The sequence below is a fragment of the Pinus tabuliformis genome, chromosome 4_1, assembly GCF_031772625.1.
Source record: "Pinus tabuliformis cultivar Carrire ecotype Pingquan chromosome 4_1, CPIR1, whole genome shotgun sequence".
Taxonomy (NCBI): domain Eukaryota; kingdom Viridiplantae; phylum Streptophyta; class Pinopsida; order Pinales; family Pinaceae; genus Pinus; species Pinus tabuliformis.
In genome coordinates this window covers 102860008-102932096 of record NC_142303.1, presented here as the reverse complement: position 1 = coordinate 102932096, position 72089 = coordinate 102860008, and positions in this window count along the sequence as shown.

Genomic DNA, 72089 nt, shown 5'->3' with positions numbered 1-72089 from the left:
AAAACCAACGCAATGTGACATGCTCACAAGGGACAGCAAGATCTCCGGTGGAGGAGTAACCCGCGCACAAATCGGGAATTTACTGGAGAATTTCAAAACCGATATATTTGGGACTCTGACAACGCAGCTTGATATTATGCAAGCGAAACAGAAACAAGCAAAAGCAGGGCAAAATCTGGCAATATTATGCCCTAGATACAGAAAGAAACACAGCCACAAAGAGTGCCCACTGGATGCAGTTCAATTCTGCTCTATTTGTACAAAAGATCACTCCACAGAGAACTGCCCCTCACTCCTGGGTTTGAAAGCAGTGTACAAGGAAGTGGAGGAAGAATCAGAACCAGTGTACCTACTCAATCAGCGTCGTCAATGGCAGCCTCGACAACCAGGTATGTTCTCTGATCCATCTTCTTCTTTCTAACCTCCGTAATATCATGCTCAACAATATAATACAATGTGGCAAAATCAGCCACTCTTTTCAAACTGGTCACAACAACCATTTCCTTCATCACCATGGCCAAATCAAACAAGCCAATATAATTGGCCAAATTTTACCTACTCTCCACCATATTGGCAAAACAATGCATATCCAACACAATGGTCCCATCCCACTTCGCAGAGTCAAACCTGACTGGAAAAGATCGATGAATCAGCCAGCTGGAACCATTCCACTCCGTCAACCCACACTGCCAGTGCCATATACACTACAACAAAATCCCGAGTCCAACTTAAGACTGCAAATCCCAGCCCAACCCAACCTGAACCCAAATAATATACCAGTTCAATCTATTCAAATAATAAAAACACCAGAACTAGAAACCAACCTAAGGGAGTGCAACAACCTTCAATTAAGGTCTGGGCGCATTATAGAAACCGAGGGAGAAAAATGTTCAAGTTGAAAATCAGTTACCCGCAGAACAACCACTACAAGAAGAGGATGTGGTCAGACAACAAACTCACGACCAAGCAACCACGTCTTCTCCCCCATTCCCAGAACGATTAATCATACCACGCCCTATAGAACATCCTGAATTTGATATTCTGCGAGAACTTAGAAATTTGTGTATAAAAATCCCACTCCTCCAAGCTATCCAAGATATCCCAGTATATGCAAAAACCATCAAAGAGTTATGTATAAGAAAGACAAACAGGAGAATAACAACTAACCCAACTGTCCAAGTAGTTCGCACCCTATCTAATCTGTTATCAGGAAGAGAAGCACTTGTCAAATATGAAGACCCAGGGAATCCTATAGTGACGGTGCAAATCAATGGACAAACCTTTTCAAATGCCTTAGTTGATTTAGGGGCTGCAATTAATATTTTAATAACCACCACTTGTCAAAAACTGGGCATTACATTAGTGGAACCAACCTCCACCTTATTAGAACTAGCTAACCGATCAATAGTTAGGCCAGAAGGTATACTACATGATGTAATGGTATCCATAGATTCCTGGGAATACCCTGCCGACTTTCTAATAATCAACCCCAAAAACTGACTCGATGGACACCCGTTAATCTTAGGTAGACCTTGGCTTGTGACTGCTGATGCTTACATTGGCTACCGACAAGGCAATATGACTATAACTAGAGGGAGTAATATCAAGAATCTAGCTCTATACCCTCCAGCCCAGCCAAGTGTAACAATAATAAAAACTAACAAACAACTTGTATCATACCTCACAGAAAACATTAGGTCCCCATTAACCATAGAAGATGCCCTCGATTTTAAAGATCAAACAGAGGATGACGTTATTAACAGTTTCATTAACCAATCTGAATCCAGATCCCACGTACAATGTCACATGATAGAGGCAGCATTTGACAATGAACTAGAAGAAAATCCCCTCAAAGACACTCATGATCAAACAATACCCACTACCTCTATTTTAAACAGCAAAACTATAGAGATTGAGCCAGGAAAAACCTTAAACATTAACAATAACCTGACTCTTGAACAAGAAGAAAAGCCGGTCCAACTACTGAGAAGATATAAGGAAGCTTTTGCATGGGATTATCTAGACATGAAGGGAATTGATCCCCAACTGTGTACACACCACATTTATACAGAAAAGGATGTTAGACCCATTCGCCAAGCCCAACAGAGACTCAACCCTCACCTGAAAGATATTGTGAAAGTTGAATTACAAAAACTGTTGCATGTAAACTTTATTTATCCAATCTTCGATAGCAAGTGGGTCTCTCCACTAGTAGTGGTGCCAAAGAAGAATGGAAAGTGGAGGATTTCTGTGGATTATAGAGAATTAAACAAAGCAACCCAGAAATATCACTTTCCCCTTCCATTCATTAATCAGGTATTAGACACATTAGCAGGAAAGAAATTCTTTTCTTTCTTGGATGGCTTCAGTGGATACAATCAGATTCAGATTGCCTCTAAAGACCAGGATAAAACTACTTTTACCTGTCCTTGGGGAACATTTGCTTACAGAGTCCTACCCTTTGGCCTATCTAATGCCCCTGCCACATTTCAGAGGGCCATTATTAGCATCTTTTCAGATTTAATAAATGAAGGGCTCGAAGTATATATGGATGATTTCACACCATACGGAGATGATTTTGAGCCAGCACTAGACACATTAGAAAAGGTGTTGCAACAATGTATTGCCACCAAGCTCTGCTTGAGCCATGAAAAGTGCTATATGATGATGACTTAAGGGCTCATCCTAGGTCATTATATCTCAGAAGCTGGAACACAGGTAGATCCGGCCAAAATTCAAATAATTTTGTTAATACCTACTCCTACCACACAAACAGAGGTACGCAATTTTCTAGGATTTTCTGGTTATTATAGGAGATTTATAGAACATTTTTCTCAAATAGCTGCACCTCTATACGCACTAATAGAAAATGTTGATTTTGTTTGGACAGATAAATGCAACCGTGCTTTTGAGGATCTGAAAAAGCTTGTGTCAACAGCCCTAGTGCTCAGAGGCCCAAATTGGGACCTGCCATTTTAAATTTCATCAGATGCTTCAGACACAACTATTGGAGCAGTCTTTGGGCAGGAAGAAGACAAAAAACCATATGCAATCTATTATATTAGCAAGAATTTTTCTCCTACTGAGCTAAACTATACCGTAACTGAAAAAGAGTTTTTCGCTGTAATACATGTTGTAAATAAATTTAAGCATTATATCACTGGATATCTTGTTGTTTTATATACAGATCACTCTGCCATAAAATATTTAGCAATAAACCTATTAAAAACGGTAGAGTAACAAGATGGTTGATTTTATTGCAGGAATTTGACATCACAATAAAATATCGACCTGGGAAAGAAAATCCTGTAGTTGATTTTCTCTCATGAATGCTGAAGCCAACAAATGCAGCAACAGTCGAAGATCAATTCCCAGATGAACATTTGTTTGCTGTCACTGTCAAGACACCCTGGTATGCTGATGTTTCAAATTATTTAGCAGTAGGCAAATTACCAAACGATCTAACCCCCAATGAACGAAAACAGATTGTGCAATGTAGTACCCGATTTTCCTGGATTGGGGGCTACCTATTTCATACAGGGGCAGATATGCACATCAGAAGATGCATCCGTCAAGATGAAATATTTGACATTCTAAAAGATTTTCATGACGGACCGCGTGGTGGACATTTCGCAGATCGAAGGACTAGTCACAAGGTTTTTCAAACAGGTTATTACTGGCCCACAATCTTTAAAGACACTAAGAAATTTGTTCAAGCCTGTGACAGTTGCCAAAGAGCAGGATGCCTTGGACATTCCGATGAAATGCCTTTAAACCCGCAATTAGTAATCGAACCATTTGAGCGTTGGGTGCTTGATTTTGTTGGTCTGATCAGCCCATCATCAAATCAGAAAACATATGTTCTAGTAGCAACAGAGTATGTTACCAAATGGGTTGAAGCAGAGGCACTTGCAAGAGCTACAGAGGACTCTATGATTCATTTCCTGTTCCAAATATTTGTTTGATATGGCCTCCCGAGAGACATAATCATGAACGGAGGACCACAGTTTGTAGGTAATAAAATCACTACAACATTAAGAAATTATCACATTCAGCACAAAATTACCACTCGGTATCACCCACAGGCAAATGGCCAAGTAGAGAGCATGAATAAAGTGATAGAGGCAATATTGACAAAAATTGTTGCATCACACAGGCGTGATTGGGCTTCAAGATTGCCGGAGGCCTTGTGGGCATACCGAACAATGTGGAGAAACACCACCAGTTATTCACCATATCAGCTAGTATTTGGAAAGGAACCCACCTTTCCAATAGAGTTTGAAATACAAACATTAAGAACAACACATGTGGTCGGTCTAAATTTAAATGAGGCCCAAACTAACAGATTATAGCAAGTTAACGAGCTAGATGAAATTAGGCTCTCGGCTCTTCAACACACTGCATTAATCCAACAACAGAGAGAAAAATGGCACGATGCCCTGATCAAAAAGAAAATCTTCCACGAAGGAGATTAGGAACTCCTATATGACTCCAGGTTTCAGGATTTTCCAGGAAAACTTCAGACTCGATGGCTTGGACCATATGAAATCCAGAAAGTGCATGACAATGGCACCATTACTTTGACTACTATTGATGGATCTGGACATACCTTTAAAGCAAATGGCCACCGAGTGTGACTGTACCATAAACCGCTTACCCGGGAATCCTTTTACCAGCAGCTCCGGGAAGATTCAGATATGCAAATTCTTGCTGAGGAAAATAATCCTTCCTCGACATTGGTTCACTAAATAATTTCATTGTTCTTAAATTTTGTACATAAGTTTTTCTTTTCTGCTTGTATAAATTACTTTCTGTATAGATTTTTTGCATTTCTGCATTTTTTGCATTTTTCTGTTCCTTTCCGAAGGAACAACATTCCCGCCTTTTTGTTGTTCCTTTCCGAAGGAACAACACTTTTGCATTTTGTTGTTCCTTTCCAAAGGAACATCATTTCCGCCTTTTTGCTATTCCTTTCCGAAGGAACAACACTTTTGCATTTTGTTGTTCCTTTCCAAATGAACAACATTTCTGCATTTTTGCTCTTCCTTTCCGAAGGAACAACACTTTCACATTTTTCTGTTCCTTTCCGAAGGAACAACATTGCCGCCTTTTTGTTGTTCCTTTCTGAAGGAACAACACTTCTGCATTTTGTTGTTCCTTTTCGAAGGAACAACATTTCCACCTTTTTGTTGTTCCTTTCCGAAGGAACAACACTTTCACATTTTGTTGTTCCTTTTCGAAGGAATAGCATTTTCGCCTTTTTGCTGTTCCTTTCCGAAGGATCAACAATTTTGCATTTTGTAACATTTCCACATTTTTGTTGTTCCTTTTCGAAGGAACAACACTTAAGCATTCTGTTGTTTCTTTCTGAAGGGAAAGGAACAACACTTTCATTTTTTTTGTTCTTCCTTTCCGAAGGAACAACACTTTTGTTTTTTGTTGTTCCTTTCCGAAGGAACAACACTTTCGTTTCTTTTTGCTGTTCCTTTCCAAAGGAACAATACTTTCGCATTTTTTTGTTCCTTTCTGAAGGAACAACACTTTTGTTTTTTTGTTGTTCCTTTCCGAAGGAACAACACTTTCATTTTTTTGCCGTTCCATCCCAAAGGAACAACACTTTCGCATTTTGTTGTTCATTTCTGAAGGAACAACATTTCCGCATTTTTTCTATTCCTTTCCGAAGGAACAACACTTTCGGTTTTTTGCTGTTCATTTCCAAAGGAATAGCACTTTCACATTTTACTGTTCCTTTCCGAAAGGACAACATTTTCGCATTTTTGTCATTCCTTTCCGAAGGAACAACACTTTCATTTTTTTGTTGTTCCTTTCCGAAGGAACAACATTTCCGCATTTTTTCCATTCCTTTCCAAAGGATCAGCGCTTCTGGAAAGGAACAACATTTCCGCACTTTTGTTGTTCCTTACCGAAGGATCAGCACTTCCACCAAATTGTTTTGCCATTCCTTTTAAAGGAATAACCCTCCTTCGCAAATTTTTTTTTTTGTCCTTCCTTTCGAAGGAACAACAGTTTAGATTTCGGATGATCTTAGGCTGTTCCGCTAAAGGGGCGGTATTTTATTTCACGCTTGCTTTATTTGCTGTTCCGTTTAAGGAACAATTGTTGTTCCTCTTAAGGAATAGCAGTTTCGAGTGTATTTTTTTTCTTTTGCTTGATGTTCCTCTTAAAGAAACCATTGTTTTTTAGTACATATGTTCTTTTGCTATCCCTCTTAAGGAACAACAGTTGTTCCATCTAAGGAACAACATTTTTTGAGTGCATTGTTTTGTTTTTGTGTATGTGTGTGTTTTCATCGTTTAGAGGATTTTTGTGAATGATAATTCATTTAAGGCACAACTATACATTTATGCAAGAACACAAAAACTAGAGGATACTGAAATCAACAAACCAAAAGAAAATAGTTATCTTTAGAAAAATTGCTTTGAATTGATAAGAAAAAAAAGAGGAAATGACACAACTATTTATATCACTTTGTTGTCTTTATTTTCACTAAAACCAATTTGATTGATTATTTTTATCATGTTGGTTCTTTCTTAAATCTTCATAATTCTTTTTTATCATTGTTATTGAACAAGAATAATGGCATATTTTCCTCTATTGAGATGTTCAGACTTCTTCCACCATCCTTACCCTTAAGGAGTGTTGAACCATCCTCTGTATATAAATAGGAAAGTGCTATATAAAAGAAAAGAAAAAAAAAAAAAAGGGAAAAATATATATTTATATGATTACTAACATGATTTGTCAGATGAAGGATAAGGGGTCTCATCAAGAGCTAGCCTACCATGATCATAAGGAAGAAAGTGAAGTGGCATCCCCACTATGGCCACCACACCAAGGAGATGATCCAAGAGGCATATCAGAAAAATAAAAAAGTCCTTGGAACTGGAGGTCTCATCATGAGCCGATATGCCCACCTTTTATTCCTTCCTAGTGAATGGCATTGTTGTTAAGTTATGGTATGTTCTATGCTTATAACAGTTTACTTCTTTTTCTTATTATATTCCACCGATTAGCAATCACATGTACATAAAGTAAAGTGTAGATAGAACATTAAACGATCGACAGAAAACAAGCCAAGACAAGAGACACAAGATGTGGTGGCTAGCCAGGGACAAACCCCACAATGTGTGGGGAAACCCTTTGATCAAATCTTCTTTTATCTTCAATAATTCAGCAGAGAGAAATAGTACAATAAATCTGATTCATATCAACAGTAGTAAACCCTAGATCAGTAGCATCAGCATTAGCGACTTCATTATCAGATTAGGGCAGACCATATCTCACAAACCAACAGTCGGATTGACTTCATTCCACCACCAAAAGTTTCGGCTTCCAGAGGAGGTTCAGATGAACCTACAGCGCAGTTCAGATGAGGAGACCTTCTAGGCCACGCAAGTCAATCTTTACTTCTGCAGTTGCAGCTTCAGTTTCAGCAGTTTCCGGCTTCAAACTAGGGCAATCGATATCTTGCAAACCGTTCGTCGGATTGACTTCATTCCACCACCAAAAGTTGCGGCTTTCAAAGGAGGTTCAAATGAACCTATAGTGTAGTTCCAAAGAGGAGATCTTCTAGGCCACGCAAGTCAATCTTTACTTCTGCAGTTGCAGCTTCAATTTCAGCAGTTTCCGGCTTCACATGTGTGAGAGAGAGAGACCCATTTCAGCGCAGTAGAGAAGAGACTCATATCTGTGTAGTAGAGAGAGAGAGATGTGATGAGATGAGTGAGTTTAAATGAGGAAAAGTCCTCTTATATTTATACACAACGTTGGTGGGTGAATAGATGCGACTGTTGGGCTTCTGAGCCTACATGAGTTGTAGGTCGGCTTGATAATAATTCCATAATCAAAATAAAATCATATCTCCATGAATACTTATCGGAATTGGATGATCTTTATATCAATCCTACACCTCTCGACGAGAGAAATATAATAAAAATATTATTAGCCATGAATAAGATGACCCACATGAAGTTTTTCCCTGGTTTCCAATTTGAACACTCCCTCTCAACCATGGAGAACTTCATCTGCAATCTGTCTACCGGTCGTTACTATTCATCCATCAAATGCACTGCCTTGTACAGCCTGACCCTTGCCCTGCTCTGCTCTATTTTGCCTGTTTAGCTTTGTCTTGTTCTGCCCTGCACTGATCTGTATTGTTTTGTTCTGTTCTGCTCTGCTCTTGCATTGTTCTGTTCTACTCTGCTTTTGTCCAAATTATGAAGAAGAAGAAATGATCGAGGATGTATCATACTGACTCAAAGTCAGTCTCAGAGTATGTACCACTGGTCCCAGACCAGTCTCAACCAACCCAAAGTCAGCGTCATAGTGAGTACAACTCCAATGGTCCCAGACCAATATCATCCTCCACTGACTCAAAGTCAGTCTCAAAGTATGTACCACTGATCCCAAACCAATCTCAACCGACCCGAAGTCAGCGTCATAGTATGGTACAACTCCTACCACTGGTCCCAGACCAGTATCATTGATCCCAGATCAATGGAGGTCATCCTAGCGTAGGGAGTACGGTAGTTACAACGATACGCCCATCGGTACTACTATGTTCCCTAACTTCATTTCCCTGCTCATTGATCAGATGAGAGGTAATTCCCATGAGTCCCAGACTGCATGGGTAGGATGCCTCAACAGGAGAACTTAATCAATCCTGTCCTCATAGGAGAACACATCAATCCTGCTACAATTGCCATGGAGAACACATCAATCTAGGCCTCACAGGAGAACACATCAATCCAGGCCGCCATGGAGAACACATCAATTCAGGCCTCACAAGAGAACACATCAATCCTGCTACAATCACCATGGAGAACACATCAATCCAGGCATCACAGGAGAACTAATCATCCTGCTACACAGGAGAGCGAATCATCCTGTTCCACAAGAGAGCGAATCATCTTGTCCCACAAGAGAGCGAATCATCTTGTTCCAGTGTGCACCACCAGGGGAGGGTGAGTCACCCTGTGGTCGTATGTTGCTCCAGTAATAACCGCAAGCCCTCAGAGCTCCCAGAGCTCAATGTATGCAACATGCAGGACCTGACTCCAAGTCGTTTGGGAAAATCACAGATTAGATCTTTCCTCGGGGCTTTGACAAGTTGTATCAACCTGTACATCATCTTAATGCGATGGAGCCTCCTTGCTCATCAACTTACCATATCCAAGACGATGTCTATCTTCTGGAGCAATCGACGAATATGGGATTCCTCAATAATTGAATCCCACCTCTGGTTGTTATAGAGAATCACAGTGGTATCCAATGTAAATCCAAACAGCTCACTTAAGAGCTTTCGCAACCAGACTACCTCACACGAGGTTATGCTAGCAACAATATATCTTGCTTCGGCGGTGCTCAAAGCCACCAACTTCTGCTTCCTGCTCATCCAAAATATCGAAGCAGATCCCAAGGTGAAACAGCACCCGGAAGTGCTCTTACGGTCCACCACACTGCCTGCCCAATCAACATCAGTATATCCAAGTAGTCTCACATCTCCGGCAGTGTATCTTAATCCATGAGAGATTGTGTCCTGAAGACATCTCAGAAGATTCCGGGCATCAATCCAGTGATGCTCAACCAAATATGAGCTCACAATGCTAACTGCAAAAAATATGTTCGGACGGAGGTTCACCAAGAACATCAATGCGAATGAGTTTATGAAACTCAGAGGCATTTCCCAAATCTGGTTCTATATCACTACCATATAACTTCTAAAAGTTAAGATCCTCGAGGTAGTCACAGGCTTGCAGTCCATCATACCAAATCTTTCCAATATCTTTACCACATATTTCCCTTGAGATAGGAAAATTTCCCTTGGCTTCTGCCATACTTCAAGTCCTAGGAAGTAGTGCATTAGTCCTAGGTCTTTCATTTCAAATTCAGAGGCCAGCTCCCTCTTACATTTGTGAATGAGAGGGTCTGCACCTGTTAGAAAGAGGTCATCCACATACAATACCAGTATGAGATGCTTGTCATCTTCAACCTTAAAGTAAAGGTTAGGATCGGCTTCACTCCTAGTGAATCCCAGCTTCATCAAGTAGCTATCGATCCTCTCATACCATGCTCGGGGTGCTTGCTTCAGCCCATAGAGAGCTTTCTTCAATCAGCATACATGAGATTTTCGATCATAAATCTCAAATCCTTCGGGTTGCTCCACGTAGACCTCTTATTTGATCGAGCCATGCAAGAACATAGTCTTGACATCCATCTGCTGTAGGTTGCATCCTTGTGAAGCGGCAAGGGCTATGATCGAGCGGATGGTCGTATATCTGGCAACAGGGGCAAATATCTCATCATAATCTATACCTTCCTTTTGGGAGAAACCTCGAGCAACAAAATGAGCCTTATACTTTTCCGTGCTTCCATCTGCTGCATGCTTTATCTTGTAAAGCCATTTTGAAGTAACAATTGTCTTGTCCAGGGTCTGGGAACTACTTCCCAAACATCATTCTCCATAATAGACTCATATTCTACGGTCATAGCATCCTTCCATACTTGATGCTTGATGGCATCTGAGAATGACGAAGGCTCATTTTGTATGATCGTGCTCATGATGGTCAGGTATCCTTGATACCTATTAAGTTTCTTACTTTGACGGAAGGTTCCTCAGGGTGCAACATGTCCTTTAGCATCATCAAGTATTCCCCTAAGCCATGAAGGCCTCTTCCTAGAAGAGGAAGGCTCATGTGGATGAGAATCTATCAGATCCATGGGTTCTTCTACATTAGGCATTGATTCATCATCCTTTTCTTTCGGTTCCCTGGTGTTGGCTTCTTGAGAGCTCCTCAAAGTCGAAAGATTGTTCACCTTGCGGTGAACTTTTCTTTAGGAGTCTTGGAACCCAATGCTTGATGAGGGCATCAATTTTGTACATATACGACGGTGATTGTAGTTTCAGCCCATAGAAACATCAGAAGTCTTTGATCATGTAGCATGGCCCAGACAGCTTCCATCATCGTGCGGTTCTTCCTTCCCACCACACAATTCTGCTCGGGAGTATGTGGTGTAGTAGTCTCCCTCTTAATGCCAACCTCAGGTATGCCTGAGTGAACCAATTGTAATATATCAGAGGTATTGCTTTGGCTTGAGGGGAATGGTCCCCTTTTGAGCTTTCCTTCAGCACATCTTGGACATACACCTTCATTCTCTATTCAGAATTCGGGCATCCCTATCACCATTTGTCTTACACCGAGTATAGATTTATAATGAAGGGGGGAAAACCTGTAATGCCAAAGTTCGGACTGAAGAGATGTGTCATAAGACATGACACCTAGCAAACTTCCATCGACCTGATATAATGAATCAACACTAAACCCAATAGTAATGGCATCTTTAACATTATTTTTCCATATACATACCTTACCATCGCTAAAGGTTACCTTGTAGCCTTTGTCTTCCGTTCCCGAGATGGACACTAGGTTCTTTTTGAGGTCAGGTGCATTTAATACATCCTGGAATTTCTGGCCTTCTTGAATGCTTGTCCTCTTACTTGATTCCCAGCTCTCCTCTTACCTTTGCTGTTGAATTTGTCATTCCTTTGATTACCATCAGAGGGATTTTGATCATCGTCCTAGAGTGAGTCCTTTCTATCAGGGCACTTCCTTGCATAGTGACTTGCTTTATCGAAAATGTAACATCGTCATTTTCTTCTAGCCTTAGGTCCAGCCTTTCCTTTTGATTTAGTCCCGGAATTATTTCTTTTCTTTGCATGAAAAGAAAAGGCAGCAGGAGGACCTTTAGGCATGGGCATTTCTTACACTTCTTCCCTTGTTTCTTCTTGAATGCATCTAGCCATTAATTCCTCGAAACCAGGAATTACATTATAGTTCAGAAGAGTAGTCCTGAACACATACCATTCAGATGGCAATCCTTCAAGAGTTGTGAGTGCCATTTCTCTGTCAGTAATAGTTTCCCCAATAGATAGGAGATCGTTCTTGGTCTCGGTGATTCTTAAGAAGTATGCTTGCATACTTTCATCTTTACCCTTCTTGATTTCCCTTAGCTTATTTCTAAGAAACAAAACTTGATTTGCATCATTAACTTTAAATAAACTCACCAGTCTATTGTAGATTTCCTTGGAGGTGTCTAGATCAGAGATGTAGGCCACCAAGCGCTTGTCGATAGAGTCCCAGATGATCTTCTTTGTTTTGACTTCTCCATTTTTCCATTTGTTCCAGGCAGTAGCAGATGCATTTGAGGAAGGCTCAACAATATTGCCTCTTACATGGTCCAGCACTCCTTGATCCTCAAGGGTTAGATCGATAGACATCTTTCATCTGTGATAGTCAACTTTCTCACGGAGCTTGTCTTCGGCAGGAAAGAATGTTGAGGACCCCATAGTTCTTTTAGGATAGCCTTGCCAATCTTCTCTTCAATGATTGGTCTTGCTCTTGCTCGGGCTTTGTCTTCACCTCAGCTGTGATACCATGTTAAGTTATGATATGTTCTATGCTTATAACAGTTTACTTCTTTTTCTTATTATATTCCACCGATTAGCAATCACATGTACATAAAGTAAAGTGCAGATAGAACATTAAACGATCGACAGAAAACAAGCCAAGAAAAGAGACACAAGATGTGGCGGCTAGCCAGGGACAAACCCCACAATGTGTGGAGAAACCCTTTGATCAAATCTTCTTTTATCTTCAATAATTCAGCAGAGAGAAATAGTACAATAAATCTGATTCATATCAGCAGTAGAAAACCCTAGATCAGTAGCATCAGCATTAGCGGCTTCATTATCAAACTAGGGTAGACCATATCTCACAAACCGACAGTCGGATTGACTTCATTCCACCACCAAAAGTTTCGGCTTCCAGAGGAGGTTTAGATGAACCTACAGCACAATTCAGATGAGGAGATCTTCTAGGCCATGCAAGTATATCTTTACTTCTGTAGTTGCAACTTCAGTTTGAGCAGTTTCCGGCTTCAAACTAGGGCAGTCGATATCTTGCAAACCGTTCGTTGGATTGACTTCATTCCACCACCAAAAGTTGCGGCTTTCAAAGGAGGTTCAGATGAACCTACAACGCAGTTCCAAACAGGAGATATTCTAGGCCATGCAAGTCAATCTTTACTTCTGCAGTTGCAGCTTCAATTTCAACAGTTTCTGGCTTCACATGTGTGAGAGAGAGAGACCCATTTCAGCGAAGTAGAGAAGAGACTCATATCTGTGCAGTAGAGAGAGAGAGATGTGATGAGATGAGTGAGTCTAAATGAGGAAAATTCCTCTTATATTTATACACAACGTTGGTGGGTGAATAGATGCGACTGTTGGGCTTCTGAGCCTACATGAGTTGTAGGTCGGCTTGATAATAATTCCATAATCAAAATAAATTCATATCTCCATGAATACTTATCGGAATTGGATGATCTTTATATCAATCCTACACCTCTCGAAGAGAGGAATCTAATAAAAATATTATTAGCCATGAATAAGATGACCCACATGAAGTTTTTCCCTGGTTTCCAATTTTAACAATTGTGCTTCATCTGGTTACCAAGCCAACACAATGGCCTCCATTCTGACATCCCACAGCACTTTCCTAGGCATACACAAAGGATTATTGATCAGGTGCTCATGTCCTAAGTGTCGGAAAATGCTCAAAATTTAAAGTGCTTAGAACTGGTTCAAAGTTAAATGACTGGAAAGTGCTCGTATTCCCGATTCTGGTGCCACAAACGGTTCAAAAAACGGTCGTCGTATGAGGAAGTTATGGAAAAAAGAAGAATTTGTCCATAACATTAGAAATTTTAATTTTTCAAAAAAAATAAAATTAAAAAAGGAATATTCCGCCTGGCACGAAATCCGAGGCAACCACCAAAAATTAAATGTTACTACAGTTAAGTTGGCGAAACTTTGGCAGGAGCGCCAAATTTGGCGGACCCGCCATAATTGGCGGAGCTATCTGGAGTTAACTAAAGTTAGCTGGAGTTTTTCTAGGGAAAAACTGGAGAAACTTTAAATGGCCATAACTTTGGCTAGGAAAGTCGGTTTTGGACGAATGTTTTTTTGGATTTTGGGTATTTTCGACCTTCTAAAGCCATTGGTGCAGGTCTCACAACCATCAGAGGCTATTTGCAAGTGTTTTAGCTTCGTGGAAGTTCCAGGAGCCACTAGGGCCAAATCAGTTTGGGAGCTGCATTAGGAATTGTGCAAACATGTGAATGTGGAACGAAGGTCATTTCTGAAGGTTTTCAGCATTCTGAATCCATTTCTACAGCTTGTTTTTCCTTCTGAGGCATTCTTCTCACTGTTTAGCTTCAGGGAAGCTTTCAGGGCCACTAGGGCCATTTCAGTGCTTGAGCTGTTTGGGGGCTATGTTCATCCGTTTTTGGTGATTCAAAAGCCTATGTATACTATTTTCGACCTTCTGAGTCTAATGGCAGAGATTTCAGAACCAATTGAGGTCATCTTCACCTCGAAATTCTCCATGCAAGTTTAAATGGCCACGAGGGCCAATTGGGGAAAGTACTGTATAAGGTACAAAATTCACTGTTTAGTGTTTGGGAAAGAGCATGTTTGGCTAATTCCTATCTTCTGGTTCTGTATTTACAGTCAGATCTGTCCTTTGAGACACCCATATTCTTGTATTAGCCTTTTTATCAATTTTAATACAAGAGGACAAGCCTAGTTGGAGAGGTTTGGTCCAGCAGATGTAGCCCAGAGAGGGGGGTGAACTGCTTTATCATTTTGATGTCTTTATTTGCTGAAGATGATATGCTAAACAAAACTGATATAAAGTGTTAAACAACAAATAAATATAACTTGCATACACACATACTCACCTGTTTAGCTGCAGAAAGTTACTTGTCTTATTCCGCAAGACATCAAACTTCAAGTATGTGTATGTCAGAGACTTCTAAGTGTTTACTTTGTTATTTCTTTAGGCAGAGCTTGTAGAGGGCCAGGTAGCCTCTGGAACTCATCCTCTTTTTAGAGGTGACATGTCCAGTGAATGCCCCTACAGTCTATCTCTGTATAAGAAATAAGAAGTTTATACATTTTTAGAGGTCATTTGGAGTGTCTAGCTCACAGTTGAAATTATTGGAAATGGATACCTTGCACCCTTAAACAAGTACATTCCATTTTCAGATCAGATGGTATCAGAGCACTAGTTTGCTTGACTGACATCACTAGCTTGATTGTGTAGCTTGAAAGTTGTCTTAAGCAGTGTTGAAGATTGACTGCTTTACTACTTTTTGTTTGAGTTTGCTGAAGCGCTTTTCTTCATTTCTATAATGACAACTTCCATAAGTGAGTTCTCAAAATCGTCCTCCTTCACAAGATTCTTTGATGAAGGCTTGAAGCAAGAATTTTTCATCATGATGAATATGGTGAGAGAAATGTATGAGGATGAAAGAAAGAGCTCTAGATTTCAAGAGCAGTTGAATTCCATGGGGGAAGAGAAGCAGTTGCTTTCTAACCAATTGCAGGAAATGGAAGGCCAACTTCATATTGCAAACATGAAGCTAGAAAGGATGCATGAGTTGGAGACACAACTCCTTGTTGACAAAGAAGCCTTAGCCAAGTATCAGCTTGAAGAAGAGGTAAACAATTCTAGTTTGTCTTCAAATTCTGATAAGAATGTTTATGTTGGTTCTTTTGAGAAACATACCAGAGGCATAGGGTCCAAGTTGATGTCCAAAATGGGATATGAAGGAAAAGGATTGGGCAAACATGCACAGGGTATAGTTGAGCCAATAATGGTTGAGGTAAGGCCTAAGAATTTGGGTCTTGGCTATGGACAATCTTGTGGAGAAAGTTCTAAAGCAACCATGAAGGCAATTGAAACAGTTCCTAGAAGGAGTTTCATTTCAGGTTCTCTATCTCAAGGTTGTATCCTTGATGAATGCAATAGTTTGTAACATACCTTGCAGGAAGAAGGTGTGCATAAGCATGCACTTGAACAAGAGAATTGTGAAAGCTCTAAAACCATTGAAGGGATTCATGGTGTTCCAAAAGGAGCTTCTTCTTCGCTTGATTCATCTCCTCATGAAGGTAATGAAGGTGAAAGGGAAAGGATGCATGAGTTGGAGACATAACTCCTTGTTGACAAAGAAGCCTTAGCCAAGTATCAGCTTGAAGAAGAGGTAAACAATTCTAGTTTGTCTTCAAATTCTGATAAGAATGTTTATGTTGGTTCTTTTGAGAAACATACCAGAGGCATAGGGTCCAAGTTGATGTCCAAAATGGGATATGAAGGAAAAGGATTGGGTAAACATGAAGCTGGAAAGGATGCATGAGTTGGAGACACAACTCCTTGTTGACAAAGAAGCCTTAGCCAAGTATCAGCTTGAAGAAGAGGTAAACAATTCTAGTTTGTCTTCAAATTCTGATAAGAATGTTTATGTTGGTTCTTTTGAGAAACATACCAGAGGCATAGGGTCCAAGTTGATGTCCAAAATGGGATATGAAGGAAAAGGATTGGGCAAAAATGCACAGGGTATAGTTGAGCCAATAATGGTTGAGGTAAGGCCTAAGAATTTGGGTCTTGGCTATGGACAATCTTGTGGAGAAAGTTCTAAAGCAGCCATGAAGGCAATTGAAACAGTTCCTAGAAGGAGTTTCATTTCAGGTTCTCTATCTCAAGGTTGTAAAGGTTGTATCCTTGATGAATGCAATAGTTTGAAACATACCTTGCAGGAAGAAGGTGTGCATAAGCATGCACTTTAACAAGAGAGTTGTGAAAGCTCTAAAACCGTTGAAGGGATTCATGGTGTTCCAAAAGGAGCTTCTTCTTCGTTTGATTCATCTCCTCATGAAGGTAATGAAGATGAAAGGGAAAGGTATAAATCTGATTTCAATCATATTTCCTTTGATCATGTAAAGCATGGAAAATTTCCACATAAGCATTGGAAAAGAATTGCATGTTCTTTTTGTGGTTTGTTTAACCATAGTGTTTCTAGATGTTGGAAAAGAATGGCAACATGCAGGAAACTTTTGAAGGAAAGGAGGCAAGAAGCCAAAGTTCCATTGAAAAATGCAAATCATGTTGTCAAGAAGATTAACATGTGTTGCACTTATTGCCATAAACATGGACATACGGCTGAAAGGTGTTGGACTCTGAATCCAACAATGCTTCCACAAAAGTTGAAGAAAGTGGAGAAAGAGTATGGCAAGAATGGGAAGGAATTTTCCATCATTGATATGTGTCAAGATGATATACATGTTGATATCGATGTGCAGTTAAAGGAAGCGCCTTTGAAATGGATTGGTAAGAAATGGTTAGAATTCTTATCCAACTGAAGTTGCATGTCTTTTGATTGAATGCATTTCTTTGTTAAGGGAATGCAAGTTGTAGGATGGAAAAGCTGAGTATGAGACTCACTCTATTGCAGCGAAAGTTATATTCATTTCAGCTTTGAAAGTACATGTACATGTGATCGAGGATATTGTACTTATGATTGTACTTGAGAGAAATTTGAAGGATAAACTGCATGCATGAGAATGATATGCATGAGCACAGGGATCATGGTGATTTCCTTGTATTTTAAACATGTATGTGTGATTAACTTGAAGGGTTGATTACTTTGTTTTTAACCATGCATGTAATGTAATATTGACTTGGAAAAAGTTAATTTGATCTCCAAGATTGTACAGAGGAGAAATGATGAAGTGTTTCATCTTTGTAAAAGCCTTCTCATTTGGGAGGCAGCTCTTCTTCTGGAGCGGAGGTGCCATGGATGGGCATCGTGACAGCTGGAAAGCCCACATGTTCAGGAGAATATTTCAGCTCATATATCAGAAATTTTCATTGCTGGTTTCTGCAAACTTTCAGTTTGTCTGGCGAACAAGCTTGGTCGGGATTCGACGAGTACTTGGTTTATGCAGCAACATTCGCCATGACGACAGTTGATAAGGCAGGACATTTTGGCATCAATATGCTCTTTTGGTTGAATGGAAGAGGATATTTCTATTCCTCAAGTGCTGTACAGTTCAGTTCAGAGATACAATGAGTTTTTGGGGACCAAAAGCCTTCTCATTTGGGAGGTGTGATCAGGTGCTCATGTCCTAAGTGTCGGAAAATGCTCAAAATTTAAAGTGCTTAGAACTGGTTCAAAGTTGAATGACTGGAAATTTCTCGTCTTCCCGATTCCGGTGCCGCAAACGGTTCGAAAAACGGTCACCGTATGAGGAAGTTATGGCAAAAAGAAGAATTTGTCCATAACATTAGAAATTTTAATTTTTCAAAAAAAAAATTAAAAAAGGAATATTCCGCCTGGCACGAAATTCGAGACAACCACCAAACATTAGATGTAACTGCAGTTAATTTGGTGGAATTTTGGCAGGAGTGCCAAATTTGGAGGACCCGCCATAATTGGCGAAGCTATCTAGAGTTAACTAAAGTTAGCTGGAGTTTTTCTAGGGAAAAACTGGAGAAACTTTAAATGGCCATAACTTTGGCTAGCAAAAGTCGGTTTTGGATGAATTTTTTTTTGGATTTTGGGTATTTTCGACCTTCTGAAGCCATTGGTGCAGGTCTCACAGCCATCTGAGTTCATTTGCAGGTGTTTTAGCTTCATGGAAGTTCCAGGAGCCACCAGGGCCAAATCAGTTTGGGAGCTGCATTGGGAATTGTGCAGCCAGTGAATGTGGAACGAAGGTCATTTCTAAAGGTTTTCAGCATTCTGAATCCATTTCTACAGCTCGTTTTTCATTTTGAGGCATTCTTCTCACTTTTTAGCTTTACGGAAGCTTTTAGGGCCACTAGGGCCATTTCAGTGCTTGAGCTGTTTGGGGGCTATGTTCATCCGTTTTTGGTGATTCAAAAGCCTATGTCTGCTATTTTCGACCTTCTGAGTCTAATGGCAGAGGTTTCAGAACCAATTTAGGTCATCTTCACTCGAAATTCTCCATGCAATTTTAAAGGGCCACGAGGGCAAATTGGGGAAAGTACTGTATAAGGTACAAAATTCACTGTTTAGTGTTTGGGAAAGAGCATGTTTGGCTAATTCCTATCTTCTGATTCTGTATTTACAGTCAAATCTGTCCTTTGAGACACCCATATTCTTGTATTAGCCTTTGTAGAAATTTTAATACAAGAGGACAAGCCTAGTTGGAGAGGTTTGGTCCAGCAGATGTAGCCCAGAGGGGGGATGAACTGCTTTATCATTTTGATGTCTTTATTTGCTAAAGATGATATGCTAAACAAAACTGATATAAAGTATTAAACAAAAAATAAATATAACTTGCATACACACATAATCACCTGTTTAGCTGCAGAAAGTTACTTGTCTTATTCCGCAAGACCTTAAACTTCAAGTATGTGTATGTCAGAGACTTCTAAGTGTTTACTTTGTTATTTCTTTAGGTAGAGCCTGTAGAGGGCCAGGTAGCCTCTAGAACTCATCCTCTTTTTAGAGGTGACATGTCCAGTGAATGCCCCTACAGTCTATCTCTGTATAAGAAATAAGAAGTTTATACATTTTTAGAGGTCATTTGGATTGTCTAGCTCACAGTTGAAATTATTGGAAATGGATACCTTGCACCCTTAAACAAGTACATTCCATTTTCAGATCAATTATGGTTCCAAGGGTGAAACAAGAAACTCTGTCAAGGTTATGGACACCTGTGGGCAACAGAGCTCTACTGATAGTATTGAAGTCATATTTTTCATACACCAATAGTCATTATAAACCCTTTTTCTTATATCTTTATATTGATTTCAAATGAGATTATGTTATATAACCCTTTCGAACCTTTTATAAATGAAAAATCATTTATAAATCAATAATAATGGTTAAAGTGGATAATGACCGCATAAGAACTTTTACTTACGTCCACTGTCCTATCCTCTATTTTTCGCATCATTTCATGGAATTCCCATATCTATTTGTGATTTCCATCATAAGCCTCGATTTCAGTAATCCGCTGATTTTTGTAATCATGTCATGGATATATACGTTGTTCCTTTATTTTACTGTATGAATGCAGTACAACATGCTACTCCTTTATTTGTCGGCCGAGGACGGCCTATCACATTTTAGGGGGGCGCGGGTGACCTCCATAATACACTGGCATATGTGTTAACTCCTTATTTGGAGGTACTATGACTCCATCAAAACTCGGGAATAGCAAGTTTAATGGTATTGATATTTCCCAATATGCACAGCTTGCTATTCCATCGTCATTTCTGTGTTTTTGTTCTGTAAAAATTAACAGTGAGCTAAAGCTTGAACAACTTGTTGTTCCATCATCATCTCTGTGTTTTTGCTCTGTAAAAAGTAACAGTGTGCTAAGCTTGAACAAAATGGGAGGCAGATCAATATGCAGTGAACCGCAGGTGTTAATGATCTCCGACGCTGCACGCGAAATTTTAATGAGAGCAAGATGGATTTCCTACCTTAACCGACTACAACAGTCTAATGAGACGGTGGCCATTGAATTTCTGCAGAATTTGCAGGAGGATCGTTCCATGGTGAGGGGGAGGCAAATAACAGTAACATATGCGATAATTGCTAAAGTATCGGGACTGCCAGCTGTTGGACCAGTATGGACCCAGAGAAAAGTGAGACTTCAAGACGCTATAACCATCTTCTGGGGCGAAGGACAGAGCCTTACTGTCAAAGGAAAAGGAGTCCTAACTGCAACCCGAGGAGAACCTTGGGCAAAATTAGCCAGCAAAGCTACATCACTTGCGATGGCAGAAAAGACGTGGTAAGACCACACCACCTTAAACTGTTAGCTGTATTAAAACAAAAATATGTTGTGAATTTTCTCGCATACTTAAAATTATTATTACATGATGTCGCTCGGAGTATAAGAAAATATCATCATGTAGAAACGGCAGTAAGTCATCACGGCTTAATTCGGCTAATAGTCAGTTATAGTCTCACTCAACAGTAGAGTAGTTGGGAAGAATTGGTTTTCTCAATAGATGGGGGATTGGCCTTACCAGCCCCAAAACGAAAAAGCACTGCTAGCACATCAATTAGACCGCAGAAATGAAGACAGTCCGCAAGAGTAGGGAGAAGCATAGGAATGTTGGGCAATCCACAAGAAAACAGTAGCCAGCCAGAGATATATGACTCAGATGACGAGCAACCCCCATGACTTGAAGGAGGGGAAAACGAAGAAGAACAAGAATTAGAAGAAAATGAAGAAGAGGAAACTGAACACTCCGGCGAGGAAGAGTGGGGGGAAGCAGAGAAACCCAGCGAAAGCCCATTACAAAACCCTCCGCAAGAAGACGAATTGGCCCAAAGTTTTTCCAACATGGGTGAGTACATCCAGCTCCACAGCCCACTCAACCTCGATATTGAGGCAGGACAGTTATAGGAACACTCTACTCACAGTAAGAGTGCATCCGAGAAGATGGATGATGAGGAAGAAGAAGAAAGGCAATCACAAGAACACTCTGCTCATAGCAAGAGTGCATCCGAAGAAATTAATGACGAAGAAGAAGTAGAAGCAGAAGCCGCCCAGGAAATAGCAGATCAACCCAGGTTTTTCTTCCCTAAGAGACCTAATCAGGAGGACAAGAACACTGAAGAAGTTTTCCAAGCAGAAAACATCGAAATAAGCCAGGGCGAAGGTACAGCCCCTGAAGAACAAAGCCCAGGCCCAAGAAAAGAAACAACTGTTCCTTCGAAGAAAACGAATGAAATCAAAAGGCTGCGAAAGGAACAACAAAGACTACTAAATGTAGTGAAACAAATCAGACAACAAATAAGGGTTCTAAAAATGGGGAGAATCTAAACAAGAACCCCTGGAACAAAGGATGTGGCCACCCAGACGAAACCCCATAAAATGAAGACTAAAAGGACTCAAACCGAACCCATTATCATTCAGGACCACAAGGAACAGCATGCGGCTATTACAAATGTAGAGGCCCAAACAGAAGACACACCAGTCTATAATAAGGACATCCAGATAGAGGCATTGTCCTCTAGCGTCACAATCGATTGGATAGTTCATGAGAAGGAAACACAGACTATAGGAACCAGATGTCGCAATAAGGAGATCCAGGTAGATCTCCAGCCCAAAAATGTTTTGATGGACAATGATCTGAGGATAGTGAGACTTCAAAAGGATCTGGCACAGGCCCAACAAATGATAGAAAAGCTCACAGAGGAAATTGTTCCTTAGGAGAAATATCAGAAGTTACAGCAGCAAGTAAAGAACATCAATGCATCGGAGAGCAAGGCCTTCGATAGATGGCGAAGGGCAGAGGAAAAATTTAAAAAGGTAACCAATAGACTAGACATAGTTATGAGTCAAATGGATACCCTATGTTCTCTATATACTGATGTTCTAGCATGTAGGGAACCTGCCAGAAATTATGCTTTGTTTTTTATGGAAAGGTACTTACAATTAAAAATTAAGGTTGTCAAGGCAGGGGTGCCTATAGAGTTAAAAACTATTGATGATTTTATAAACTATTGTAAACATTATGGGGTGAAAGTCCAGCGATTGCTATGTGAGTTTTATTTGCATAATCTTGTGTTGGACGGTGAAACGGAAGAGAACCCTAGTCCTTTTGTGGGTGATATTTAGCTTCAGGCATTCATCTCTTTTGTTGTTAACTAGATAAAGTGGCTTAAAGCCCATAATACCTTTCAGAGAAGGAGAACGGGTTATACCTGTGGGTAAAGGGTGAACCAAGAAACCCATTGCAATTGTGGAATAAGCATAGAAGCTTAATGAGAAAGAAGGGTGTGATCCAGACATTGGGACCCATTCATACAAAAGTTGTCCAGCAAGGGGTAGAATACTTCCTATCCATCAAAGACCTTGCCATAGCAACAGCCAAACTCCAATGGAAGACTTACAATCAGAATGTTCAGGACAGAGAGCCATTCAATTATGAAAATTTTAAGTTAGCTGTTGATCGCCTGGTTACCTATAGTAACCTTATCCTAAGAGAAGGCCCGTATTGGCTAGGTTGTAGGTTTTGAAGTCCAGCTATCTAGTATCTTGCAATAGGGTATAAGGCCCTATATGAATTGGCTAAAGGCCAGATAGGGCATATTTTTGAAGTTTTAGCTACACATCATGGTTTTAGACCACTACATGAAAATCCTTCTCTAGCCTATTCCGTAACTGCCTTGCATGTAAATTAGAATGTTTTCATGAGGACATGAAAAAGGGTAAGCAGGGGGGTGTGTTGAGCATTGGAAAAGGTATGTATTTACCATTTATTTCTTTATCTTTTCCTTTGAATCATAACTCCTTTACATTCTAAGATGGTAATATGTTAAATAATTATGATAGAATTAAGGAGATTTGTGATTGATATGAAATGACTAATTATTGTCTTTTTCTATGCAGAAAGTGAAGGAAATAGAAAATTGCTATTCGGGAGGAAAAGACAAAGCATAAGCAATTGCTATCCCTTTGACAAGAAACCGTATCCAGACGAGGAGATCAAGATCGGAGTGCATGGACTAGGAAAAGGAAGAGAAAATTCGGCATCAACGCAAGAAGACAAAATGATAAGTTGGAGATCAAAGATATGGCGAATCCCTCAGGATCATTTGATCTTGAGGGATCGCTGCTTCAAGACTTATCTGTATTTTTTATACTTCCGCCTGGCCATTATAAAAAGGGATAACGCTGGTAGCCCAGGGGGCGGATATTATTGTCAATTTGTAGAACTTATTGTTGTAATCTTAACTTTGATCATCGACTCTCTTTGAAGAGCGATAGTTGTAACTCTGCCATTTATGACTAATATATAACTCAGTGGTTGTGGATCACTTGCTTCTTGTATCATTATTTTACAATTACGGTCATGTGTGGTTTGATTTCCTTTGCATTTCTTTAGTTCGTTTTACTCAGTAATCTTTTGTTTCTGAACATTTCATTGAATTGCTCTGTTATATCGAAATTGTAATTGGATAGCAAGATTGTTATTTACAATCGAAGATGTTATGTTGTTCATTCTAAAATAATATTGCTCTAACTCGAATTCTGCTATTCATTTACATATTGATATTGTTGTTCATTTACAGTTGTGATTGTTGTTCATTTAGCTACGGTTCACTTTGTGATTGTTTTTCATTTGATTACTATTCCATTATAACCACAATTGTCGTTCCTTTATAACTGTGGTTAATGTCCATTATGCTAGAATAAGATTACTGATTCTATAGTCACTGTGTGTTCACACTTGATTAAGTTTGTTGTTCCTTTCTTGGTTAAAGATTGTTGTTTGATTATTTTTGGTTAAGATTGCTTCTTAAATCATTTCTGTAGATTAAGCTTTGTTGTTCGATCTTTTCAAAAGATTAGTTGTTGTTCCTTTTCTGCTAATTGAATTGTTATTTCCAGTATTTGCTTTAGTGTGAATAGAAAGATCCACAACTATAATGAACATTGACTACTGATGTCTAAGTTCTCAAATTGGAGGTCTTGTCTGTAATTGATTTCCATTTACATCAGTTTACAAGGGAAAGAATTATCATTACTGCATCCTTGACTGATGATTGTTGTAGTTTCTTGAGTGAAGGATTTTAGTTGCAAAGCATTTAAATTTCTTTCCTTTACAATTAGATTTTGCTTCCAACATTCAATTACTTTTGCAAAGCACTATATTGCAAACATTACTCCTGAACAAGTGACCGCCTCAGATTGAGTACACTCTTGAGATAAAAAATCGTACTTGGATTGACAATTAATGTAGGGTAAATAGGGGTTAAAAGACACCTTTTTATCGCTCAACAGCAGAGTATGCCTGGGTGGGTGACATCCCACGCCAGTATTAGCAGCACACAGTAGGGGTGTCTGACCGGATCTGCCATTTACTGACTCGAGTAGTACGAGTAGTAACGTGTTACCATGATCATCATACCAAGTAGTCCATAGTTTAGCATTTATAGTTTTGAGGCCTGCGAGCCACGGATGCACTGGACACATATGTTATTTTTTGGGGGTTTTGATGTATGACACTCAAACATTATCGACATACATACATACATATATATATATATATATATATATATATATATATATATGCTATATTTCTTGCTTACTATGATGCAAATGTTTTTTTTTTCACATGTTGTGTAAATGTCTGTCTAACACATAATTAGCTAATGTATCTGTCAATGTATTCATATGCCTAGGAATATGATGATATGTGATGTAATCAAAATTTATTTCCAATAGACAAATACACAAATAAATTCTCAATACGTGAGGGTTTCTGACAGAATATTGCCCATTGAGCTAAAGAAAAAGAAGCTGTGAATCGAGGTTAACAACCATTTCCCGAATGTCAAGAGAAATGGCTTCTGACAAGAGTTCGATGACTGCACTATACTCAACAATGTTATTAGTTATTTGATCCAAACAAATACCTTGAAGATCAATCAACTCACCATTAAGGGCATAGATAGCCGATGCCGCGAAGGATAGGTTTCAGGTACCACGGCAAGAACCATCAGTGAAAACAACATAAGGAGTCATAGACATACGCAAAACAAGTGAAGACATAATAAGCAGGAACGCTGCTTGAAAAAACACACCAAACCAAACCAACTTGCACAAAAATGAATAACACACTTATGTACAAAAGTAGTCATGCGAGATGACTTAGGCATAGTACTTCTTGTGATATGGCCCATTATGGGGCTTGTCTAAGGGGTTTCCCTCATAATCAATCAGCTCATAGGCCCCTTTTTGTAACACATGTTTGACAATATAGGACCCATGCCACATGGGTTCGAATTTACCTACCCCCATCTTATCATTTTCTTGGTCATATAGTAGGACCAAATCGCCCTCAGAAAAAGCACAAGGAGAAACTGACTGATCAAAATGTGACTTAACCCACTTTTTCTATGCTTCAATGACTAAAGCAGCAAAACGACGAGTTTCATCTAGTTGTTATAAATACAAGAGCTTCTCTTCTTGAGGCGAGGTCTCGGGGAGTAGTTCGACAGCCATCTTGAGTGAGGGAATTTCACATTCAATCGATAAAGTTGCTTCCAGACCATAGACGAGCTGGAAAGGTGTGAATCTAGTTGCGTCTTTGGTCGAGGTTCGGAAAGCCCACAAAGCTGAAAAAAGCATGAGATGTCAATTTGACTTGTGCATCTTAATGGTGCGCTGAAGCATCGTAACTAAAACCTTGTTTACAGCTTCAACTTGGTCGTTGGCCTGAGGGTAATATGGGTTTGAGCCATTGTGACGCAAGCCAAACGTAGAAGTCAACTCATCCATCATGTAATCACGAAAATGGGAGCCATGGTCGGTAACAATGGCTTGAGGCATTCTAAACCTGGAAATAACATGATTGAATAGAAATTGAGCCGCGGTTTTATCGTCAGCTGAATATGTAGGCATTGCTTTAGCCCATTTGGTGAAATAATCCAAAACAATGATAATATAAACATTCCCCCCAGCCGAACGAGGGTTACATGTCATATAGTCGATGTCACATTTGGCAAAGGAACCAATGTTAATAACGGGGTGAAGGAGAGCGGGTGGGGTGCGCATTTTGTGCTGATAAATCTGGCAGTCATGGCATTTGCCAACAGCAAGGATGTAATCCTTAAAGATGGAGGGCCAGAAGTAACGAGGACGAAGTATATTTTGAGTAGTGGCATAACTAGACAGATGACCATCACATGCGCCAAAATGACAATGATTCAAGACTCTTTCAGCTTCCTTGAGAGTCAAACATCAGCGAAGAATTGAATCAACACCAACATAATATAAAGTATCTCCAATGATGCGGTCAGGTTGGGATTGATGCCAAATACGTCGGAGGTCATCCTTGGTCAATGCAAACCAAAAGGTAGAGGTTTGGACATACACAATGATATCACTGTACCAAGGGTCGAGGGTGCTAATCAGAAAAAGAGTATCGTCCAAGAGCTGCTCATCAACACCAGCAGGAAGAGAAGCAGAGGGAAGAGAGGAAATCAACTCAGAAAATACAAGTGATTTCTTGGATTTGGCAATAGCGAACACCAAGTCAAATTCTTGGAGGATGACAACCCACTTAGAATACTTTCCCCCCAGTAACTGACGAGTCAGAATGTAAGTCATGGGGTTACACCCAAAAATCACAGTTATAGTGCAGAGGAGAATATAATGCTGAAAGCGCTGAACAACTTGAACGACAGCCAAAGCCAACTTCTCGACATGAGCATAATGCATTTCGGGATCAAGGAGATTGCAGTTGAGGTAGTAAATAACATTTTCACGGCCTTCGTCATCATCTTGTACCAACACCATAGAAATGGTGCTACAGGCTACAACTAGATAGAGAAAATAATCGCGATGGTAGTTCGGAGGATGCAACAAGGGAGCATTAATGAGGACCGCTTTTAGGTCATCGAAGGAATTTTGGTTAGCCTCATCCCAAATGAAGGGAATCCCTTTGCTTAAGCAACCAGGTGAACCCTGAAGCTAGCTCAACATAGTTAGGCATGAAACAATGAAGGAAATTCACTTTCCCTTGCAGACTCTATAGTTGATGCAATGAAGAGGGAAGGGGTAGATTGACAATAGCCTTGACTTTAAGAGGATCAAGATGAATCCCATCTTTGGAAATAATCAAACCAAGGAGATTCTTGGATTCAATGCAGAAGTCACATTTATGCAGATTCAGCCAAATGTTGTAGCATCTACAACAAAGAAAAATTTGTCGAAGATGGTCGGGATGGTCATGGCGCTTACATGAATGAGAGGGAAGATCATCCAAATAAGGTTGAATGATGTTTTTAATTTCATGGAAAGCATATGACATCGCTATTTGAAAAGTTTCCCCAACATTCTTAAGGTCAAAATGGAGATTTTTATACGCAGAAGTCCCCCATGGACAGATAAAGGAAGTCTTATCTTGATCAGCGGCGCAATGTTTATCTAGTTGTAACCAAAAAAACCTTCCATAAGGGAAAATATTTCACTCCCAACACATTCATCGATGATCTGGTCTATAAAACGAGTGGGGTAGTTATCTTTTGGACAGGCACAATTTAGGTCATGGTAATCAACACAATGTGGTTTTCCAGATCAAAACAAATAAGATTGGAGTGAGGTGGATCAATACCTCCAATAGCCGATAGAAACACATTTCGTTGAGACGGACAACTTTGAAGGACCTCGAGAGTAGACATAGCTGATGGAGCTTGAGCCAAATCCTCAACAATGTTATAATGTTGAGCAGCTCAAGCAATCAGATTATACGAGGACTTTTGCAACACACCTTGAGAGGGTGGTCGAATAGTGGAATTTGGATTAGGTCGCTCTATATGGAGAGGAAAATAGGAAGATGGGATAGAGGAGGAAGGGGCGCCTTATTTCTCTTTCCCTGCTGTCAGGGTAAGTGTTTGATAATCTGTCGATCTGGTAGCCAAATTTACCAATGAACTCATCATAAAACACTTGGGAACCTGAGTAAGTGGAAGACTGAGGCTGGTCTAACATTTGGGTCTACTAGGACAGAAAGGGCTCTTTTAGGATAACGGGGGTCCCTTTGAGCAAATGACTAACTACAAACTGTCGAAGATAATCGTTAGTATAGTGATCCTCCTCATAGATGAGGCATGGATACTTGGGTTTCCTTTGAGAAGAAACACCAACAGACACCTTAGGAGGGACCTATTTTGGGACATCAGCCTTGGACTTGTCTTTGTCTTTCTTTTTACCTTTAGAGAATTTTTGCGCTACGGTAAACTAGACAACGTGAACCTCAGAGGTTTTCCCGGGACCAGGTGAATTTTGGGAGGAATCATTGGAAGTAGTGTTTGAGATCGACTTTTGCCTGGAAGAAGACTTTGCAGGGATCTGGGACACTAAACTAATTACTCCATCAATAGGAGGTGTAGCAAGAGACTTCGATGTCGCCAGATCAGATGATGATTTAGGCGCATCAGGTAACATATCACATAACATGCTAGATTGTGAGTAGACTAGATACTGGGCACACACGATGGCGTTTTCTTCAGTGACACATCCACCCATGGCTATGTCCTCAGCAATTTTGCTGGTGAATGACTTGGTGAACTACTCAGTCAACAACTGATCAGCAATTTCAAACTTTATCAGGAATCGGTGATGCCTCCATTCATGGATGTGATCAGAGATATGGGTTGCAGTGTCTTGCTTAAGGGATGTAATCATATGGGTTCCAGTTTCATAGCGAACTAGAAGCTAAAAATGTGCGAGGAAAGACATAGCGAAAGTGTTAAGGTCATTGTAGGTACCTAAAGGCAATTCAATGTACCACTTGGCTGCAGCACCTGTTAGCCTCCTGCTACAGCAGGTATTCATTTTTCATGATTGACATTTTCACATGCCAAATATGTCATACTTTGCAGGCTGCAGTGTTCCATATTTCCAGAATAGGCCAATGAAGATGCCATGAAAGCATGCTGGTCCAAATGCCACTGTTGTATTCCATTTTTTATCATAGTTATCAGGCAGTTTTGCATTCAAAGGAGGTACTCAAGCTGGAATTCACTAACCTCCCCTTCTTCTCATTTCCCCCAAGTCACTTACTAACATTCCCCAAGAGGTCAAGATCTGCTTGAGCCTCTCAGTTTCATCATTTCCACGACATTCGCCTTGGCAAGGATTTGCTTTACTCAAGGACTGCTCACTCATCATCTGTGAGCCTTCTTTTCCCCAACAAAGCCTAAGGTCTCATACCTTAGCACCATCTTTTCATCTCCATATTAACTATTAACTTTATTATATAACTCCCTATCAGTTTTTCCCTTTCCCTATGAAAATCATGTATATAAAACTCCCCTATGCAAATACCCCCTCCCTGGAAAAATAGCCATATTTCCTATAAGTCCGGGGAATCACAGTCCATCTGGGGCTGTCTTTAGCCCATCCGAGTCATAACAGGGATTAATCTGACACCTGGCCAGATTAATAACCTCTCCCCTAGCCCTAAAACCCTCAAAAAGCCACTTTTGCCCATATCCTAAGATTTCGGGCGTAAATTGCTAAAAACCCGCACTCAAAACCCATACTTTACCCCTTACCCTAAGCCCTGAGCGCAAAAAACATACTCCGCCTGTTTATAATCCCATAACCCACTAAACTTATAGTTTTTACCCCCGTCGCGCTATATTAAAAACGGAATATACTGCGTATATTCCCGTCCTAACCTCCCGCCGCCTCGCACCTACCGCCAACCGTTGGATCGCCCGCCCCGCAGATCAATGGTGGGCGGGCCGCCCCACCCCCAAACCGCCCGAGCTTTAGTGTCCGGGAGATGGGCGGTATTGCCACCGTACTCCCGCCACGCGTCAAGCTCCGGGCTGTGGCGGAGCGCCCCCTCACGAAACCACCATCCTCAAAAAGCGGTGCGCCACAAAACCACTTATCGCCCGTGACGTCACATCCCACGTCACCCTCTGCCCAGTCACCACTTGCGTCACCCTCTTTGCCCAGTGACCATGTCGAGTCACCTGCCTGCGTGGCCTCCTGCCATGTCACTGCCACGTGTCCCTGCCACGTCATCATCTGTACATGATGACATCATGCTGACATCATCTCGCCATGTCATCCTGCTGACGTCATGCTGATGTCACCCGCCATACAGCGTCACGTCATGCTGACGTCACCCGCCATACAGCGTCACGTCATGCTGACATCATCATCAGCTTTTTTACACACAGAGGCGAAAATCGCACTTCGGAGCCCCGGAATCCGATTCTGAGGCAGTTTTTGATGAGCGATTTGCGCCATCACTAGATTTTTTGGGCCTGAATGGGGAATCTTCAGGGAATCTTTTTATTCTGCGGCCCCCAGCAAGCCCGAAAGGCGCCGAATGACCCATTTTTCTTCACGAAGCTTGCCGGAAGGAGCAGACAACAGTTTTAAAGGAAACAGAGGCCGAACATCGGCCATTAAATTGTGAATAAGACCCACAGCATGGCAGAACAGCATCAATTTATTGCCAAAGAGTATCAGAGGAGGGAGGAGAGCTAAAGAGTATCCGCCGAAGATTTTTAGGGGCTCGAAGCACTTGAACATTGATGAGCCCCCCAGAAAGTCAAATCAAGAGGAGTAAGCCCATCCTAGCTCTCAAATCACAGTCAAAAGCATTCAATACCGCCGAATAGCAATGGTGCAAAGACCATTGCACAGTTATGACAGATGAAAAGCACAGAGCCACCTGGACATATATTAACTCATTTTGATACAGCTGCCCCCAGCGTAGCTCAAAGATATTTTCTAGCATTTATTTCTGGATAAGATTAGGTTAAAGTAATCAATTTTCTGTCGGACCTGTTAGGTCGGCTGTAATAGATAATTTTGGATAAATCTTCCCTATATATACCACCCTCTGTATTGTTTTAAGGGTTGGTTGGTTGATAGTTTTTCAGTAGAGACTCGCACTGTATACCTGACATGTTCTCTGTAATCAAAGATTGCTGAAAAGCTTGGAGGAAAGACTGTCTGCTCTGTGTCTAATGGTTTGAAGAAGTGAATTTGGAATTCTTGTGATGCAACATGACTCAATAAGTTTTCCTATCTCTGTTTTTTCATTGATATACCGTCTAAATAGCAGAAAGAAAGAATAGTCTAGAATTGGTTAACTGCCCTCAATGCTCATTTTCTGCTGTTTCTTTATGTTTTCCTCTGGATCAGTCATGAATATGAATTCCCTTCGGCTCATGTTTCCCCTAATCCATTCATCTTTGACAATTTTCTAGGAATTCTTAATTGCTCCTAGATAGAGTTCATTCACTTTCCCCCTTTTAAGCTTAATGAGAGATTCTTTGTTGCCTCTCATTCCTTATCCCTCATCCCATCCTTATAAGCTTTCAGTGTTGTTTCATGAGCAGCTACCTTGCTCCTTATTTCTCTTGTGACCAAGAAAACGCACCAGCCATCCCACTCCTTGACTCCACGCCCAATGGTTTGAAAACTTACCAGACTATGTCTTGCCTCTCTACTTGCAACATCTTCCTTCCCACCAAAAACAATACAAAACCCCTGTGCATCATATCTAGCCTAAAATCATCCATTAAACAAAGCTAAACCTAAAAGAGAGAGCCCTCTCTGACTGCAGGCAGGCTAGAACCTGCAGTCCAAAGTTGGTTTGTGGTTACCTCGGTCGTATCCTTTTCTGGAGCTTTAAGGACAACCTGAGTGATAACATAATGGCGACTCCACTGGGGACCTTCCTCAGATAATTTCACAAAGTTTCACGAAGAAAGTTGGAAAGCTCCGCTATGAGGAACCAAACCTTCACAGCCATTCTTCAAATCTAGTTCTGATCTTTGATGGTGGACAGAGATCAGGCACTCAAAGTTAATATATCCACTTGGCGACTCCACATCATCCTCATAATAAAGGCTCCACTGGAGGAAGGAACCCAAAAGAAATGTATGAGAAGATCAGGCTTTTGACCTGGATTTTGATCCAAGAGGTCGTGTTCTTTCTCTTCCATAAAATTTTGCTGTACATATTGTTTAAATTTAACTTTTATGCTTTTCCTTTAGAAAATGTTGAAGAAAGCCCTCCTTGCACATTAGAACAACAACCTCTAAATGCTACTGATGCTCACCTCATGGTCAAGGGGGACACTTCTGTCAAATCAAATCATCCTATCCCTGTTCATACCAAACCCAATCATTTAGCCACTCATTCTGCCTCCTGTGCTCAATCCTTTACCCAAAAATCATCCCATGAAACTCCCAAAATTTGATGGAGAGAATGGAGTTACTGCCCAAAAGCATATCCAGGCTTTTGAAGATTATTTAAACATTTTCGAGGTAGAAGATGAGGATGTTAGTGTTAGGCTGTTTTCCCTTTCTCTGCAAAGTGAAGTTAGGACTTGGTTTAAAGCATTGCCTAAGGCAAGCATCTCAAATCTCTAGCAGCTATTCAAACTCTTCCTTGATAGATGGATGACCAAAGTCAATTTTCTCATGCTCATAGAAGAATATCAACAGTTAAAAAGGATCCCATTTGAATTTGTTCAGCAATTTTCTGAGCGATTCAATCAGGTTTATCACTCTATACCATTGAATATAAGACCTCCCCCTGATTTGGCTCTACTACATTATCCAGCAGCATTTGATCCCGAAATAGAATTTCATCTGAGAGAAAGGAGCCCCTCTACTATGCAACAGATGCAGAACATGGCAGTAGATGTAGAGGTTAATCTGGAAGTTAGGGAGAGGAAGTTAAAAGCACAAAAAGAGGGTAAACTGGATACCTTGGTAAAGAAAGCAGAGGAATTAAAGCAGACATTCACAAGAGAAGTTGAAGGTTTAGAGCACCACAAAAGATCTGTTTTGCAAAGGGAAAGTAATGGTATTCCTGAACAAACCTACTACAAAACAGATGACTTATTCATGCAGCCATACATGATGGAGCAATCTCCTGATATAATATATGAATATAATAGCTTCTCTTCTTTCAACTGTCTGCCCAAATATGATCAGTATGATGATGATTATGAACCTAACGACCAAATCAGCTTCGCAGAGGGATCAGAGCCTATTTTGGCAGAAAGCACAGTTCAGGCTCATTTGCTTGAACCCAATGATCAGCAGGCCCAGTTTAGCTGTGAAGAAAAGGAGGAAAACGCAGAGGGCGTTGAGTTCAGCGAAGGAACTTTACCATTTTGTTTCAAGTCTTTTCAGTTTATTAGGGGAGATCATCATGCCATTTATAATCAAGTGTCACCATATTTTGATGTTGACCGGCTAGAGGAGAGTCCAGGCCCCGCTCTTAATGCATTAACACTAGATTTGCAGCCCCAAAGTGCCAGTGAGTGTCAGATTGCAGAAGACTCAGAAGCGGCAACATGTGACCAAAAAATCCAACTGGATTCCCTGCCTGTTAATTTTCAGCCATCTCAGATATTTGAAGAAGAAAAAGAACAGTCAGCACAAATCTGTCAGGTGCCATCTGAGCAGGCTTTCAAAGAATTACAGGTTCCATCCCATGTGTTGCACAACCCATCTGAGGGCAAGTTGTGTGATGAGGTAAATCACTGCTCTTCTCCGCTAGCAGGCTGCAAAGCTCAAAATCAAGTTGTTGATGATTCACCAATTTCAAAGCATGATAGCTATCCCAAACTTTTGTACAATTCTTCAAGTCAGTCTAGCAATAATGTATATATGCTACAGGACCCTTTTGTACAGTTTCTTGTTTCAGCAAAGAAGGTCAGCAGCTTCCTGATCTTCTCAAAGATTAATAAAGCCATATCAGATTGCAAGATCTCCATTTCAGGTAACAGCAAGCATAAGCAGCAGGGGCCATTCATATTTATAATGCTTAAGTGGCTGCATTGGCTATTTCATTTCACCTAATGGAAAAGAAAGTATTGGTTAGGGTAGGTAGGTAGGATTAATAAGGCAACCGGCCAAGCAAATTTTGCAGAATACAACAGCAATTGAATACAAGGCAGTCTGACCTGCTGTTCTTGGCTTTTCACAAGGAAAAGCCATCCCCAAGTGGAGCCACTGTTAGCCTCCTGCTGCAGCAGGTATTCATTTTTCATGATTGACATTTTCACATGCCAAATATGTCATACTTTGCAGGCTGCAGTGTTCCATATTTCCAGAACAGGCCAATGAAGATGCCATGAATGTATCCTAGTCCAAATGCCACTGCTGTATTCCATTTTCTATCACAGTTATCAGGTAGTTTTGCATTGAAAGGAGGTACTCAAGCTGGAATTCACTAACCTCCCCTTCTTCTCATTTCCCCCAAGTCACTTACTAACATTCCCCAAGAGGTCAAGATCTACTTGAGCCTCTCAGTTTCATCATTTCCATGACATTCGCCTTGGCAAGGATTTGCTTTACTCAAGGACTGCTCACTCATCATCTGTGAGCCTTCTTTTCCCCAACAAAGCCTAAGGTCTCATACCTTAGCACCCTCTTTTCATCTCCATATTAACTATTAACTTTATTATATAACTCCCTATCAGTTTTTCCCTTTCCCTATGAAAATCATGTATATAAAACTCCCCTATGCAAATACCCCCTCCCTGGCAAAATAGCCATATTTCCTATAAGTCTGGGGAATCACAGTCCATCTGGGGCTGTCTTTAGCCCATCTGAGTCATAACAGGGATTAATCTGACACCTGGCCAAATTAATAACCTCTCCCCTAGCCCTAAAACCCTCAAAAATCCACTTTTGCCCATATCCTAAGATTTCGGGCGTAAATTGCTAAAAACCCGCGCTCAAAACCCATACTTTACCCCTTACCCTAAGCCCTGAGCGCAAAAACATACTCCGCCTGTTTATAATCCCATAACCCACTACACTTGTAGTTTTTACCCACGTCGCGCTATATTAAAAATGGAATATACTGCGTATATTCCCGTCCTAACCTCCTGTCGCCTCGCAACTACCGCCAACCGTTGGATCGCCTGCCCCGCAGATCAACGGTGGGCGGGCCGCCCCACCCCTGAACCACCCGAGCTTTAGTGTCCGGGAGATGGGCGGTATTGCCGCCGTACTCCCGCCACGCATCAAGCTCCGGGTTGTGGCGAAGCGCCCCCTCACGAAACCACCATCCTCAAAAAGCGGTGCACCACAAAACCACTTACCGCCCGTGACGTCACATCCCACGTCACCCTCTGCCCAGTCACCGCTTGCATCACCCTCTGCCCAGTCACCACTTGCGTCACCCCCTTTGCCCAGTCACCATGTCGAGTCACCTGCCTGCGTGGCCTCCTGCCACGTCACTGCCACGTGTCCCTGCCACATCATCATCCGTACATGATGACGTCATCTCGCCACGTCGTCCTGCTGACGTCACTCGCCATACAGCGTCACGTCATGCTGACGTCATCATCAACTTTTTTGTGCGCAGAGGCGAAAATCGCACTTCCGAGCCCTGAAATCCGATTCTGAGGCAGTTTTTGATGAGCGATTTGCGCCATCGCTAGATTTTTTGGGCCTGAATGGGGAATCTTCAGGGAATCTTTTTATTCTGCGGCCCCCAGCAAGCCCGAAAGGCGCCGAATGACCCATTTTTCTTCACGAAGCTTGCCGGAAGGAGCAGACAACAGTTTTAAAGGAAACAGAGGCCGAACAGCGGCCATTAAATTGTGAATAAGACCCACAGCACGACAGAACAGCATCAATTTATTGCCAAAGAGTATCAGAGGAGGGAGGAGAGCCAAAGAGTATCCGCCGAAGATTTTTAGGGGCTCGAAGCACTTGAACATTGATGAGCCCCCCAGAAAGTCAAATCAAGAGGAGTAAGCCCATCCTAGCTCTCAAATCACAGTCAAAAGCATTCAATACCGCCGAACAGCAATGGTGCAAAGACCAATGCACAGTTATGACAGATGAAAAGCACAGAGCCACCTGGACAGATATTAACTCATTTTGATACAGCTGCCCCCAGCATAGCTCAAAGATATTTTCTGGCATTTATTTCTAGATAAGATTAGGTTAAAGTAATCAATTTTCTGTCGGACCTGTTAGGTCGGCTGTAATAGATAATTTCGGATAAATCTTCCCTATATATACCACCCTCTGTATTGTTTTAAGGGTTGGTTGGTTGATAGTTTTTCAGTAGAGACTCGCACTGTATACCTGACATGTTCTCTGTAATCAAAGACTGTTGAAAAGCTTGGAGGAAAGACTGTCTGCTCTGTGTCTAATGGTTTGAAGAAGTGAATTTGGAATTCTTGTGTTGCAACATGACTAAATAAGTTTTCCTATCTCTGTTTTTTCATTGATATACCGTCTAAATAGCAGAAAGAAAGAATAGTCTAGAATTGGCTAACTGCCCTCTATGCTCATTTTCTGCTGTTTCTTTATGTCTTCCTCTGGATCAGTCATGAATATGAATTCCCTTCGGCTCATATTTCCCCTAATCCATTCATCTTTGACAGTTGTCTAGGAATTCTTAATTGCTCCTAGATAGAGTTCATTCACTTTCCCCCTTTTAAGCTTAATGAGAGATTCTTTGTTGCCTCTCATTCCTTATCCCTCATCCCATCCTTATAAGCTTTCAGTGTTGTTTCATGAGCAACTACCTTGCTCCTTATTTCTCTTGTGATCAAGAAAACGCACCAGCCGTCCCACTCCTTGACTCCACGCCCAATGGTTTGAAAACTTACCAGACTATGTCTTACCTCTCTACTTGCAACGTCTTCCTTCCCACCAAAAACAATACAAAACCCCTATGCATCATATCTAGCCTAAAATCATCCATTAAACAAAGCTAAACCTAAAAGAGAGAGCCCTCTCTGACTGCAGGCAGGCTAGAACCTGCAGTCCAAAGTTGGTTTGTGGTTACCTCGGCCGTATCCTTTTCTGGAGCTTTAAGGACAACCTGAGTGATAACAACACCTATGAGGGTTCGCTGAAAAAGTCGAAGATGAATAGAATCATCAACATATGAATTAGAGGACCACCAAAGTTGATATGTCATCATGTGGGCTTGTGGATCCTCTTTCGCTTTTCCATCGAACTTCGGACAGTCACTCGGAATCTTGGACAAAACTGGAGTTCAATATGGCGAATGAAGAATGGGATCATTCATGAGTCTAGAAATATCTGGCAGCTCCAATGTGGCCAAGAAAGGAAATTACGTATTAAAAGTTATTTGGGGCCTCTGAGCAAGCTCGGATTGCAAAACCCATCCTTGTTGATAAGGATTTTATCCCCATAGTGGAGGATTTTGTCCATATGTCATTTGATTTTGCCCCAACTGTAGGTTACCTTTCCCATAGGGAGGATTCTGACTTGGGTAGCCTTGATACTGTCCGACCATAGGCTATTGATAAGAAACATATGGGTTAAAAGGTTGTTGAGCCTGTTGGCCTTGGTGTGAAGTAGGAAAGTGTTCCCTCTGCAGACATAGGCAACCCCTCTAGCCCTAGAGTGGGTCTAGTCACAGTAAAGACAAAACAACAATTAATTCCCCTAAATAGTCATTGTTGGAGGCCTACCTCAAACTGGTAGTTGATGAAGTTTAGTTTCACTGCTCCAACTTCCGTTTCCTTCTCCTTAATGAGCAATCAACCTAAAACACCACAAGAAAACAACAAAGCACGTAACCGAGAACAACAATGATCTATTTACTCATAAAGTCAAGAAGTCATGAGCTATCAAGTAAATTATATACAAGACATAGGAAAAAATCATTGATTTTATTAATAATGAATCAAGAGCAAAGCTTACAACCAAGTTTTGACATCGCAAGCCTTCTCGGAGGGTCCAGCCAGTATGTTTCTTCAAGCATTCACTCTCAAGGATGGGTATCCCAAATAAGTAATATCTCTCTCTCACTCACAAGCTTTAATACAAGCTTAAGGGAACTCCACAACCTTTTGCAACCTATTCAGCAATCCCACACTTGTCACACTCACACCAAAGCTATCTACCAAACTCAAAAGCACTAGTAGCACTGCCCAACCAAAAGAACTCCAAGAACAAAGAACTAGCAGATCATAGCAATGGTGAGTAATTTTATAGGAGAAGGAGTCTCCATGAAATGAGGGATAGGGAGCTTATCCTCAAGGAAGGCAGCACAAAAGACGGAACTACCATCCAGAGGGGGAAGGGCGACCCAAACTAACCCAACAACCAGGTCTGGAGACATCCAGAAGGCCGACTGTTGGAACAAATTCACCCAATCTGGATCGTCACTAGTTTTGAACTAAGCCTCAACGATGACATCGCTAGGAAGCAATGTATACAGACCGATCGTCGCTAAAGATAGTTAATAGCCTCGCACCGGGGCTTGAAATCCGACCATCGTGGGAAACAAGTGTACTCCCGTGACGGGGTCACGATGGGACTGTTTATGATAGAGGTCTGTCACGTATATTAAGTGTACTCTCGCGATGAGGCAGAAAACTTAGGAAATGAGGGTTAATTGGCAGCATTAGAGAGAATTTTCTTTTGAACCATTGACCGGAGAATCCACAGTATGAATTTTCTTTTGAACCATTGACCGGAGAATACAGAGAGAATTTTCTTAATCTTCTTGTATTGGTGGGAAGATATGAGCATATTTATTTGACACATGACATAGTAGAGGGACTGGGATGAAGGCAGTGACAAATTACTGTGTAACACTTGGACAAACAGATTTTGCACCTGCTGCCCCTTGACATAAGGGTTTTGATCCTGCTTCCCTTGGAAATAAGGATTCTGAATCTGTTGCCATTGGAGATAGGGATTTTGAGCCTACTGCTGTAGGACTTAACCTTGGCCTTGCAACTGTTGACCCTATTGATATGAGTACAAGGGTTGCTACTGCTTGGGTTGACCTTGTTGTTGCAAGGGCTGGCGTTGCTGTTGTAAAGGTTGTCCCTGTGGTTGCAGAGGTTGACCTTGCGAAGGCATAGGTTGGGAATCTTGGTGAACAAACTGTGCCTACGGCTGCAAAGTTTGTTGCAGCTGTGGCAGGGGTTTCTGCTACGGTTGCTGTAATTGTCCTTGTTGCTGCAGTGTCTACCCTTGCTGCTACAAAAGTGACCCTTGTAGCTTCGAAGGTTTTCCTTGCTGCTGTAAGGGTTTCCCTTGCTGTGGCAAGGGTACTTGAACAATTCCTGGAGCAATAGCTTGAAAATTATTGAATTGGATTTGGCCATATCCACCAGGCACGTCGCATGGACCAAGCTAAACATAGGGTCTGGATTGAGGTACGTAAGGCAGATTTACCATCTCTTATGAACCATATGGAATATAAGGAGGTTGGAATTGACCCTCAGCCACATTTGGCTGCTGGTACTGGACGTTAATTGACCCAGACGGACCAGCAGGGTTCGACTGTTGGTATTGGACATTACTCGATCTAGAAGGACCAACAGGGTTCGAAATAGCACCAGAAGAGGGTTGGTTCATCCCAGCCATATGAGTTTGTGAGCCACTCACATTGGTTGTGCCAGAAATCATGGAAATATTGTGGTTCCCCCCCCCAGGCAGTGGGATAGCCTTCCCACTTACTGGAGGGGTCAAAGAACTTACAGAGACTTGAATCGAAACCGTCGGTTGAACTGGAAGAGTAACTTGAAATGATGAAATGAGGATTCAAAACGGTGGGTTGCTTCGGAACTAATGCGACTGCAGAACGTATAATCGGCTAAGAGGACGGGTTTTGAATGAATGGACCTGATGTAGGCATAGCGCAAGATGACCAGATAGGGTTGTGATACAACGAAGAAGCAATAGGAGTGCCTAACACCAACTGAGCCAGAGAATCCATGCGGAAATGAAGGCCCGTTATGCTCAGGATAAATATCGGTCGGAATGCTTCCCGTGTAAGGGAAACCTTCAGGAGGTAATTGATATCCCTATTCATCAACAATCTGAGGAGTGTGTGTAGTAAAAACCTTCGAGTGACCCGGAGAGGAGGTTGGAATATCGCCTTTTGAATCCATGGGTGGAAATAAATGACGGCATACAATTGAAGATGTTCAGGGGGATAATTCCAAAGGAATAACCGGTTGATCGTACGGATTGTACGGATGATGCGGTGATATCACAACAAGATCGAACAAAGGATTCAGAGGGAAAAAAGCCAGTCCTTGCTAACCTTTAGGGGTCGACGGACTCTCTAGAGTCTGGATAGGATTATCCATAGATTCCGGGCCATATTCGTAAGGTGACCCAGTATCTAATGGGGGAGGACGCGATGACAAAGGTTGAATACTCGAAACAATTCCAAGTTCAACACCTTGATCCTCGAGTGACTGTGGGATTTTGGAAAGAGGCTCCTCAGATGATCTTTCAGATGGAGGAGTGGAAGAGGAACTAGGCAAACCTAACGGTTCTTCCACGATGACTTTGTCTCAAGCAACAAGAGAAAAAGAGATTAATTAAGGGGTTTCTTCAAAATGTATTAAAGGTATACTCACGATGTGGTCTATAATAAGACTATCAGGAATCCGATGTGATCATGGGAAATAATCTTTTAAGACGTTGAAACAGGCTGGTGCTTTTTCATGTTTTAAGAGTCGAGAAAAAATCAAAGATGACTCTATCTCTTTTGGTTTGAAACGAGATCGAAAGGACAATCACTCGGTGATCTTTGAAATTTAAGGAGTCAAAAAGATCGAAATGTCTACTCAGGATAATCTAGGCAAAAAGGATTACTAGGTAACCATGAACTGTAGAATACCTCCCGGCGAACTGAGAAGTACGGGCAGGAAATCTCCCCAAATGTTGTGTTCAATGTGTCACATTTACAAGGTAGTAGACTCGGCTTCCTGTGGATAAAGGATTGTAAATCTAGTGGGGTCTCCCTTTATATATGTGACGGTATGGGGAGCACAAGTCCGTACTAGTGCTGTCTAAATAAGTTTAAATACGCTGGAACACGTCTCTAGCCTAGACCTCAAAAATGTGAGCATTAGGTTTCAAATGCGCCTTAGGTTACTTGAATACATTTTAAAGTTTATCTTGAAATTATGTCTCAGTTTTCAGGCCCTATTGATGTGACTCAAAAAAACTCCTATATGCAGCTAAATGAGAGAAACCCCTTTCAATTCGATGAATGTTTACACTAATGAGAGTAGAGAAAACAATCAATGCAACAAACAAGCAAATGAAAGCTAGATGACCTTTTCACTACTTCACTTTTTAAAACAAAATAATGAAAGTTCTTTCCACTTCCTATCTTGCCTATAAAATGCACTTCAAATAGTCCTTTCAATAGTAAAGAGAATTCATTTCTTTTCGAATGCAAATGATGATGCAACTCCAATTTTCAATGATGCTAGCTAATGTAACATATTGATTCAGAAAACTAGAATGATATACTTTTCAATGGAATGATAAAATGAATTATTACGCAAACATTTCAATGAAAAATTTTCAAACAATGAACATCAATCATATGAAAAATCACGAAAAAGATAATTCTTTTCCAAATCAACCATGCAGAGACTCAATAGAAACAAGACAAGCAATTGTAATCTATGCTCAAAAAGAGACGTTCAACCAAGCAAGGAGCAAATGAAATTTTTTAAACTTGTTCAATTGAAACCAAAGCAACAAAAGAACTAGAAAAAAAAATGCATGGAGCAGTTAACCAACCACTTGACTTGCTAAGCACAAAAATGGTAGAATGGACAACAATCTAGATGCCCTAGGGTCACAAACCATCCAAAGACTCAAAAATCAAGTAGGGAAATACCAAACCAAAAAAGCACACAAGCCGATCTAACGAAGCTTTCCAGTCAGGGAGAACACAGTAAAAACAGGCTAAGGGGCAAAAATTATCAGGTCAAGACACACTAGTTATGCTTAAGGAGAAACCCTAATCTTCACCTATATGAATCGACACGATTTCTTAACTGACAACAAGCACCACAAGGGGGGGCAACATGATTGTTTGAGAGAAATTCGTGCTGATCGGCACAACTGACAGAAAATTAAATGCACTGATTGAGGATTTCATGAAAAAAATAATTTTTTTCAAAGGCCAAAACCAAACCTACCATTATAAATTTTAGACTCAAAGCAGTAAACAAGGAAAATCATAGAAAACCAAAGGGAAAGGGTGATACAATTAAAGTTCACACAAACCATGAAATGAAAATCAATCAAAAGAGAGGGATGGCTCCCCAATAGAGTCGCCAATTTGTGGAGTAGGTAAATCTCCTCTGTGGACAGAGGTGATCCCTCTAGCCCTAGAGTGGGTCTAACCGCAAACAGAGCAAACTAATGAAAAAATCCTTAAACTAGAATCGAATAAGAGGGTCTACCTCTTAGAACGTACTCCACTTGATGATGACCTTGCTCCATTCCTGCATCTTCCTTTGGGTTCTTCTCCTTCAAATACCTGAAACAAATACACAAGAGACAACAAAAAATGTAATAGCATACAACCACATTCAATTTACTTAAAAGTCAAGGAATCTTAAGACATTAAATGTAATATGACACTCAATGTATGAAATAAATCATTAGTTGTAGTGATATAAAGCTTAGAAAGAGATACAACCAAAGCCTTGACATTATAGGTCTCCTCCAACGTATCCAGGTTCCAACACCACTTCTAACATCTTATGGTTAGCCTCAACAAAGTTTAAGGATTCTTCCCTTTAGTTCCAAACCAAACCAAACACACTATTGTCCCTTTACACACATAAACTAGAAGGAAAAAAGCTATAGATATCTTGTTGGTTATTCAAGCTCCAAAAAATACTAGTTCAACTCGAAAAAGGAGGAGTTTATATAGCTTTAATATAGGGGAGATGGTTCCTCTTACTATGGGAGAGGCCTTATCTCTTGGGTTTATTCCATCTTAATAAGCGAAAGGAGCCTGTTGTAGCGGCTACAACCACCCTCCAAAATTTTTCCTTAGCCCTTTTTGGAGCCTCCCTACCAACCTTTCACAACACTTTGTCTTGCTTCATCAAGTATTCAAGCTTCAGTGTTTTCCTCGCACAAAGGCAACCTGTCGATCATAGTCGATCAATTCCCCTCACAAGCTTCTTACCTGGACTTGGTCAAGCTACAGGCTGAGTAGCTTCCCCTTGAAAATTATGCACTCCTGGAGGGCAACCAGCCTTCCCTCCAAGAATTGAGCAATCCTCTCTGACAGCCTGCTGGGCTCCAGGATTGCGCAATCCTGCCAGCCAACCCTCCCAACAAAATTTGCACAATTCTTCTCAGCAATAGGTTTTTCAACCCAGGATTTGCACAAATCTGAGTTGCAGTCAGCTTCTCTACCTAGAAATTATGCAATCCCCTTGGGCAGTCAGCCCAGCCCACAGTCAATAATGCACATTTTTCCTGAGAAGTTGAGCACTCGCATGCATGAAAAATCTTGTTGACCAGTTCCACCCGGGACTGAGGGCACTTGAATTGCATGCATGCATGACTTGATCTTCGTAGAATAGCAAGATACAACATGCAAAAGGAATCCCATGATTCAGGGAGCTATTTTTAGTGGTCGGGGGTTACATGTAAAGTTGTTTCAGAAGATTCCCTCCAAGTGTCGTTTTTTCCTAGATTTGTGACATGTGTGTCATGAGACCAAACTTATTTATTCGATGCATCAAATCTCATTCATTCACATTGATCTTGGACCTTTGAAATCCCACAACACATCCAGGACTATTCAACACATCTGGCTCAGCTATTCACGGGTAAGTGGCCTCAATTTGTCTTTTTCAGCATTTCTGTCGCTTTTTGTGTATTCGCTTGTGTGAGTGTTTTTTGCTTGATTTATTTGAATGCCTGATATCATTTACATGTATTCTAGCTTATTCTAGCTTTGTTTCAATTTTCATCACTATCTCACTGTTGTTGCATGCAAGAAACTATTTTGCATAGATGTTCTCCAACCAGCGAAAGGCCTCAGTCACATGCATGTTGATTTGTTTGCTGAATATTCCATTCATGTTTTGCATGCATTTTTTATCAGTTCTGCTATCATTTAGTGTCACCATGCATTTCATCTACTTAATTTCTTTTAGTTGCGCGTCGGCAAGTCGAGCCAACCTTGGCCCGGTCTCTTCCTTCACCAGGGCTGCATTGTGTAATCTGGGGAAGGAAGGCTCACCTTCCTCTCCAGATTTGCGCATTCTGGCCCAACATTGACCTCTTGGACTGTTTTTCACATTCCTGGAGGACAGTGGCTGCTTGGCCCAGGAATTTCTCAAATCTGTCCCTGGGCCAGCAGTCCTTTTGGGCTGGGATTGCACATTGCACAATCCTAGCAGCCAGCTGCCCAACTGGATTGCATATTTCACAGATCCAACAGCCAATCTAGCCTCCCAGATAGTCCAAACTACCTTTTCCGCAGTTCTGGTAGCCATTCACTTAGCCTCCCAATGAAATTTGTGCAATCTTGCTAATCAGTTTCCCAGGTATGTGTTGTGTCCTTCCCTGGATTTGCTTGTTTTCACTGACATATTTCTTGCCATGCATGCTGCTTGTTTCCAGATCTTTCAGGTGTTCATCTGTCTCATTGGATTCCAAGAGAACATGATCTCAAGACACTGATGGTATGGCAGTTGGAGCAGTAGCTGAGCAGGTGTCATCTGGTTTGTCGATCTTTGAAGATACGAAATTGTATCTAGACAAGGACATCAAACTGAAGTGGCAAGAGGTGAATGAAACATTCCCATATACTTTTGGGCAATACCTTGAATACCATCAGGTGTAGGTGAACATTCATAAAGTCTGGCTTGTACTGGATTGCATGAAGATACCTCGCGTTCCCATGGGTGGACATGATTCACTGGATTGTCTCTCACATTGACCCCAAGACGATGACCTTGAGCAGTGTCAGTAGGATGAATCTTGCAACCTTCTGGGTACGAGATTATGATGAGATGTATCATATGACCGACACTGTGACTGTCATGACTCCCCCATTCAACTTGCCCGATAGTAGAGGCCACTCTAGAGACATTCTGAAGGATTGGGTAAAGGAGCCAACCCGTTTCAGGATGACCCCCAATCAAATCTATAAGACAAAGATATTGAGGAAGGCATACCAATACTTAGTCATATTCACATGTTGACTGAGTGGCCAAGCGAGCACTGAGTCCTTCCCTCAGAGCTGGGTGGTCACGCTGGACCAATTGGATAGAGAAGGAATACCATGCAACTGGTTTGACATACTGGCTCATCAGCTGAAGGAGCAAGTCATGAAGGCTCGACAGTCACCTGAAGGCATGCATGTAGATATTTACATGCCCGCATACATTCTAGATGTAGTCTGTGCCTGACATGAGTTCTTGAGCTTAGAGTGGGCATGGTCACCAGCGGAGATTGTTGTGAGCACGTATTTCAAGTTATTGTCTGAGTGCAGCTTCATAGGAGTAATCATATTGTTGTCTGACCATCTTGTCACCCCAGTGTACAGGTTGATATTTGAACAGGATCCACCCTGCATGTCAGAAGAAGCGATAAAGGCATTGTTAGGCATTGCAGATTGGTATGCCTCACCAGCCGGAACGTTCATATGAGTGTTCAGTGTGGAGAAGCCTCCGCATGCTCTGCTGAAGTTTTCTTTGTATGTTCTTATCATGAAGGAAGTAGCGTATCATATATCATCAGGATTGACAGCTAGGCTGCAGCGGAAGAAGAAGGCACCTTGGCCCACTCTTCCGTTGTGGATTGGGCTATATGAGATCTGGAGCATCAAGCAAGTGGATGTCAAAGATGAACAAATGAAGAAGTACCCATTCGACCTTCGAAGCTTTAACCTGTATGACCCACATTGCATTGTGAAGGATAATTGCATGAGAGTTTAGTTCAGTTGGATCCATGGGGCATTTAATTGGACCGAAGAGGACTCATGGAGATACTGTTACAATTCCTCCAGACGCAATTAACAAGTCAGCTTCATCGTAGAGTGGTTAGCAATGCACCATGAAGCAGCACCACAGAGAGCACCAAAAGTAGTAGCAGCAGTAGCAGAGGCAGCAGACACAAGCATACCTATGCACGAAAAAGGGAAGAGAAAGATTGTCGACCGCATGGAGGAGGAGAAAAGATGCAAGTTTCTAGAAGATCCACTTGTAGAACAAGCAACTATGGCTATTCAACAGAAGAGGCAGCAACGCAACAAGCGAATCATGCGAAGGTAAAGAGATAATAAGAGAATGAAATAAGTAGAGAAGGAGTTGCATGAGATGAGGCAGAAACTCTGGAAAGAAAAAGAGTTGTGCCAACATGAGAAGGAAGCGCAGCAATAGCAGATGTAGTAGGGGGCGCATCACGTGTAGAAAGACGAAGTAGCTCTCATACAAGTAGTTGATTCTTCTTAACAGCTGGCATCAGGCAAACAGGGTGAACCCTCGTAGGGGTAAGATGTTTCTCATGTGATAGAACAGGCTCTTGAACAGTTGGATGAAGACATGGAGCAGCAGGAGTTGGAATAGGACACTGACCTCATGCCTCACCAAAGAGAGGTCGAATCTCCTGCTTCAATGCATCCAGACGATGAGCAAGTCTCGAATGACCAAGGAGGTACTGAGATCCTTGGTGGTCAACCGGAAGCAGAGATTCAAAATATCGCCTTTGACGAATCTCATCACAGAGTTATGCAATCTCAGAGAGTACCGACTCTGGAGGACCAAACATCCCCTACAAAATTTGAAGAGCAAGTGATCATGACTGATGTGCACAAGCATCCAGTTGCATTAGCCGATGCAACTAGAGTGTATGTTGAAGCCACTAGCTCAAGTGTTTGTTTTCTCATAGCTGAGAATGAGCGAATGGCGAAGGAACTACAAGTGGCCAAGCAGGGAGGAGACTTGGTGACAATGTCTACCCGAGCTAAACTGAAGAAGGAAATACTAGATGAAGTATTGTCCTTGGACATAGTTATGCGAGCATTGTACTCCAAGTTTGGTACCGTGCATCAAGCAGTCGTTCATCCCCACTGATGGCAACAACAATGTGCAAGAAGAGTACGTATCATGAAGAACATACATACTATTATTGATAACATGCGAGCATGGACGATGAAGTACAAGGGAACCCCGCTTCACTTGCAAAAGATGATGAAGGCCAATGTGATCAAGCTGCAAGCACGTATTCGGGGTCAGATCCTGGACTATGAAGACCTACCGCAACTCATCACTAGCATACAGGCTTCCCATGCACGAGTATTCAAAATCATGGGGGTTATAGTGCACACTCATGTGATCCCATCACTTGGGACCCTCACCTAGGCAAAGACCAAGAAGCAGGTCCAACAAGATCTTGAATCGTACTTCAACGAGTTGATGCACACCGCCATGAGCCCATACTTGCCTATCAGTGCAGACATCATGCGCAAGTACATTTCTGGTCTGGTCACACTAAAGCCAATGACGCGCATGCTCACATATGAGTTGGACAGAGGTACCCAAGCAGTGTACCCAGATGTTATGGAGGCAATGTTCAGGTTTCAGACGAATGTCATAGTAGAACACGTGAACACTCTCAAGGACTACCAATCTTAGCATCAATATGTAATTGTTAATTAGCATGAGGATGTTGAGCAGTTGGACTTCTATGGTTGTCTAAGTCCGAATGATGTCTAGTTTGGATTATCCAAGCCATTGTTCACATGGGTACATGTGCATTGTAATGTTGAGTCAGGTCAAGTGTAAGTGAAGTTTCAAGAGTGGATGAACAATCATAGAGTAGGTGAAGAGTCATGAGGGTAGTTGAATGGTCACGAAGGGGAATGTCAAGGGTCACCCCACCCTTAGCTATAAATAGTCCCTCATAACTCATTGTATAGGCTTTTGGTAAGCCAAGCTTCTACTAGGACTATTTTGAAGAAGGATTGGAAAATATTGTAACGCGCTTTAGCTTTTCCACTACACGGAGCTAGTACATCTCTTTGGAGGAGTAGGCGAATGTGGCCATAATGTTCCACTGTTGGGGCTAGCAGGTTTATGTGGATGTATTGTATGATTGTGACTTACACTTCTTTATATAATAAGAGCTAAAACATTTTCATGCATATGTTGTTAGTGTATTTGGACTGCTCTGGTTGCTTTAATGATATGTGTTGTTTAACTTACGTACTTGTGTATGAACTAATTCACATGAAATTATATGAATCTTGTTGTTAACATGTTGCATATGTTGTTAATACTGTCACCGTCTATGTCAACTGATCTGCCGGACATCAGACCGACCTTTCACTTGAACCTTGCTATAACAACCATCGCACTCATCTCAGACTGATACGTGAGTGTTGTACACATTATCTTACCTTGTATGATGTGACTGTCGCATCCGAGTGGACTGCTCTGCCAGAAGTTGTGCATGTCCTTTGTGTTGTGTGTTTCTAGCCAAGTTGGGACTGATCCATCTCAACCTAGAATTCACCTTCACCTCCTTCGCCTTTCGAAGTGTTGGAACCTCTTGTACACCTTCCTTGACTCACTCCATTAGCCGCAACCTTGTTGCTGCCAGAGTTATTCTACTTTCCTCTATGTGACACCGCGATGAAGGAATTACGTTACGACCCACTTCTGGGACTCCTACACCAAATGGTATGAGGTCTAATTGGGACTTCTTACCGGGGAGATCCCCTTGACAAGTTGGCGAGTCCGGCACCGTCAACATTTCTGGCAGTAGGAGGGCTTGATGACAAGTAGTGTCCTCTCATCCAATTTTGAACCTTTGCATATCTATCATGGAGTCTTGCATTCTTCATCCCCCGAGGTGTTTTTTGAATCTTGAAGATGTCTCCATATCAGGGAAGATTTTTGATCTCTTGTCCACTCACACATATTATGGTGAAGGCGAAGTGACCTGGCCTGAGTACTTACATAACTTTCTTTCCATGATTCATGAAGAAGATGAGTTTACTGACGAACAGGCCGGTTTGCTGCTTGCATTCACTCTTCGTGAATCTCTATTTCGTTGGGTGCTTCGCCTATCGGCTGACACCATGCACTCATTTGAGCACTTCTTTGTTCTTATTGAAGACACGTTCTATCATTTTGATCCACACCATCTTGACCGGAAACTGTTATAGCAACAGAGGGCTCCGCATGAATTCATTATTGATTTTTGGCAGCGCTTCCGTCACTTACAGTTTCAAGCTCTGAGGAGCCAGATGAAGTTTGCTTATCTCTAGGACTGGTTTGAGTACTGTCTTAAGAAAACTGCTCATCCCAAGAGAAAGCTTGATGTCAAGCCTCGCTCAACCTTCTTCGTTCATGGAACTTAACAATCTCATGTAGGAGTAGGCACTGTCTCAACAGACTATCCACCTCCCTCTCATTCAATAGTTCTACCATTGCCCAATGATGTTGAGGATCATGTTTGCACACTTGTTCATCCTTCACACTCTCCCAACTCCATTTTCTCGTAGATTTGGTTGTGATTCCTTTGAGTTCTCTTGTGAATTATCTTCTTTGACCTCCATATTCACACTCAAGTGTTCCTCCAGATGATGTTGTGTTGTGTTCATCCATTCTGAACTCTTCACTTGTTGTAAACAAGGAACAACCCACTGATGGCGTTGGTGTTGCACAACCAACATGCGCTGTCATTCATGAAGAGTATGTGTGGGAGCTTTAACATCAACACTCGGCGAAGGATGACTCCCTTCCGTCCGAGCCCCCTCCGTTCTTTCCTAGCTTCTTTGGTGAACTTTCCATCCATGATTTTGCATGTGTGTCTTCATCCACAGATGCACCCATTGTTGATCACTCGCAGGACTCACTAGATGTTAGTCCATCATTTGATAACGAAGAGGATAATTGATTCATTGAAGATCCAATTGATCCTTTATGTATATTTTTTAGAAACACAGAGGATGAGTTCATTCACTTTTCATCTACCCCTCTTTCATTCATCTGATCATGAGGATGCTAAAGAATTCATTGATTTTTCTGATCGTGTCAGTTGTGATTGTTATAGACATATTTGGCCACTGCAACCCCAAACTCATATGTCCATAAACCAAGGGATTTTTAGTCCCTAAAACTATTTTTTCATACCCTAAAGGATCATGGTCAAGTGGTTACATCATTTCCCAGAAGTTCCACCTGAAAAACTACTCAGAACTGGCCAAAATTGGACCATACTGACTGCTCCATGGTCAAGGTGCGATGCATACTGGTTGCCACACTAGCCAGGTGTGATGCATACTGAAATGGCCTTCTGTGGGGTGCGATGAGAGAGAATAGACAAATGGCAGAGAAATTTTGCTAAGTGGATGATCATGGAATCTTCCAGAAACTTCTCCTATGACACTTTCCTCTCTAAATTTTCCCAGGGATGAGTAAGAGATCAATGAAATCTCCAAGTGGAACCAAGAACTATCAGTGGAATGACACTAATCAAAAACTCAGAGCTGACTCACACCCTTGCAAGACATCTATAAATAGATCCCTCATCTGAGAGATCTAGAGGCTGGAATTTTGTAATTTGTAAGAAAGTGCTGTTGGTTTATCTGTGAGAAGAGAAATTGTATTGTTGGGTGATCTTGCTTTTCATGAGGTGAAGAGGGCTTCTATGCTGGGAGGATGATGCTAGATTAGACAGCTGGGTTGTAATCCTCTCTTCTACTATTGATAAAGTTCTTTGATTTTTCCTCCATATAATAGTGTATTTCTGAATCTTAGTGTTTATGAATGCAATTGTATGGTCAATGTGTTTCTGATTCTGCATTGTTTATGATGTTTTAGATAGATATGCTTTGATGGTTTTATGTTACTTTGACTCTACATGTACTCTTTGAAGCAGGACAAGTAGGAGAGGAGTGGAAAATTCTATCAAGGGAAAGAGAAATCAAGTAAGGATCAAAGCGGAAGATCCAAGTTGGTCCTCTTTTCTTCCCTCCTATCTATTACACTTAAAGGAAATCTTGAATTGCTTTGATTGTTTGTTTCTAAGATATCTACCCATCTTAGTGGGACTAGCAGTTTGAATCAACACTAGTTTTCCCTGAAACAAAATGGCAACTCCACTGGGGAGAAAATAGTTTGTTTAGTTTGTTTATTGTTTGCTTTGTAAACTACAGACGGAGCCTGAAGTTAGCCAGCTAGCCTTCGAAATGCCTTTGCTATGCAATTGTGAAGTAGATGAACATTGATTCAGTCAATGTCCGGGTTGGTTTATGAAATGAACATCTGACTTACAAGCATTCTAAGTGCCCTTGTGGTAGCTCATAACCTCATAAGATCACACCCCTATACTTTGTTTTACTGTCCATCATAACTCAGCCTAAATCACTGAACTTAACTGCAAATTTTGAGCAAAAACCAAGTTCAGTTTCGCTCCCTGGTCCATCGCACTGTCTGTAACTGGGCAACCTGTATGCATCGCACCTCCCGTGTGTTGCATGTGAGATGCATCCCTGTTTCCCTGTGTTGCAGGTGCAATGATTGAGTGAACTGTTTCTCTCTCTAAAAGTTGGGTTTTTCCTCATTGTTTTCAGCTCTATTAAGTAGTTTTGCTATTCATGATCAGTATCTTCTTGCTGAAACCTTCTTCCTTCACATATTTCAGTCTCCATTAGTTGGGAATTGTAAAAAAAATTTGTGTATTTGTAAATCATTTACAGTCTTCCGTTGTCAAGAGTAGCTTAATCGAACTGTCGTTTTGATGCAGTGTCGTAATTGTCATTTTGAATCAAAAGAAGAGTGTCGTAAAGTCTTCCTCTTCTAGATAGTTGATTGTACTTTTTTCATTGTATTTGATTTGATTTATTAGTATTTGAATTGTCGAAAAGTGTCGTCTTAGTCTTCCTTTCGTTTTGAAAAGAAATTTTTTAAAATGTCACTTTAAATGAAAATAGTTCAGATCTGTACTTATCTTTCTTTTTTGGCATTCACACATTAAGGAAGCGGAAAACAAATACATGCATGTGCATTTTCATTTTGATTGCATGAGGAATATGATTTAGGAAAGTGCATTTAGTGTGTGCTCTATGCTCTCTGCCAAAGAAAAAGTCATAATCTTCTTTCCTTGTAGCTAGGATTTTCATTGCTAAAAGAAAATAAACGACCGTTTATCATTTTAGATTGCATATTTAGGAATTTTATGTCTACACCACGCAGTGAACATTGAAATACAAACTTCTAAGCAAGATCAACTCTAAAATAAATCTCAATGAACATAAAAACGCTTTGGAACCTAACGCAACACATCTAGAAGTCTAGGATAGAGACGTGTTCCAGCGTCGTAAAACCTGGTAATTATCATTTTCATCGAAGGTTGGGTGATTCCTCCTCTTTGATATGAAAAGTTCTAGTACGGACTTGGGCTCCCTGTACTGTCAAGTATATATTGGGAGACCACAATAGGCTGATATCCTTATCCTTAGGAAGTTTTGTTTGTCGCCCTATCGATCGCAATGCACTGAACACAGCATTTGGGAAGATTGACTGCCGTACATAAGTCCTTGGTAATTTCTCTTTCATTTATCACCAAGGTGTATTTTGCAGTTTTGCGATCGGTTTGGTAATCCCTCTATCTAGATTTCCATAGTAGTCACTTTCATTCCTTTTCGACTCCTTAAAAGAAAAGGTCCATCTGAGCACTTGTCACTTCAGGCTCATTAAAAATCGAAGGTGACTAGAGTCACCTTAGCTTTTTCTCGACTCTTAAAAGTTGAAAATGCAAGTTGTGTCAAAGTGTCTTAAAATTTATTTGAATCAGAATAACTTTTTCCCTTTTAATTTTGAGTTGATCAAGTAATCCGCAATCGTGGAAGAAAGTCAATCAAAACCCCATCGTTCGCAGAGACTAGCGAGTCAACCGTATTTGACCCCGGAGATGAAACCATCTCGGGCAAAACGATCTCGTTTAACTAAGTCCAATTCACCTGATTTATTTGAAACTTGTGTTTCAACATTGTCAGAGGCTACAATTACTCCAATCATTTCTGGTACATCTACCTTTACAGAAGAAGCTCCACGGTTACAAGAGGACATTAGAACTGATCCTAGTGTAACGGTAGGCACTTTTATACCTGAGACAACTCCATCTAGAGTTGAACTAGAGACTAAAGTTCACTTACCTGAACATCTGGAAGTTGAATTCTAGAATTCAGAAGGTGCCACTCCTCCAGTATCTGTTACTACAGAAGCTATACCTTCTTCGGCTCCAGAAATATTTTACGGACCTGACGGTCTACCTCTTCCACCTGGATTGATTGCCATAGAAGAGATAGTAGAGGATCTTCCACCCAGTACTCCATTGCATTTTGGAACTAGGATCCACTTATATCCTTCTACTACAGAAGTTAGTTCTTTTAATCATCCTTCATTGCAAGTTCCTATCGAATCGCTAGGAAATCTTTTGGATAGACTAAATATGTCTGAACAACCATCAACATCTAGGATTGTGTCAACTGACACGGCTACGGCGGAACTTCCTACTGTCGTTCCTACAATGTTTGCTGGTATACCATCTATCCCGACTAGTTATCAACAACAAGCCGGAGTCCACTCAGGGACTGTTTCGACGACATGGTCTGTTCCTATTTCTTCATCCGAAATCTCATCTGGTATTTCTTATGTTGAAACTCAACAAGTTGATCCAATATGTCTTCAAAGGCCGATCTACCCTTTAAGCACTGGATTGCCACCATATGGGGGGCAGTATGCCTTTTCATTGTTCCCTCCTGGAGAACAACCATATGAGAGTTTACAACAAAATTCAGGTCAAACTGGAATTACATCCAGCGGTTGGGTACCAATACTGCCTCAACAACCAAGGGTTGTATATTCAATGCAACCAGTCCAACTTGTGTCAAATATTCCCACTACACCTGCTATTGTGACTGTATCGCAAGTACAAGCGCTACCTGTTGTGTGTCAACCTCAAGTCTCTTAGGTTGCAATACAACAGCCTCTCGTCTCCACGATTCAATCACAACCTCAGGTTAGTGCCTCCTTACCTGGAATGACTCAGGCTCAAATAGGTACTATCACTTCGCATCTTGGTCAATCATCCAGTATTGGACAACAGCAAATGGTCCAACAACCATGGTTGGTACAATATCAATAACCGCAATTCCAGCAATCATACCAAGGACCTGAGCAACAACGCTTTGTCAGTAACGGGCAACCACATTTCCAAAACGGTTATCAACAACCATACTATAATGGTTATGCCCATCAACCTTATCAAAGTTACTAGCATCATATACATTATGCTGGTATGCAAAGACCTACTACTCAAGAAATTCCATCTTATCTTGGGTATGCTTCGCCTAACCGGAATCAACATTTGCCCTTTGTAGCAACTTTAGAATTACCAGATCTAAACCGGCTGACGAATGATCCAATTGCTTACACCCCTTGGTGGCCAACGATTCCTCATAAACTTCCCTCTGATATTCCTAAATTCAAAGGAAATCTAGGTGAAGATCCATCGAATCATGTAATGACATTCCATTTGTGGTGCTCATCTAACATCCTGAATGATGATTCGATTAGGCTTCACCTATTTCAACGAACGCTAACTGGTTCGGCAGAAAAATGGTATATTGAATTGCCTAGAGCTTCGTTTGATAACTTCAGCACCCTTTCCACTACCTTTTTAACCCATTTTCAGTTACCCATAAGGTACGAAACAGGGACAGAACTCCTTACCAACTTTAAACAGAGGACAACCACTGACATATCTGATTATATTCATGAGTGGCGGCGTCGTCGAAGAATGGTAAAGACATATGTTCCCGATCAGCTTTTAGCTGAATGGTTTATAAAGTCATTATTACCCTCCATTATAGAGGATGTGGCTAAAGGAGGAGTTGTCACTAAAGAGCAAGTCATTGCTTGTGCACAATATTTAGACATGATCTATACTCAGTCTGGCACACTCTACGACAAAATTCCTGACGCTCCTAGACCAGAATTTTCCATTCCTACCCCTCCTAAATCAAACAAGGACTCTCATGTCGGCGATGGTGTGATCGGTACCACAAGCACGAAAACCGCAAAGGATACATCTAAAAAAGCCCGTGCAGTTTCTAGTCAAAAAGCAGATGAAGAACCTCTTGCCTCGGAGATTAATGCCGTGTCAACCGACAAGGGCAAAAATCCTAAGCAACCAGGGGGCAAGAAGAAAGGGACAAACAAAAAGAAGAAACAGGAAGATTCAACTCTTGAGAAACCTTTTGGAAACCCTACTGGACGAAAGAAACTTTATCAGCCATGTTTCATATGTGATGAGGACCATTACATGAAAGATTGTCCACATTGAGATGAGGTCACGAAGTTTTTTAAAAAGACTTCAAATACCTCAGTGGTATTGACTGATCCATTTCCAAACCCAGAAACTAATCTGGTTGCTAGTGATTGTGCTTCCCCATCCCAAGTTCTTATGCTATCCATCCCAAAACAGCAAAATGTTGCTTTGATATCAACAAGGAATAAAGGTTATGGAAATCCACAATCGTTGAACAATAAGGCTATAGATCAACCCGGTAGTTCGACAAAAACTTTGCCAGAAGTTGTTCCACCAATCATTCCTGAATTAACAATAAAATCACCTACGGGAGTAGTACATAAATCGATGTTTAATCGTCGTGCTCGAGCGGCACAAAATTATAATATAGTGGAGGATATGGCCCAGCCGCCATCCGCTATGTTGACACTTGAAGTACTGCAGAATTGCCCCTCCCAAAAGCAGGCTTTGTTATCACCGATAGGTGGGATTGATCCATTGAATTCCAATCTAGTGGCCTTTAATCATAAAGGATACGAACCTCAGTTACCAGCCCAAATCGCTTTCTTCATACAAGTAAAAGCCCTCAACAAAACTGTTCATTGAACAATCATTGATGAGGGAGCATCTACCTGTATTATGTCAATGAGTTGTTGGAAAACTTTAGGCTCTCCACCCTTGTCACGATCATCAACGACATTAAAAGCGTTCAATGGAAGAACATACACACCATATGGGATATTAAGTAACTTGCAAATCGAACTAGGTGGCAAGATAGTAGAAATTTAAGTCGAGGTCATTGATGGAAACCTTGACTACAATATCCTACTGGGCAGGCCCTGGATTTATGCTATGGCTGCTGTTGTGTCAACATATTTTAGAAACATTACATTCCCCTTTCAAGGCAAAATTACAATCATTGACCAACTAATCTTCCTCCACAATAGTTCGCAAGTTACCAGAAGCATTCCATTGATCCATGGAAGCTCTCAATTGCTTCAAAATATCGAAGTAGGTCTCCTAAAAGACCCTTCCTTAATGGGTACTTTTTCCCTTCCGCCTCCAAGTAATCTGGCAGAAGTGGCCACAGTGGAAACCTGTCACATGATATCTTCTACATCGTCAAAGATTAAGAAGAATTCTGAACATTTTGTTAGCATGGATCATTGCCAAGTGTTGCCCCCAAGCCCTATAGAATTGTTGTAGCAATCAATATTCTGGGCATGGGTGGCAAACCCAAATCAACACTCAGCAGTGTTTGGATAGATAGGTCTCTAGAGTATGGCACCTCTTCCGATCCTTGGTCTCATATACATTCTACAAACGAAGGAATCATTCAGTCAATGATGATAGGAGAGGCACCATGGGAAGATCACCACCATCATTCCTGGCCTCAAGATAACAACGAGGATTATTCTAGTGACCTTAATCATCCTTCAGTTTTTGATTTTCTATCAAATACTGTAAATATGGTGGATTCAGAGCGAAATATGTCCAATATTGAAGAAACTATTGCCATTAATATCTCAACCAAACCTAATGTTGTAGAGAATATACATGTTGGCAAATCTTGTTCTCCTTCAGAACTGGAAATATACTGTGCTCTCTTTCGTGAATTCAGAGATATATTTGCGTGGTCATATGAAGAAATTCCAGGCATTGACTCGAGTATCGTTGAACATGAAATCAAGATGTATCCAGATGTCAAACTAGTATGCTAACGGCTTCGACCAGTTCACCCAAAGAAAACCGCTGCCATTAAGGTAGAAGTTGAAAAACTTTTACATGCTCGTTTCATTTACCTTGTTCCTCTAACTGATTGGGTATTGAATATTGTTCTTATGATGAAAAAGCAAGGAATGATTAGATTTTGTGTCAATTACAGGGATGTAAATCAAGCTTGTCCAAAGGACAACTACCCTACACCCTTCATCGCCCAGATAATTGATGAATGTGCCGGATGCAAAGTCTTTTCATTTATCGATGGATTTTCTGGATGCAATCAAATCAATATCCGCCCACAAGACCAGTCAAAGACTGCATTTATATGTCCATGGGGCACATTCGCATACCGAAAACTACCTTTCGGATTGAAGAATGCAAGGGCAACATTTTAGAGGGCAATGAACTACGCTTTCCACGACATCAAACACATCGTTCAACCATATCTCGATGATCTACCAAATCATTCACGAAAGTGGACTGATCACCTGAAGCATTTGAGAGATATATTTCTACGTTGCCGACACTAGAAGATACGACTCAATCCACACAAGTGTGTGTTTTGTGTTGGTTCTAGTCAGTTACTTGGTTTCGTAGTTTCTAAGGACGGAATTCGACTCAACCCATGTAAGGTTCAGGCAATCATCGACATGCCTCCACCTTCAAATTTGCTTCAGATTCAGAAACTCGAAGGGAAAGCAAACTTTATAAGGAGGTTCATTCCAAATTACACCGAACTTGCTAAAGGTTATACGCGTCTTTTGAAAAAAGAAGTACCCTTCACTGGGATCAGGTTGCGCAAGCTTCCTTTGATGCTTTGAAAAATTCCCTAGTAAAAGCATCACTAATGTATGATCCTAACTATCAAAAAGATTTTAACCTATATCTTGCTGCTATAGATACAACCATCGCAATGGTTTTAGTACAAGAAGACAATGGAATAGAACATCCTGTGTATTATTTAAGCCACAACTTAAATGATACCGAAAGCAAGTACTCCTATGTTGAAAAGTTGGCTTTGGCAGCTGTTCAAGCAGTACAGAGATTTCGACACTATATACTCTTTCACAAAACTACCATTTTGTCAGATTGCAACCCTATGACCTACATTCTGTTGCATCAATTGCTAGGGGGCAAGTATTCAAAATGGATAGCCATTTTGCAAGAGTTTGATCTGGAATTCACCAAATCCAAATCAAAGAAATCTCTAGTCTTCGCGGAGTTACTTTGTGACCTCCCATCGTCGTCCAATGATTTAACATCTAAAGCATCAATCGTGGATGAAACTCTGTTTCTAATATCATCAAGCGACCCGTGGTATGGAGATATACTAATCTATCTCCAAACCCAAACCTTTAGGCCTAACACCTCTCGCTCGAAACAACGACGTACTCGATACCAAGCAAAAGACTACATGATCGTCGGTGATACACTTTACCGTCGTGGTGTCGATACAGTTCTACGAAGGTGCCTCACACATGAGGAGGCCGAAAAAGTCCTGAATGACTGTCATTCAGGCACATGTGGGGGGCATCTATCTGGTTATGCTACTGCACAGAAAATCTTACGAGCTGGTTACTTCTAGCCTACTATCTTCAAAGATTGCATAATTGCAGTCAGAAGTTGCCATGCTTGTCAAATTTTTGATCGCAAAACCAGATTACCACCTGCACCGCTGCATCCAGTAGTTGTTGTTGGGCCATTCGCTAAATGGGGCATAGATTTCATGACATGTAACCCCACCTCGGCTGGGGGGCATGGGTATATCATAGTTGTTGTTGACTATTTTACAAAATGGGTCGAGGCGATGCCTACATTAAACAACAGCGGAGAAATGACTGTTCTTTTCTTTTTCAATGTAGTCTCTAGGTTCGGTGTTCCACAGGCTATAGTCACAGATCATGGATCCAATTTTCGTAATCACATGATGGTTGAATTGACTGCCAAATTACGATTGTCCCACGATAGTTCTACTCCATATTATCCGTAGGCTAACAGACAGGTTGAAGCGATCAACAAAGTCCTAAAGCGCATGCTGCAGAGAATGATTGGATTCCACAAACGGGATTGACATTTAATCCTATACTCAGCTCTGTGGGCATATAGGACTTCAGTGAGAAATGCAACCGATTTACGCCTTTTCAGTTGGTGTATGGCCTGGAAGTTGTCTTACTGATTCAGTGTGAAATTTCATCTCTCAAGCTCGCAATCGATCTACTTCCCGAAACTTCAGAGGAAGAGGCTCGTTTCTTGGAACTAATCCACTTGGATGAAACCCGTCGTGACACTGCGCTGGCTAACGAAGCACATAAGAAATGTGTCAAAGCGCAATTTGACAAAAATTTCAAGCCTTTTGTCTTCTCAGAAGGTGACCTGGTCTTACTCTACGATCAGGACTCTAATAAATTGGAAGCAGGTAAGTTCAAATCATTATGGATGGGCCCCTACATTGTTAAGTGGGTATTAGCAAAAGGAGCCTACGAGCTGGTAGATTACGATGGAATTCCACTGTCGCAACCCCGAAACGGGTTGTATCTTAAGTGATACTATGCTTGATCAAGTGTAGTAATCTCTTTATAGATATGCTTTTGTTTCATTTTTGTTTTCGTCAAGAGTTGTCATTTTGGTTAGGTAATGCACTTTGCATTTGTTATAGATGTCAGACTTTTTGGAAACATTTGTTGGGTACGCCGACGGAGCTAGTCGTAGAATGTGGAACCTATCTTCTACAGCTTGGGCCATCTTTGCTCCAAGCGGCGAGTTAGTGAGTTTCAGAGGGATATGTATTGGCCAATCAACGAAAAACATCGCCGAGTACAACACATTGATGGAACTTCTCTCTGACGCCATTTCACATGGCATATGCTGACTTGTTGTTAGGCTAGATTCGCAACTCGTCATTCTACAAATTATTGGCATCTATTCAGTTTGGAACCCAGCTATCTATCGTATGTTCCTAAGGGTCAGGATTTTGGAAAGGCAGTTTGATTCCATTCAATATCAACACATTTCCAGAAACTTAAACACATTAACTGATTCATTAGCGAATTATGTGTTAGACAGACATTTGCAGCATTTGTAAAGAAAAGAATTTCATATCAACACTTGCATCTGGATCACATAACTTAACCAAAATAAACTCCGAAAATCAAAAATATATAACTGTTTATAGTTTCACATAATGTTTTGTGTACAAGGAAAAATCGGTCATGCGACCAAGAAACTCAAAAGTAAATGCAGAAAAACATCCTATACTAATGATGTTGGTGATAACATGTCACTGCCTGTGCGATCATACGCAAGAGCCTAGTCCATCGACTCAGCATGCCAGTAGTATGGCATTGTAGCCTCAGAGGTAACTCGTCGGTCCTCACATCCTGAATACCAAGGGTAAGACCCTCGATCTGATCCTGCAATACTACTAGGGTCTCTGCTATGTCCAGATCGCGAAGGACAACCCTCCCTACAGCCTCTCCTACTAGAACGTCAGCTGCCGCCCTTGGGCGTGTCGTTGGTCGCATTGGCCCAACATCTGCACAAGTAAATGAGTTCAATTAGTCTTGATAAATCGCAAAAATATTATAAAATTGATAAACAAAGATATGGTCAAATCATCTTTACCTATCACACCCCACTGCTCGCCAGCCGGTAACGCCAAATCCAGGTCACCACGGAAATCCATCCCGACATATGGATACTCTGAGAAGACCATTTCCTGATGTTCGAACCACTCAAAGAAGGCATGAAAGAAAGAAATCTATGGCTAACCAACATGTCTGGCCATGAGATCAACCCATCTCTGCATCTTGGGTTCCCTCGGTGCTGGCAATCCTAGTGAAATATGTTGAGGCTGCATCAGTGGGATCCTCTCCAAGGAAAAAGTAGTCAAAATGGAACCATAGCCAAAGTTCTTGGATCTTCCATTCTTTACCTTAGAGAGTTGTTCTTTTATCACCGGAAGTACAACCTCACACCAGTTGAATACCTTTGGTTCCAGGCATTCCAGAGCATACTGCACATAAGATCTGTTTGCCAAATGAAGAGCCGCGCTACCAGCCAATCTAGCAAAGGTGAATAAAATGGTCCTCAGAGACTAATCAGTGACATCCCAGATATTGATCTTGCCATACCTGCTAGGCTGAGATCCATATCTACAAATATTACATATATAATCTCTCACCGATTTGCGCCCATAGGCGGATCCCAACAGTGAAAGAGGGGCACCACGCCTCGATAACCCCATCAAAAAGTTGATATCCTCGACTGTCAGTGGAATAGATTTGCCTCTAATCTAGAATACCTGGTTGATCGAATCCCAAGCATCGAGAAAATACTGCAATAAACTGATTTGTTGCCTCATGCTAGATATATGGAAGAATTTGAGCAAACCACAGTTTCGCAATGCAGTAACAGTACCCTGATCATGTAAGGCAATCATGTCTTCTTCTTCATGTTCGCGTTCACACCATGTAACAACCATCTTGATCCAATAAATATTTGAGTCACAGACAAAAGATGAATTAGGATCCAAATTTGAGAAAAAACAGGCAAAAATTTCATGAAAAATCACTGTGTAAAGTTTCCTTTCTGCGCCCATCGCACCCTGCCAGTTAGCAAGTTGAGATGCATACTGATTGGCCAGTGTCTGACTCAGTATGCATCGCACCTTTCGATACAGACCAGGTGCAATGGATAGAGAACGAGTTCTTCAAACCCTAGGGGCCTAGAACCAAGGAAAAACTTGCTCAAAATCAGAAAAAGATGGAATGAAAATGAAAAGCTCAGGGTTAGCTCCTACCTGGTCCTGATAGTGCAGAGAATAGTCCATCGGATCTCCTGAAATCAGCTGATGAAATTTGAGGGGGAAAACCACTCCAGAGCTCCAAAATACCAAATTTGAAATGAAATGGTAAAAATGAGAGGTAAAACTACTTTTATGTTACTATTCACGTACTCCAAGTAAAATGTTAGTTTTAAATCATTTTTCAGGCATATATATGTGTATTTCTAATCAATTTGATGGAGCAATTGAGCAGGTTGAATGACCGATGAAATAATCTAACGTGTTAAATGGTGAACTGAATATATTTGACCAATATCAAGAGCAATGTTCTCGCAAGTTTCAAGCTCGTTAAAAAATAAACCTGCCACTGAGCATAGTTTCCCCTGGTTCAAGCTCATTAAAAAATGAAACCACCTTTGGTAAATAACCTTTGTGATCGCCTTGCTATCAGCCTTTTTGAACCTTGGTTGTTTTCCTACCGTCACCTCCATTCATTTGGTCGATCATACGCTTCCATTTGATTGTTTACCCTTTTGAGGAACAGCCAGGACAAGTGATTCTAATTGCCACCTTCTTCACACTGCCATGTTTTGAGAAGTTCCAAACTTACCTGGAACTAGTTGCTACCCGAAAATACCACTCGTTCCTCAAAAACGAGTCCCTTTTAAACTCTTTTTAAACTCATTAAATATAAAAATATTGTCGATCCATTGGCCTTTCCAGCTCGTTAATTTAAGGGGAACGCCATTCCTCCCATATATTTTAATCTTTTTGGACCTAATGGATTATCAAACAAAAAGATCGAGCGCTTGTCTTTTTCAGCTCGTTAAAGCGATCAAAAAGTCATCCCTTTCGTATTATTTTATACTTTTTCGGACTTAAGGGATTAAGCCACAAAAAAGAACTGTTGGAGTTTCCTTTTCGTCCATTTTCAAACTCTCTAAACATGAAAAGGACCGAGTTATCTTTGTCATTAAACTCGTTAAAACAATAGCGAAAAACTTGTCCACCTAGACAAGAACGAGTCTCACTGACACTAGGCTCGCTAAAAATAGAGCGACAGGTTTGCCCAAAGGAAAAATTATAGACCAAGCATATGTCATCCTCCTCAATCTTGACAAAAATAAAGAGGTACTAGTCAGCAATGACTAGGGAAAAAGGGAAGAAAACTTGAAGAATTTTATTGGTAGTAGGTCGCTCTTGAACATGACACTTTCACTCCATCACCATGATTCAGTCGGGTTGGGTTATTCTGTTCACCATATCACCAATGGTCCTCCGTACCATCCATGGGGTTAATGCTACCAGTCCATATCAGTGTCGCCGACATGTTCAAGAGAATTCATTTAGAGAATTCACCATCCAGCAAACGCCTCATCCGCTGCAATACCTCCACCCTTCATTTTTCATGACCAGCATTCCTGAACCTTATATCATCAGATCGTTTTCACATCCAGGAAAATCATTTGCTTCGTTTCGCATCGTAGATGTGGGATACATCAAGGCCCTCCTACGACAGGTCACTTCTTGTCAACATCAGCTCATTATCCAAGAAGTTGACTTAGAAACAACCCTTTCAGTACTTTGAAGCTTGCATGCCTTAATGGCAAGTTTCTCACTTCCGGCGACAGGTTTACATCAATGGCCTTCGACCAAAATATTTTTTGTGGTGTTCGACATCGGCTCATATATTCACACCACGTGAATTGTATTGTAGTACCTTAAGGGTCATCATCATTATCGGTGACTCCTCTCGCGCCTGTTAACAGCTTACATTATTAGCTGGTAATCAAGCGATGTCTTTCCATGTTTGACTTCAGAACATCTTTTCACATGGATCGACTTGTACATCGAGCGAAGATTAAAAGAGTCTTGAAGACCACAGATCTAGTTCCATCCATCCAGGCTGCGATATATTCAGGAACATAAAGACATCAAATGTACACAGAAGTTGCACAGATAGTCATCTAAGCTAGGGAAGATGACTCTTCATGCGAAGAATCACCAGTCTGCAATAGCAGACGATTTTCTGTCCTATGTACATGAAAATGAATTTATAAAGCTGAGCATGGGAATGCCCACCTCAGCTAGATCATGAAAATAATATGATGATGATGTATTGTATTGTATCTTATATAGGTCACCTTCTAGTTCGAATACCTCGGATCCTCATGATAAAGCATTTCACCCGACATCAGAAGATTTACGACCTCATGCTTTAGGGGGCAACTGTTATAGACATATTTGGCCACTGCAACCCCAAACTCATATGTCCATAAACCAAGGGCTTTTTAGTCCCTAAAAGAGTTGTTTCATACCCTAAAGGATCATGGTCAATTGATTACATTATTTCCCAGAAGTTCCACCTGAAAAACTACTTAGAACTGGCCAAAATTGGACCATACTGACTGCTCCATGGTCAAGGTGCGATGCATACTGGTTGCCACACTAGCCAGGTGCGATGCATACTGAAATGGCCTTCTGTGGGGTGCGATGAGCGAGAATAGACAAATGGTAGAGACAGTTTTCTAAGTGGATGATCATGGAATCTTCCAAAAACTTCTCCTGTGACACTTGCCTCTCTGAATTCGCCCAGGGATGAGTAAGAGATCAATGAAATCTCCAAGTGGAACCAAGAACTATCAGTGGAATGACACTAATCAAAAACCCAGAGCTGACTCACACCCTTGCAAGACATCTATAAATGGATCCCTCATCTGAGAGATCTAGAGGCTGGAATTTTGTAATTTGTAAGGAAGTGTTGTTGGTTTATCTGTGAGAAGAGACATTGTATTGTTGGGTGATCTTGCTTTTCATGAGGTGAAGAGGGCTTCTATGTTGGGAGGATGATGTTGGATCAGACAGCTGGGTTGTAATCCTCTCTTCTACTATTAATAAAGTTCTTTGAGTTTTCCTCCATATAATCGTGTATTTGTGAATCTTATTGTTTATGAATGCAATTGTATGGTCAATGTGTTTCTGATTCTGCATTGTTTATGATGTTTTAGATAGAGATGCTTTGATGGTTTTCTATTACTTTGACTCTACAGGTACTCTTTGAAGCGGGACAAGTAGGAGAGGAGTGGAAAATTCTATCAAGGGAAAGAGAAATCAAGTAAGGATCAAAGTGGAAGATCCAGGTTGGTCCTCTTTTCTTCCGTCTTATCTATTACACTTAAAGGAAATCTCGAATTGATTTGATTGTTTATTTCTAAGATAGCTACCCATCTTAGTGGGACTAGCAGTTTGAATCGACACTAGTTTTCCCTGAAACATTGATCCATTTTCTTCCAATTTTGATCACGATCACGGAACTATCACAGTTGATCTTTCAAAGCCACCAGTGTATGATGATCTACCTGATGATGAAGTTGTGACACCCAAGACTGTCGAGGCACTTTAGATTGAGCTGATGGTTATGGCAAGCCTTCGCTCTCTTGAGGTTAGTCTCACTTCCGATCATGAAATCCTTCAATCTATCAAGTCTCCTCATCAGTCATCTGTATGCATTGAAGATCCATCTCACACACAGATCACACTTCCTCCACTCGAAATGCACAATCCCATTGCTCGTGCTTTGGAGGAGTCTTACATTGCAAGCACTCATTTGTGACGCAAGTTTTCTCTGTTTCTTTCGTTTTCTTGCATGTCATAGTCAAGAGTGTGCTTATGCTTCCAAGTTTCACATAGTGTCACACAACGCCATGAGAAGTCCATGGGTTTTCCGTCATGCTCCTGCACTCACTTATGTCACGTGGGAACTTTGAAACATGAAGTGTGGTTGTCTTCATTGTTATATCTTTCTTGCTTGCTGGTTGGCACCACTGGGTTGCTCGCGGACCAAGCCTTCACCAACATGGGTCTACCAATGCGCCAGTGGCTACATTCGAAGTATCACTTCACGTGATCCAGCCCATGAACCATTCGTATAGGAGTAGGAGTAGTGTTTCCTTTCAGTTGTGTGCTTGCATGCTTTCTTTCTTGTATGATTTGTTTGCATGTTTGTTTGCTTGATTGTTTACTTACCTTCTTTGCTTTCACTTTTGCTTCTTCTTTTTCTTTGCTTTGATGTTTGTTGGTTCGTTTGTTTCGTTCGTAGGTTAGCCTTGCATGAAACCATGTATGACTCTTGAAGTGAGCTGGGTAAAGTACAAGAGGACTTGTACAACTATCACTACTTGGTTATCTGTCATCTTGACTCTGTATGATGATCTTGTTACTCTTAGTCCATGATACGTCGAAGGAAAATATGTACTCTTTGAAGAGAACCTTGGTGTAAACACGACGCTTGCACGCTAACTACTATCACCTTCTCTTATCGATTGTTTTTGGGTTAACCCTTGTCAGCTCAGTCGAGTAGAGTAAGGTGAGGGGGGGAATTTTAATAGGCATGTCAGAGATATAATAAACTACTTTTCTGCTGGAACAAACTCCTCTAATCTCAATAAGTCGGGATCCCTCTTTTGCCTCTGAAATGAATAAGTGTTATGCACAACGAAAATGAAAAATGAAAAGTCAAAAAATTCAAAATAAAAAATAAATAAGGTGAAAGAAGAGAAAGGCTTCCTACGCAGGGAGGTGATGCAAGTAACTCCACCGGGGTACTGACCAGGATCGTTGGCAGTGGAGCCATGCTTGTGTTCCTATGTGACTCCACGGGGGTACTGTCTAGGCTTGCTGGCAGTGGAGAAACACCAAAGATGAAACTAAGACTCTGACGAGTATACTACTTGTGCACTTATATACCCCTCAACCCCAATAGAAACAACTATGTTTCCTTGGCTTGGAATGTGTGTCAATCGACCAAGGGCTTGGTAGATGCGACATCTTACAATAAATTTAGTCTAAAACAAAGATGAGATAAGAACTGAAAAATACATCCGGAGATGTTATACTTGCTTTTCACGAACAAGGTCTATGGAGAGAGATGGAGTTGTACCAGTGTGTCACCAAGTGTTGTAGCGGCAACAACCACCCACAAAAAAATTTCCGTAGTCTGTTTTGGATCCTCCCTACCAACCTTACACAACACTTTGTCTTGCTTCATCAAGTACTCAAGCTTTAGTGTTTTACTCTCACAAAGGTAGCATGTCGATCATAGTCGATCCATTCCCCTCACAGGATGCTTACCTGGACTTGGTCTAGCTACAGGATGAGAAACTTCCCCTTGAAAATTGCGCACTCCTGGAGGGAAACCAACCTTCCCTCCAGGAATTGTGCAATCCTCTCTGACAGCCTGTTGGGCTCCAGGATTGCGCAATCCTGCCATCCAACCCTCCCAGCAAGATTTGCACAATTCTTACCACCGGCAGGCTGTTCAGCCCAGGATTTGCGCAAATCTAGGCAGCAATCAGCTGCTCTACCCAAAAATTGTGCAATCCCCTTGGGCAATCAACCTAGCCCACAGTCAAGAATGTGCATTTTTCCCGAGCAGTTGAGCACTCGCATGCATGAACAATCTGGTTGACCAGTTCCACCCGGGGCCGAGGATACTTGACTTGCATGCATGCATGACTTGATCTTCCCAGAATAGAAAGAGATAACATGCAAAAGGCATCCCATGATTCAGGGAGCTATTTTTAGCAGTAGGGTGTTACATGCAAAGTTGTTTTAGAAGTTTCCCTCCAAGTGTTGCTTTTTCCTAGATTTGTGGCATGTGCGTCATGAGACCAAACTTATTTATTCATTGCATCAGAGCTCATTCATTCACATCGATCTTGGATCTTTGACATCCCACACCACATCTAGGACTCTTCGACACATCCGGCTGAGCTATTCACGGGTAAGTGGCCTCAACTTGTCTTCTTCATCATTTCTGTCGCTTTTTGTGTATTCACTTGTGTGAGTGTTGTTTGCTTGATTTATTTGAATGCATGCTATTTTTTACATGTATTCTAGCTTTTCCTAGCTCTGTTTCAATTTTCATCGCCATCTCACTACTGTCACATGCATGAAACTGTTTTGCATAGACGTTTGCCCAACCAGTGAACGACCTCACCCACATGCATGTTGATATGTTTGTTGAATCTTCCATTCATGTTTTACATGCACTGTTTATCACTTCTGCTATCACTTAGTGTCGCCATGCATTCATCGACTTACTTGCTTTCAGTTGCCTGTTGGCGAGTTGGGCCAACCTTGGCCCGGTCTCTACGTTCACCAAGGCTGCATTGTGCAATGTGGGGAAGGAAGGCTCACCTTAGTCTCCATATATGCGCATTCTAGCCCAACACTAGCCTCCTATACTATTCTGCGCATTCCTAGAGGACAATGGCTGCTTGGCCCAGTAATTGCGCAAATTTGTCCCTGGCCAGTAGTCCTTCCTAGCTGGGATTGCACATTGCACAATCCCAGCAGCCAGCTACCCAACTGGATTGCACATTTCACATATCAAGCAGCCAGTCTAGCCTCCCAGACAACCCAGACTTCCTTTTGCATAGTTCTGGCAGCCAGTCACTCAACCTCCCAATGAAATTTGCGCTATCTTGCTCATCAGATTCTCAGGTATGTGTTGTGTCCTTCCCCAGATTTGATTTTTTTTCACTGACATATTTCTTTCCATGCAAGCTGCTTGTTTCCAGATCTTTCAGGTGTTCATTTGTCTCAATGTCTTCCAAGAGAACATGATCTCAAGACATTGATAGTATGGTAGTTGGAGCAGCAGCTGAGCAGGTGCCCTCCCGTTTGTCGATCTATGAATATAGGAAGCTGTATCTAGACAAGGACATCAAACTGAAGTGGCAAGATGTGAATGAAACATTTGTAGGTACTTTTTGGGAATACCTTGAAGACCGTCAGGTGTACATGAACATTCATAAGTCTGGCTTGAACCGGATTGCATGCAGATACCTCAAGTTTCCATGCACAGACATGATTCATTGGATCATCTCTCACACTGACCCCGACACGGTGACCTTGAGCAGTGTCAGTCAGACGAAGCTTACAACCTTCTCGGTACGAGATTACGATGAGATGTATTAGATGGCCGACCCCATGACTGTCATGACAGCAGAGGCCACTCTAGAGACATTTCTGAAGCCAGCTCATTACAGGATGACCCCCAATCATATCTATAAGATGAATATATTGAGGAAGGCTTACCAATACTTGGTCATATTCGCATGTCAACTGAGTGGCCAAGTGAACACTGATACCTTCCCTCAGAGTTGGGTGGTCGCGCTGGACCAACTAGCTAGAAAAGGGAGACCATACAACTGGTTCGACATACTTGCTCATCAACTAAAGGAGAAAGTCATGAAGGCTCGAAAATCACCCAAAGGCAAGCATACAGATGTCTACATGTCCGCCTACAATCTAGATGCAGTCTGTGCCTGACATGAGTTCTTGGGATTAGAGTGGGCATGGTCACCAGTGGAGACTGTTGTGAGAACGTATTTCAGGTTATTGTACGAGTGCAGCTTCAGAGAAGTGATCATACGATTGTCTGACCATCTTGTCACCCCAGTGTACAGGTTGATATTCGAACAAGATCCACCTTGCTTGTCAGAAGAAGCGATGAAGGCATTGTTATGAATTGTAGATTGGTATGCCTCACCGGTCAGCACGTTCATCCAAGTGTTCAGTGCAGAGAAGTCTCTGCATGTTCTGCCGAAGTTTGCTTTGGATGTGCTTGTCATGTAGGAAGTATCATATCATATCTCAATAGGATTGACAGCTAGGCTGCAGCGGAAGAATAAGGCACCTTGGCCCACTCTTCCATTACGGATTGGGTTATATGAGACCCGGAGCATCAAGCAAGCAGATGTCAAAGCAGAACAGATGAAGAAGTACCCATTTGACCTTTGAATCTTCAAGTCGTATGACCCATAATGAATTATGAAGGACCACTGCATGAGATTTAAGTTAAATTGGATCCATGGGGCATTTCATTGGGCCGAAGAGGACTCATGGAGATACTGTTAGAATTCCTCTAGACCCAATGAACAAGTCGGCTTCGCTGGAGAGTGGTTAGCAATGTAGCATGAAGTAGCACCACGGAGAGCACCAGTAGTAGTAGCAGCAGTAGCAGAGGCAGCAGAGCCAAGCATACCTATGCATGACAAAGGGAAGAGAAAGATTGTCGATTGCATGGAGGAGGAGAAAAGATGCAAGTTTCGAGCAGATCCACTTGTAGAACAAGAAACTATGGCTATTCAACAGAAGAGGTAGCAATGCGACAAGCGAATCATGTGAAAGCAGAGAGATAAGAAGAGAATGGAAGAAGCAAAGAAGGAGTTGCATGAGCTGAGGGAGCAACCCCAGAAAGAACAAGAGTTGCACCAACAAGAGAAGGAAGCATAGCAGCAACAAATTCAGCAGGGGGGGCATCATGTGTAGACAGACGAAGCAATGCCCGTACAAGTAGTTGATTCTTCTGAATAGCTGGCATAAGGAAAACAGGGTGAACGCTTGTAGGGGAAAGAATTTTCTCATGAGATAGAACAAGCTCTTGAACAATTGGATGCAAAAATGGATCAGCACGAGTTGGAACAGCACACTGACCTCATGCCTCACCAAAGAGAGGTCGACTCACTTGCTTCAATGCATCCAAATGATAACCAAGACTCGAATGACCAAGGAGCAACTGAGATCCTTGGTGGTCAACCAGAATCAGATATGCACAACATCTCCTTTGACAAATCTCATCATAGATTTATGCAATCTCAGAGAGTACCAACTCCAAAGTACCAAACATTCCCTCCACAATTTCAAGAGCAAATGATCGTGACTGATGTGCACAAGTATCCATGTGCGCTAGCGGATGCAACTAGAGTGTCTGCCAAAGCCACTAGATCAAGTGTTTTTTTTCTCATATCTGAGAATGAGTGAATGGCGAAGGAACTACAGGTGGCTAAGAAGGGAGGAGACTTAGTGACAATGTCCGCCTGAGTTGAACTGAAGAAGGAAATACTAGATGAAGTATTGTCCTTGGAAATAGTTATGTGAGCACTGTACTCCAAGTTTGGTACCATGCATCAAGAAGTCATTCATCTCCACGGATGGAAGCAACGATGTTTAAGAAGAGTACGCATCTTGAAGAATATACATACTGTTGTTGATAACATGCGAGCATGGATGATGAAGTACAAGGGAGCCTCGCTTCACTTACCAAAGATGTGAAGGCGAATGTGGTCGAGCTGCAAGCACATATCCGGGGTCAGATCCGGAACTATCAAGACCTACTGCAACTCATCACTAGAGTACAGGATTCCCATGCATGAGTATTCAAAAGCATGGAGGTTATAGTGCACACTCATGCAATCCCATCACTTGGGACCCTCACCTAGGCGAATACCAAGAAGCAGGTCCAACAGGAGCTTGAATCGTACTTCGACAAGTTGATGTGCACCGCCACCAGTCCAGACATTCCTATCAGTGCAAACATCATGCGCAAGTACGTTTCTGGTCCAGCCACACTAAAGACAATGATGCATATGCTCACAGACGAGTTGGACAAAGGAGCCCGAGCAGTGTACCCAGATGCTATGGAGGCAAGGTTCAGGTTTCAGACGGATGTCACAGTAGAACACACAGACACTCTCAAGGACTACCAATCTTGGCATCAATATGTCACTTTTGATCAACATGAGGATGTGGAGCAGTTAGACTTCTATGGTTGTCTAAGTCTGAATGATGTCTAGTTTGGATTGTCCAAGCCATTGTTCACGTGGGTACAAGTGCATTGTAATGTTGAGTCATGTCAAGTGTAAGTCAAGTGTCAAGAGTGGATGTAACAGTCATAGAGTAGGTGAAGATTCATGAGGGTAGTTGAATGGTCACAAAGGGGAATGTCAAGGGTTGTCCCACCCTTTGCTATAAATAGTCCCTCATAACTCATTGTATAGGATTTCGGTCAACCAAGCTTCTACTAAGACTATTTTGAACAAGGTTTGGACAGTATTGTAACGCACCTTGGCTTCTCCACTACATGGAGCTATTACATCTCTTTGGAGGAGCAGGTGGATGTGACTGTAATGTTCCGCTATTGGGGCTAGCAGTTTACATGGATGTATTGTATGATTGTGACTTACACTTCTTTATA